This window comes from Chiloscyllium punctatum, chromosome 6 (assembly GCF_047496795.1).
Source record: "Chiloscyllium punctatum isolate Juve2018m chromosome 6, sChiPun1.3, whole genome shotgun sequence".
NCBI lineage: Eukaryota > Metazoa > Chordata > Chondrichthyes > Orectolobiformes > Hemiscylliidae > Chiloscyllium > Chiloscyllium punctatum.
Window position 1 is genome coordinate 128405997 of NC_092744.1, and position 72089 is coordinate 128478085.

Genomic DNA, 72089 nt, shown 5'->3' on the forward strand with positions numbered 1-72089 from the left:
TCTGAGGTACAGACCACACGCCAGACGATAAGCTGAAAACTGTGGGAAACTGATGTGGTCAGCGCTAACAGAGCGGCCCAGTGGGAGCCTATTGGGCTCATAACCCGGAAATTAATGGAATGAAAACATCCTCTGTTCGTTGACAATTCCACGTTTCAGTGTGTGTATTGCCCCCGCCAGTGTTTCTCTATAAAACAGGTCCATTCAATATATTTCATATTGTTTCACTTTCCACTTCCTTTCACTCAATGTATCTGAAATAAATGTCTCTACTGAAACATCTGGCAAATTTACACCGCTGGGGAAACACACTTATGAAGGTCTGGAAGCTCTTTCCCTGTTCTCTGTCGGTCGGCTCTGATCTGATTCGCTAAATCATTTGCCAGAGCTGGGAATAAACTGGTGATGGTGACACATATCAGTTGTAGAGTTCTCTATGTGCATGACGCCCTGCAGTTACTCCCCACGCTGTTTCACACAGCAGTGTCCTCCCCGTGAAATGAAAAGCTGTGAATTACAATTCGATCAACTTGTTGGAGACAGCATTATGACACAGACACATTTCTGCATTATTAGGAAATAGATCGCCAATTATGAATAACCACAGAGATATACAGCGACAGAGAGCCACCGTGCACTCAATACACTGAACAGCTTCTGTCGGCGCGTGAGTGATGCCACACGTTGATGCTGTCCCTCGTCCTGTCTCTGGCTGATGGTGAAGCAATGTCTCATTTTAACCCTCCCTTCCGCGTTAGACTGTCTGCAGCCCCGCAGCTCAGGGCTGTGGAGGTGACTCTCAGTGACCGAGGGTTTCATTCGCATTTTCTTCATCTGGGGCATTTGGGACTCAGCTGTTAACTGCAGTCGATTGCAGCAAAGTAGCCGATGTTACTGCTACAAAAGCCTTTCTGCAGGATTGCTGTGTGAAGATGGATTCTGAAAAGCAAACAGACTGCACAAAAATGCCCTCACATGAATTTACCTGATGGTAGAGAATCCGGACTACATTTCTGTCTTTCCCAACAGCTCAACATCTTTATTGCTCTCTCAGATAAATAATATTTGGAGGAAGTTCCCAATCAAACTTGCTAATTTCCAGCACTTGATGGAACTGTGCGCCGATGAGAGCGAGCTTAAGAGCATAAACGCGCTTGCCTCCCCTCATACTGCTTTCAGGTGGAGACAAATGGTTGAATACTCTGCTGGTGGAGTCCAAGCGGAAGGATAATCAGCACTGTCCCGTGAACAAGGAGAAAGAATGAGAAGGCGATATTCTTGAAACTCTTTGGTGCTTAGAAACCCGAGAGCAAAGTGTCATGTTGGATCTGAGCGACTTTCAGCTGGCTTGGTGTTGGAAACGTAAGAATGTCACTCGTCTGCAGGCATGATCTTCACTGAGTAGCTTGAGGTAATACTGGCATGTGATAATGTCTTACTTCAAGTCGCCATCGCGCCTTGGTTGTTTGATTTCACTTTGCCCGATCTCCCTAACAACTGTTTGATAAAAAAAAGGTGTAAATTATGAAGTTGCATCCCTTCAAATAACGTTGAGTTCTGGGCTAATAAGTATCATGGTAGTGGGCATTGCACAGTACGACATGTGGTGAAACTGAAAAAAGTGTTGCAGGATGCTCACCCACACAATTCCACTATGAATAAATCCACCATCTCGATGTTTGCACAGTTCTGGGTTTGAAACTTGAGGAAATGGGGACGTGAAATGATTGGAAACAGCGCTGAACAGGTTGATGGGAATGGTGTGGTATCTGTGGAATGTCAACAATAAAGGTCATTTGGAAAGTTGGGACAGTTTTCCTTGGAGAGCAGAAGGCCGAAAGCTGGCTTGTAAAACCTTTCCAAGACATGAGTGGGTTAGGCAGAGGAAATGCTCCCCACGGAAGGGGGAATGCTCCCCACGCTTGAAAGGATCGAGAACAATTCGGCAGAGTTTTAAAGTCATTAGTAAAAGAAGAAAACTGTACATGAGGAGGAATGGTTTCACATAGGGATTGGTTAGGGTCTGTAAACCACTGCCTGACATTGACAAAGACGCAGTTTCAATCGAGTTATTTAAAAACTAATTCGATGTTTATGTTGAAAGTAAAAGTGTGCAGAGTTACAGGGAGAAGGCAAGAGAATGATACCAAAAGAGAAACACATTTATCTCTGCGGACCCGTTTGTAATTCTGAGTGGAATCACAGTTAGACCAACAGAATGTAAGGAGATAGACCACGGTGATATTACCAGAGCTGGGACACATCTACACAGATTACTTACAGTGTGGAAACAGGCCCTTCGGCCCAACAAGTCCACACCTCCCCGCCGAAGTGCAACCCACCCATACCCCTACATTTACCCCTTACCAAACACTACGGGCAATTTAGCATGGCCAATTCACCTGACCTGCACATCTTTGGACTGTGGGAGGAAACCGGCGCACCCGGAGGAAACACAGGGAGGCCGTGCAAACTCCACACAGTCAGTCGCCTGAGGCGGGAATTGAACCCGGGTCTCTGGCGCTGTGAGGCAGCAGTGCTAACCACTGTGCCACCGTGCCGCCCATGTTGAATATTATCCAACATGTACATGTCACAGGGAGGATGGCGCTGCTTGAAAATCCTGCAGGATGTTCTGCGGATTTGAAACATCACTTTTTACTATGCAGACAAGTCCAGGGCTCTATAGCATGGCCAAGCAGCCTAAGCCGCAGGATTCTGGTTCCGTTTTGGCAGGCAGCGTAAGGTTGAATCCCACTGCTGCAATTTCATCGCATCAGCTGCAGCGTGTTAAAGTGCCAGGATCAAAGCAGGACTGCAGGTCTGGTTGTTGGAGAGTTAACTGCAGTGTGGGAGAGCGCAGACTTACTCAAAGGGGTCAGTGTCCGTGCTGTCATGACGTGTTCGCCTCCCACACGATCAATCGCGGGCTGAAGCATCTCGACTGCTGCTGTTTCATTCCATGTAAGTTGAATTTTCTCTGGAACCGAAGAGAGACTGTTGTTTCATCGCTGTTGTGAAACAAAGTCCTGCGGTGACTCGACTCGTCGTTATTTGGTTTTCTGGCAAATGGGAAAATAATTCCAATGAATTGCTATACCATATGTTCTTAAATTTCTCCCATTTCCATCATTTCTTTCCTGGAGACGTCGGAAGGAAAAAGTAATTTAATCACGAATGTGATTAGTGAAATTCACTTTTTATGGTCCATTCTTATTGTGTTCTTTCTTTGCCACCTTTCAGCACATTCTGGGAAGTGGCAGTGCACTAAGGCTCCAGGATGTTTGAAAGAGTAGTCCGGAATTGCCCTGCTGTTAGTTGTGAGATTCGTACATGACTCATGCTTTTGGTTGTGCATGCCAGAACCCACCCTTGCCCTTCCTGACCCTCTCCGCACCCGGATATCAACTTCCCCTTCATCCTCCACCCATTCTCTGGTGGGTGCTGTTGTCTGTCAATTTGATTGTCCAGCCTCCGCACCCCCCCCCCCACCCCTCCCGCCGGGAACCAGCATCAACATATCCTCCACTCACGGACTCACATCTAGATTTCTCTTTCCTACTAACGATCACTGGCAGGTACTTTGCCAGAGCACATGGTGTTACAGCAGAAGTGCAACTCAGCACAGAGCAGGCTGCACTGGCCTGCAAAGACCCAACGGCAGTCCCGCACAATTCCTTTATAATTAAGAACACGTGGCTCCCCAAAGATCTCCCAACCATGATACGACATGTTGTACAACCAACAATACATTTTATACCCTTTGGACAAGACACAGGCCCCTTAAGAGCTTTCACTGCTTGGACAGGGCGAATTTTGTGTGCGCTGTGCTCCCGTGTTACTACAAGTTACTTTTACAAAACAAGGCCCAGGCGCTGCCTCCTCCTACGAGAGCCCACTCTTATTAGCTGGTCTCCCATCATCACTATGGGCACAGCAATAGACCCATGCAGGCCAGCTATTGTCCGCCCAATCATACAGAGTTGCACTCAGACAGGGAGCAATCCTGCCATGAATACCAGTATCACCCGCAGCAGTATTAGGAATCAAACCAGTTATTGAATCACTTTTGCAACAGGGAATCCTCGTGCCCACAACCAGCCCATGCAATACTCCCTTCTTACCTATCCCGAAGCTAGGAAGACCATGAAAATGGCACTTTGTGCAAGATCTTAGGGCTGTCAATGCCATTGTTGTTCTCTGCTTCCCAGTAGTCCCGGACACAAACGCTATCCTGATCAGTATCCCCGCTTCCTCCACCTGATATTCTTGTAATCGACCTTTGTTCAGCCTTATTCTCCATTACATTAGCCCCTGAAACTTTATGCTTTTACATATGGCGGCTGCCAAAATGGGCCGGCTTTCCCAAGGGTATTCAGTTTATGCTGCTGCAGCATACCTCACCCTGTCCACCCTTTACCTACCATGCCACAGCACCTTCCTCCAGTATGTGGATGGCCTGCTATTGGCTTCCACCTCTGCTACTGCATGCAAGCAGTTTCTGGTGGCCTTGCTCTGCAGTCTGGCACAGGATGGGTATAGGGTGTCCATCAAGAAATTGCAGCTTTGTCAGCAAAATGTCTAATATCTGGGGTGCGACCTTTCCTATAGCCTCAGATCACTGTCCACGGAGCAATTAGCTGTCATCACCCTGCTTCCCCGGACTGTCACAAACAGGCAGCTGCAAGTGTTTCTTGGGCCTGTCCATTGTGATATTGATGCAACTCTGTGGGAGGCAACTTCCCCTGAACAGCCAGCCAGAGTAAAGTAGACACCCAAAATGCAACGGGCGTTCAATGAACTGAAGAAACAACTAATCTCCACTACTGCTCTGGGAGTCCCAGATTACTCACATCCCTTCTACCACTACATAACCAAGTCAGAAGGCTTTGCATCTGACATTTTCACACAGCTTCATGGGGATTTCGGTCACCCTGCTGCATTTTATAATGTTTAGTTACTACCTGTTATGAGCGGAATGCCAGCACGTTTGTGCACTGTGGCAGTAGCCACAGTAACAGCGGATAAGGTCACCCTCATTGTGCTAGACGACTCGTGTACTGTTTTGGTCCTACTGTCGCTCTCCGTTCTTATTTCAGCAGCAATCCAACATTTTACTGCAACTCAGAGAACTGGTCATGATGTCACTTTATGATCTCGGCAAGCATTTCCCTACACCGTTCCCAAGCCTTGAACCCAACCACACTAATTCCGCACACCTAACATGATTCTGCAGACAACCACAACTGCTTGGACTTGGTTCTGCATTCCTAAAAAGGTGCTCTTATCAGAAACGTTTAATTTCCTTCTTCTAGGATGCTTTCTAACCTGCTGTGCTTTTCAAGCACTACTCTCATCTTGACGCGAATCTCCAGCATCTGCAATCCTCACTTTCGCCTGGTTGAGCAGGTGTCCTGACCGGTCTGAGAAAACCCTGACCAGATTCGTTTCATCAGCAGCTCTTCCATCTGGCCATCATACATTAGCAGGACATGCCATCTGCAAACCCTTCAGCACTCTCAAATGAGCTGCATTACCAGACGGGGTGTCCACACAGGCAGCAGAGCTCTTTGCTCTCACCAGAGCCTGCAACCTGGCACAGGGTTGCACAGCCAATATCTACACAGACACCACATATGCCTTTGGAGTCGTTCAGGACTTTGGCATAATATGGAAACAGGGGGGTTTATCAGCTCAGCAGGGAGACGAATCAAACATGCTGCACACATTGCCAACATCCGAGAATCATTCCTGCTACCCGCCGCTGTCGCTATTATAATATGTGACACCCACAACTCTGCCACGGACCCGTCACCTTAGCAAATGTCTCTGCTGATGCAGCAACCTGGGAATCCGTACTACCCATGGTCAGTTATGCCCTGCAGACCCCCAGGGTGGTGAAACCTCCAGAGTCCCCTGACCCTCTCAATGCAATCCGAGCAGCTCAGCAAGTCGCCACACCAGAAGAGAGAGCCGCATGGGCCCACAATGGCGCTGTACAATCACCTTCCTTACAGGTTCTTACCCACCTCGATGGCTGCATCATCTACGTGAAAGCCCACCTGCACTTACTGGCCCTGGCGGCACACGGAATCGGACACACAGGCAAGATGCTGCCAGCCATTTCTGGTATGCACCGGGATTCGCTGCAGCTGCCCAAGCCCTGCTATCACAGTGCCTCAGCTGTCTACAGTAAAATGCAGGGAAGCCGATGGCCAAACATGATTACCTACCAGTTCCTGAGGGTCCATTCCCCCACCTTCTAACTGACCTTGCCCATATGCCTCAGAAAGAGGAATACAAACATGGCCTAATTTTTGTCGACATGTTTTCAAAATGGGTTAGAGTCATTCCCCATCAACAAAAAAAACACCAAAACAGTGGTAAAATGTATCCTGCAGGACGTTATTACAAGAGTTTTATATCCCATGGTGCATAGAAACATATGGAGGATGGGGCCCATTTCACCGCAATGTTCATTACTGCTGACTGTTCCACCCGCGGGATACGCTGGAGATACCACATTCCGTACCACCCCCCAGTCATCAGGAATGGTGGAGAGAATGAACGGCACCCTCAAAACCTCCCTCCCCAAAATCACTCAGGACACAGGACTGGCTTGGCCAGATGGCCGGCCACTGGTGTTTTACACAGTAAGAGTACAGGGAAACCAAACGATGGAAATCACACACTTTCAAGTGCTAATGGAACGACCCATTCCCACAGCAGCCGGACCCACAAAGGTAACCAATGACACAGCGCTGCTCTTAACACAGGAAACTCTCTTGGATTACGCTCAAGCCCTTAGTAGAAGGATCACTTTAAAGCATGATTTGTTAAATGCTGCGGTATACTGGCCACTTGGGTGTTTCTTTTCTTCCTGCTGGTGGAAACTGGATAAAGATTCGCGCATCTTGTGTCCTTCACTGTGTCTGAAACATGTACACACACAACATGGGTGCTGGGGAAAAAATAAGCACGACAGAAGTTAGGCGATAGTGTGGTGTAAAAAACAAACAAACAAATGGAATGCTGCGGTGTCCAGACCACTGCAGGAACCACTTCACCCGTTTAAACTGGGCACTATGTAACGTGACAGTCCCTGCCAAAATATTCTCTTTACACTAGATGGAAAGGACCACTCTTGGTCTGTCTCACGACAATGACAGGTGTCACGGTCCAAGGGAGACCAGAATACGACCCGGTGAAAGAGGGCTCCGCCTCCACAGAAGGACAACCAAGCAGAACAGGATACAGCTCCAGACACCACAGAGGGATCCAGCTGCTCGCTGCAGCCGTCGAGATCATCACTCTTGGTCTGACCTGCACTTCTCCACTGATCAATGACAGGGGTAACACAGGGCACTTAATCCACCTTGAGCCGTGGGTGAACATTTTCCTTGACATGACCGACAAGTATGCCCAGAGGGTAAACCAGACCCGCTGCTGGGTCTGTGCCCGTGTACCTGAACATTCCCACTGGCGTATTCCCCACGGCACAGTCCCTTTTAACACCGCAGGGACAGCAGAATTGTGGCTGAAACTGGACAGGACCAGGGGGACACAATGCTTAGTCTGCTAACCAGACGGGCTAGCCATGTGCATAATAGCTCAGACTGCTGGAAGTCTGCAGGATACCAGCTCGACAAATTCACAGGATGGTAATATGTAGCCCAGAATCTCTCATATGAACATCAAACCTTGACCATCACTGACACCACCGCACGGGGGACACACAGAGGAACCATCTGCCTAACGAGAAGCCAGCCATCCACATGTGTGGCTGGGTGGAGGTGGTGCACTAACTCACTGCTCTTGGCCCCTGCAGCATTCTGGTCTGTAGCAGAGTGTCGCCTCCTAGATTTACTTGGCCACAACATGTCTGCCTGCAATTCCAATTTCAATAATATTTGGCCAGGAATCCAAACCCACCACCTAAGAACATACAATAACACTTATTTTGTCTGCGGCCACAAGGCATACCCCGGCTGGCATTGTCATGGGTTGGCACGTGGTGCATGGTACCACTCCTTTACGACTCCCAGTCGTCTTCCTTCCAGAAGTTTATTCCCCACAGAAAACACGACCCACCCCCGTTTTTGTGTCCACTTACGAAACTGTCCACCTCTACATAGAGGCACATCAGCTGGCCACCACGCTAGAGTAGATAGCATGCCACAGCTGAAGTGCTTGCCCAGCTGAATGCAGAGGCTCTCCCCATTCGCACTGTCGCCCTACAAAACAGAATGGCCCTGCATAACTGGCTGGCCAAAACTGGGGCACTTGCACCTTCATTTGCACAGACTGCTGTACCTACATCCCTGACCCCAGCGAAAATATAACGGACCTGACACACCACTTTCCACAGGCTGCTGCTGTCCCAAATGAATCGGAGTGCCACTGAGACTTGTGGACCTGGGCAATCTCCTGACTTAGCTCACGGGGCACTGAACTGCTGGAGGAACTAATATCCGCTTTCTGGTTGTGGGTATCATTACTCTGGTCATGGGTCTCTGTATGCTGCTGCCGGTTTTGTACGGCATTTTTACCCGTGCTCTCCTCATAAACTAGCTTGTACAAGTTCACAGGAGCAAGATCCCCTCCCAGACACAAATAACGTTTGGGCAGATTCAGACACTGACGACTGCCTGTCTGACACCGAACCTCCACTACCTGATAGCCTCCCCGGTCCAGGCTACATTGCCCTTTTTCAACATGTTCGTAACAAAAAAGGGGAGAACTGTGGGAGAAAATCTGCTACACTATCCCACACAGCATAAACACATAAGAAAAACAGAAGCATGTCTGCGTAACACAGAAATCATGCCTGCTAACACACATAGAACACACCCACAATGCCTCAGTCTTGGCCAAACAGGCGAATATAGACTCCAGATATTCTAAGCTACTCCCAGCCCAGATAAGACACTTCTCAAACAGCCTTCACAGTAAGCTCCTAGCCTCGATCATCACTTCAGTCCTAATACCCTAAGCACAGGGTCATTTCCCATATAAAACGATGGCACACAAACACAGAGGCAGACTGAGAGATCCCGGAAGACTTTGCTCACAGGAGGACAATGGACAGAACTGAATGCCAGGAGAAGGAACATTTGCACATACTCGTGCAGACAGGAAATACCGTTAAGAATCCTTGAGACGACATTCTCACCTATTCAAGGAGATGTCTGGCATCTCCAGTGTCAATTACAATTGAATTGTTACTGCCAGCCACTTGTTTAAACTCCATTCAGTTTATTCTTGTTTTAATCACTTTTCAATTTTCACCACTGTCCTGTTACTGCTTTACAATTATCACCTTTGTGTTGTACCCCTATGAAACCTGCCTGCACCCTCTGCTTGCGGGACAACTTTCTGACCGTCTGTGCAGAGAATCAGTTCTGTGTCAGCTTGGTCAATGTCTTTACCGCGATGTCAATTTGTTTAATCGTATCTGGTCTCTGACCCATTGAGCTGAATTTCTCTGACACCACGTGATCATGAATTGCTTATGGTTTTTACCCTGTTATCAGTCTCCCATGTGGGATTTCAGTGAAACCCATATACATGACATCATTTTCACCCCCCCCTCTGATTACTTCGTCAAATCATTTACTTGGCCACAATATGTCTGCCTTCAATTCCATTTTCAATAATATTTAGACAGGAACCCAAACCCAAAGCCTAAGAACATACAATGGCACTTATTTTGTCTGCGGCCATAGACGTGTTAGGCATCACCTCCGTTTACAAAATAGTGCTGACTCCTGAATCAAACCTTGCCTGGACAAGTTGCAATGAATTCTCTCCTTCAGAGGTTTCCCCAAACGTTTCCCGACCACTCCTGTTAGACTCACTTGGGCGTATTTCGCTGGTTTGTTTCTATCTATCTTGTTAAAAAGTGGAAAGCCCATTAGTAGTCCTGCAGGCCACGACCAACTGCCCTGTGGCCAAAGAGGAATGTGAAACATTGGTTAGAACCCCTTAAATTGCTCCTTTGTCTCACAGAGTAACATGCGATACAACTGAACTCTGAGCTAGGGATTTGTCCACGATTGAGACTCTCAAAACCTCCAGTATTGTTTCAACCCCTATATGAAACTGATCAAGAATCTCTCAGTGCATCTTCCTGCATTCTATTCAGATGTCTTCCCTCAAAAGGACTGTTCGCCAGCTGAATGTGTAAAGTGATTCATCCAGTTTACCTATTTACAACTATACACAGCTGTACTGTCACACTGGAGGGAACACATCCACGTATTTTAACTGGAAATGCTGTTTTCAGCCTTTGCGCCAAGAGACCATTTAGCTTTCATACCCAATGGAATATTGTTACAGTGAGAAAGCGTTTCAGTGTTCTCTGTCTGAAAAAAAAGACCAGTCACTTGATGACACCTCCTGTGTGGACTCCAATCCGTTCACATCCGACATGAGGGATGTTTTTCCCTCTGCTGTTCATCACATCCAGGATAGAACTGCGGCAGATATTATTACTGTCTTCATTGACCTAAGTAGTTGATGCCAATGGCTCACCTTGTAATGGGAACTATTCACAAGAGAACTTTTGAACAGGAACACAGTCCTGTCTTCTGTGCAGGAGATCATTGCACAAGCAGAGTATCAGGCTTCTACCAGGCCAGGCGCAGCCATTCTTCCTCGAACATTCACAGCATCCGACTCGAACCAGAGCAAAACCAGATGATGATGGAAAAACTCAGCAGGTCCAGTAGCATCAGAAAAAAGAAATAAGAGTTAACATTTCGAGTCCAGTGACCATTACTCAGAACTGACGATCGCTTGGAAAATGTTGGTCTACCTGCAGAAGATATAGTGGGGATTGGGGGGAGGGTGAGGAGTAAACCACAGGGGTCGGGATAGTACTCAAAAGAGAGAAGAACAGTTGGACAAAGGAGTGGAGAACGATCTGGCTAGCCGGGTGGATAGTTGCGAATGGAGACTGCTAGGAGCGAACCATATGTGGTATGTTATGGCAGGCTATGTGACAACAAGGCCTGGCATGTGGGTTAGGGGAATAGGACATGGGAGAGATCAGGCCCTAAAAAACTTGAAATTGATATGTGGTCAGAGGGCTGCAGGCTCCCAAATAGAAACTGAGGTAGTGTTCTTCCAGCATGCCCTGAGATTCGCTGGAACACTTCTTGAAGACAGACCTTGGATGTTCTGCAGTATGGTTACCCAGTCCAAACTTCGTTTCCCAAGATAGTGGAAGCCACATTGCGAGCATTGATTGTAGGAGAGAGGATTGTGTGAAGTGCAGTTCATGTGTTGCTTCGAGTGGAAGTTCTGTTTGAGCCAATGGAATCAAAGGATGGAAGACGTCAATGGACAGGTGAGGAAAGACAAGAACCAAAAGGTGATATTATTAGAGAAATCTTGAGGACAAGAAACCTAACAAAAAAAAACACTTCACCTGAATGCTAGTCACATTTATAACATGGTTGAAGAGTTAATGGCACAAATCAACACGAATGAAAATAATTTAAAAGCCATTAGAGAGATACAGTTGAAGGATTTCCACAAATGTGAGTAAAATATCCAGGAGTACGTAACTATTTGGAAGGTCAGACAGCAGTTTAAAGAATGTGGCGTCTCTCTGTTATTCAAGGCCGACATCAGGGCAGTGTGGATAGACAATATATGTTCTACGGAGAATGGGTTTGAATTAATTTGCGTGGGAAGTAGAAATTCTAAGAAGAAAAAGTCACTGATAAGTTCAGTCTATAATAACATCACACTGGTGAATGCAATAAACAAATAAATAAGCAATGTCGGTGAAAGTGGGGCGCTTTTATTTTTAGGGATATTAATCTACATGTAGGTTGGTCAAACCAGCTCAGTCACAGTACCTTTTAGGAGGAGTTCGTTGAGAGTACCCGTGATAGATTTCTTGAACATTATGCAATGGAACCGACGCGGGAGAAAGCAACCCTCGATCTGGTACTGTGTAAAGAAACAAGAATAATTAATGATCTCATAGTTAGGGATCCTCTTGGAACGAGTGATCACAGTATGGCAGAATTTAGGATTCATATGGGGAGTGTGAAACGAAGATCCAATGCCAGGGTCCTGTGCATGTTCAGGGGGGACAACAATTGAACGAGAGTGCACCTGGCGAAAGTAGACTGGAAGCAAAGGTTATTTGGTGGGACAGATATCGAGCAGTGAAGGACTTCCAAAAACGATGTTTTTGTAGAAGTGCTCATCAAAAGTATATTCAACTGAAAAGGAAGTTTTGTAAAAAAAAGGGATAATCTGCCCTGTGTGTCTTAGGAAACAAGGGAGGCTATCAAAGTGAAAGGGAAGGCATACCAAGTGGCCAAGAACAACATGAAACTGGAATATTGAGAAAACTTTAAAGAAGATAAAGATGAGAGGAAAAACAAATTAGTTCAGAATACAAAGATGGATAGCAAAAGTTTCTATAAAAATATAAAACGAAAAAAGAGTGGCTAAAATAAACGTTGGTGGTTTCGAGGATGAGAAGGGACATTTAGTTATCCGATGTGATGAAATGACCGAGGCATTGAACAGGTATTTTGTGTCAGTCATCGCAGTGGAGGATACTAATAACATGCCAGTAAGTGGCAAAGAGACAAATGCAGGTTAGAACCTGGAAACAAACGTTATTACAGAAGAGGTAGCGTTAGGAAATCTAATGGAGCTGAGGATGGACAAGTCTCTTGGCTGTGAGGGAATGAATCTCAGGCTATGAAAGGAGATGGCGGGAGAAACAGCAAGTGCACTCTTGGCAATTTTCAAATTCACTAGATTGGGTGGCAGTCCCAGCAGACTGGAAAACAGTTAGTGTGACACCATTGTTTAAAAATGCAGGTGGATAAAAGATTGGGAATTATTGATAAGTTAGCTTAATGTCTGCAGTGGGGAAGATGCTTGAGTGTATAATCAAGGAAGAAATAGCGGGGCTTCTCAATACAAATTGGACAGATGCGACATAGGTTCATGAAGGTTCAAGCAGAGATGTTACGTTGCAGCTGTCAAAGGTGCTGGTGAGGCTATCCTTGGTGTATTGCATGCACTTTTGATCCCCTTACTTGAGAACAGATATACTGGCATTGGGCGGGGTGGGGGTTGGCGGTGGAGAGAACGTTTACTAGGTTGATTCCGGAGTTGGCGGGGTTCGCCTATAATTCCTCTTATAATTAGGAATTACTTTCTTTGGAATTTAAAAGAATGAGCAGGGAATCTTACTTTAAACGGAATAGATTAGGTAGAATTGGAAAGGATGCTTCCACTTGCGGGTGAAATTAGGACAGGAGGTCATAGCCTCAGGTTTAGAGGGAGCAGATTTAGGACTGAGTTCAGAAGGATCTTCTTCACCCAGACAGATGTTAATATATGGAAAACCTAGACCAGCGAAGAAGTTGACGCTAGTTCAATAAAAGTTTTTATAGCTAAGCGCGATACTTCTTTTGAACAATAAATGAAATAAGGGATAGAGTGAGAGGGCACGTAAGCGGTTTCGAGTCTTTAGAAAGATCAGCAATGATGTCATTTAACGGTGTAGCAGGCTTGAAGGACCGGACACCCTACTCCTGCTCGTGTTTTTAGGTTCTATGTATTGTGTGTCACAAAAGCCGCGATGCAGTTGGAAGACTCCATGGGGCAATTGTGGGAGGTGTTGGGAGTGAAGATAAAGTGCAACAAGGTTTCCGCTAGGGAATGGTCCCTGTGGTTGGTGGACAGCGACAGGAGAGCGATATATCTGTGATGATTACATCTTGCGAGAGGTGGTGGAATTTTTTTTTAGAAATGATGATCACTTGAAGCACCACTGTGAATACATTTGCCAACATTTATAGGGGCGCCATTGAGAGCACGCTATCTGGATGTATCACGACCTGGTATGGCATCTGTACCATTCAAGATCGGAGACACAGTGAGTGGTGAACTCGGCCCCGACAATCACAAAGGCCAACCTATTATATGTTTACATGTTATTAATACAACGATGCTACTTAACACTGCGATCTGTTTGTATTGATCACAAGACAAAGCTTTTCACTGTGCCTCAGAACAAGTGACAATAAATTCAATTCAATTCAATTGTGAAATGTCGACGAGATGGATTTTTGGAGCAGCTTGTGGTGGAGCCAAGTAGGTAACAGGCAATACTGGATTTAGAGTTGTGCAATCAGGCAGACGTGTCAAGGGAGTTGAAGATGAAGGACCCCTTAGGAGGCGGTAATGATAACATGATTAAATTTACCCTGCAATTTGAGAGGGAGAATATACAATCAGAGGTAACGGTTTTAAAGTTGAATAAAGACAATTACAGAGGCATGAGGGAGGAGCGGGATGAAATTGGGGAGGAGAGGAACTTGGCTAGAATGCAGGAAAGTGGAAATGCAATGGCAGAAGTGTCCGAGAGTAATTCGGTAGACACATCAGAGACACATCCTGTGGAAAATGAGGCATGGTGCAGGGAGGATGAGGCAACCATAGCTGACTGAGGAAGTCATCGATAGCATAAAAGCAAAAGAGAAAATATATAATGTGGCGAAGGGCAGTGAATAATCAGAAGATTGGGAGGCTCACAAAGACCCACAAAGGTCAACAACAAAACCAATAAGGAGGGAGAAGACTAAATCTAAAGTAACTACTCATATAAAGGAAGACTGCAGTTGTTTCTTTATTGATATAAACGCAAAAAAGAGGTAGACGTGGACAATGGGCCACTGGAAAATGACACTTGACAGATAGTAGCATGGAACGAAGAAATAATGGGGCAACTGAAAAATTATTTTGTGCCAGTCTTCACGGTGGAAGACATGAGTTATACCCAAACCTACAAAGAATAGGGGAACAGATGTGAGTCGAGTGGCCATCACTGAGAAGTTGCAAGAAACACTGAATGGCCTGAATGTGGATAAATCATCTGGATCAGATGGAGTACCCCCCATAGTTCTATGGTAGAGAAATTTCAGGAATCGATAGAATCAGGAGCGGTACTACAGGACTGAAAAATCACAATCGTGACACCCAGTTTAAAAAAGAAACAACACAATAGCTGGCAAATTACAAACCAATCAGCCAAATGTTGGTTGTGGATAATGTCCTGGAATCCATTGCGTTGGATGAAATTTCTGAATACTTGTAAGTGTATGTCAAAATAAGGCAAAATCCGTATGATTTCCCCAAGGGGAGACAATGCTGGACAAATCTGCAAGAATTCCTCTTTGAGGAAGTAATGAGGAAGGTAGACTAAGGAAGGCAAATGGATGTTATGTGCCTGGACTTCATGAAGGCCTTTGATATTTGTCGCATAGGAGGCTACTGAATAAGATAAGGTCCCATGGTTTCAGAGGCAAGGTGCGCTCGCTGGACAGAAACCAGTGATTGGGAGCAAAAGGATCCTTCTCAGGATGGCAGCTGTGACAAGTGGCGTTCCTCAAGGCTGTGTTGGGAGCACAACATTTCATTTTCTCCAGTAGCGATTGAGATAAAGTACCTGAGGGCAATGTGTGTCAATTTTCAGACAATGCAAAGGCAGAAGGACAGGTAGCAGTGAGGAGGCGGGGATGCTGCAGAAGGATATGGACATGTAGGGAGCGTCGGAAACAAAATGGCAAATGGAGCATAGTGTGGATAAGTGTGAGGTGATGCACTTTTGTAGAAAGAATAAAGATGCAGACTATTGTCTAAATGGGTGAAAATTCACATGTCTGTAGTGCAAAGATGCTTGAGTGTTTTGCCCAGGATTCTCTCTTGATGAACTTGCAGGTCGAATCTGTAGTTTGGAAGGCATTTGCAATGATGACATTTATTTTTGGAAAACTTGAATATAAAAGCAGGGATGCACTTCCGTGACTCTATAAGGGTCTGGTCAGACCACATCTGGATTACTGTGCGTACATTGGTGCTCAAATTTCAGGAAGGATGCACTGGTCCTGGGGTGTGTTCAGAGGTTATTCACGATTATGGTCCCAGGAATGAAAAGCTTGACACATGAGGAACGTTTGACTACTCGGGGTTTATATTAGACGAGGTTTAGAAGGATAAGAGGAAATCTAAATGGTACTTAGAGAATCGTGCATGGTCTGGACAGAGTGGATGCTGGGAAGGTGTTTCCATTTTTAGTAGAGATTACAACCACAAGTCAAAGCCTTGGAGAAAAGGGAAGACATTTGAGAAAAGTATAAGATACACTTATTCAGCCAGAGAGTGGTGAATGTATGGAATTCATTGCCAGACAAGGCTGTGAAAGCCAGGTCTTTGATTGAATGTAAGACTGAGATATGTCGCAGCGTGGTTGTCAAAAGGATCAAGGTTTTTTAGATTAGATTACTTTCAGTGTGGAAAAGGCCCGTCAGCCCAATAAGTCCACACCGCCCCGCCGAAGTGCAACCCACCCATACCCCTACATCTACCCCTTACTTACACTACAGGCAATTTAGACCTCCATCTGAAACTTCCGCTCCAAGGAACGTGCCAGTCTGACGTGCAGCATTGTCAGCGAAGATCTGATTGAGTGCTGATTCAGAGTTGGTGGGCCAAATTGTCTATTTCCGCCCTCCTTCTTCTATTTTATCATTCTTCCGAAAAAAATGATTAACGCAATGACCAGACTTGTGGCCGGTCCTCTAACTCTTCTCTGAACAGGCATTTGCTAAAGTTCCACATTATTTCCCTGCTCTATCTTCCCACCTGCAGTGAAGAACAGAAAGTATCTCTAGAGCCTCGAGACCACTTGATCCCTTGTCCAATCACCTTCAAACATTCGTGAATGCCGACTCCAATTTCTCTTTTATTACTATAAACCAGTCAGTATTCAAACTTTTATCATTGTTCCTCCCCAAATTCATTCTCACCCACTTCACTGGATTCAATTCTTTTCAGCACTTTTTCTTGCTAATTGTTTCCAATCTCCCTGCAGTCTATGGCTTCCTTCCTCATGGTTAACTACATTACTACTTGTTACATGATTTGCAAACTGCTAAATGATGGCCACACAAATAAGTATAAATCATGGACCTATATGAGAAAACAATGGAATTCATAGAAGCCATGATTCATAAGCTTTCAGAGGACAACAGAATTAGAGACGGTAAAGAAGGTGATCCAAGATATCAGAAGGATCTTAATCCAATGCGCCTTTGGGCTGAAAAATGTCACATGGAGATCAATCTGGATAAATGGATGGTATTGCATTTTGCTACATCACATATGAGTGGGGCTTATACAATTAGTGATAGGGCGTTGCGTAGTGTTGTGGAACACAGAGGCCAGGGATGCAGGTACATAATTTTTTTTTGTTTGCTCCAAATATAGACAGAATTGTTAAAAAAAGTTGTCATCTTGCCTTCGTTGCTCAGTCCGTTCAGCATAGGAGTTGGTATGTTATGTTGAAATTGATCGGACATTGGGTGAGGCCTCTTCTGGAATACTTCGTCCAGTTCTTGCCGCCCAGTAATAGCAAGGAAATTATTTAGCTGGAGTAGGTTTAGAAGAGATATACCAGTGTATTGCTAGTGGGGAATGTTTGAGTTATAACGAAAGGCTGGATAGGCTGAGAATATTTTCACTCGAGCACTGGAGTTTGAAAGGCGACCTGATAGAAATTTATAAATTATTGAGAGTTCGGCTAGAGTTAACTGTAACTGTCTTTTCTCCAAGGAGGGGGAACTACAAGAAGAGAAGGCAAATGTTTTAGGTGAAAAGAGCGATTTAAAATAAGACATGAGAGGCTTTTGTAACAGAGAATGGCTTATGTGTGCAATTCACTTCCTGAGGCAGTAATGAATGAAAGTACATCTACACTATTTAAAGGATATTTGGATCGATAAATGAATTGGAAAGTTTCAGTGGGATTAACAAAAGCTATTCATTCATGCCTAGTCCATTATTTATTGCCCAGGGGAAAGTTCAGAATCAACCACGATATTAAGGATCTGAAGTCACATGCAGCCAGACCAGATAAGTATGGCAGTTTCCTTCCCTATCAGGCATTAGTGAATCATATCTATAACAACTGATTCAACATCATCATTAGACTCTTCAAGTCTAGGTATTTATTGAAATAAAATTCCAGCATGAGCCATGGCAGGATATGAATCCGAGTCCACAGAGTTATATCTGGACATTCATATTAACAATGCAGTAATGATATCACAATGTTATTATTAACCCTCAACAGTTACAGGAGCCGTCAGATGCGGCTCGCTTAGTTTGGCATTATGTTCAGTATGAGCTGGTTGGAGTGAAATGCCTGTTTTCATGCTGTTTGAGTCTATGGCTTTGACGCTCTGGAACAGGCAGCTGGTTAGGATTAACAGCAGCAGTGACAGTTTAATTGATCTCCTTTGGGATATATAATCTTGTTGGTTACTCTGGAGGTTATTTTGCTCATTGAGCCCTTCCCACACACGGGACTGTTTAACAGTCTGTCCCCAGTTTGACTGAGTAAATGAGTTCCACTTCAGCAGATAATTGAATCACGCATTTCCCTGGTTTCTCTGTGATATCTGTGTCCTTGTATCTACCCAGGGTGAACGATGGGTTCAAATCATGTCCACGCAGATGCCAATCCCGTTGTCCATGTTGTGAATGTGTTTTTATTCTTCCTGATATACCCACAGGGTGTGGATGTCGCTGGTCCGGACAGCATTTGTTGTTCATCCTGATTCGCTGCTGTCTCGCTGGACGAGAGACATGGAATCGATCCCAGTCTCGTGTGACTTTGTGCAGTTTGCACATTCTCTCTTTGTTTGTGTGAGTTTCCTCCCACAGACTGAAGGTGTGCGGGTTACTGGGATCAGTCATGGGAAATGAAGGGGAATGGAATAGGTATGGAGTGTGGGTCTGATAAAATGTGCTTCAGAGGGATAGTGTCGACTGCAAGGGCCAGATGGCCTGCTTCCCGACACGGTCGCCATTCTCGGATTAAGTGTCAGCTATGTTGGTCCTCTCCTGGAGTCAGAAGTAGGCAGGATCGGGCAAAGATGTTAGCATTCACTGCATAGGGGACATGCATGAATGGGGTTGCAGGAAATTAAAGGCATGTTCTCTGTACCTGAGGTCAGGCTTTCATTCCAGGTTTTATTCGTCGAACTTTAACATTACCAGTTCCGTGTGTGAGTCCCCAAGGATGACTCGTTTATTATTAACCACAACACCACATTCTCTAGGTTCCAGCATTTACTGGGAACAAGAAACTGATTCTGAGCTGATGCAAGCAAAAGCAGCTGCTACTGCCAATGTCAAAAACACTGATCCAAACAGGAAAATGAAATTTCGAACCTTGCCACCCCAAAGTTAAAGGTTCAACACGCTTTAGATACGCCAATCGGCTGTATCAGCAACATGTACTGCTTATGGCTATAATATAATAAATGTTGGCAAGTATTCGCTTCCACCCTGCTTTTGACCAGGAGCAATCTCAACCTCGGAAATACACGCATCTCTCTCCTGTTATTCCATCCCAATTTCCAATTTGATCTTCGTGGCTGCTTCACACAGTTTCTCTGATCCAGGTCTGGAACTGGAATTATGTGTAACTGCCTGTAGCAGTTGGTACTGCCTTGTGTAGGCAAAGTGATGAAGTAGCCGATGTTAAACTATAATGCTGTTGAAGCATACGCTTGAACAATATCCTGCACTGTCCCATGAGTTTGGAGAGTTTTATTAATCCCATTCTCCAATACTCTCATTCATGGAATCTTCACAGTCTCTGAGGAAGTAAAAGTTAAAGATTCAGCCCATTCTGCGTTTCCACATGCCTGTCGCTAAGTCCTGATATTGTACATTCACCCTGACATTTCCTCTGCTACCATACTGGTTGCAGTTTGCAAGCGTGGTTTGTGGAATGCTGGAACAGTTTAGTAGTTCATATTCTGCGTTGTAATTGCAGCGACCTCGGCTCGAATCCTCATCATGGCGGTCAGTTCTCTCAACGTTTCACTTTCTTTAAACACGGTAAGAAGTTAATTATTTTTACATGATAATATTCTTCGAAGTGATGTTTTGTTTTCCATCGAATTTCCTTCTCTGACATTTCTGCGTTTCATGTATCAGGATTTAAACCCAAAAGTTCTCGAAGATGTCTCTCCCTCCCACTCTCCCTCATTCTCTTTTCCGTCACTCGTTCCATTTGACTGAGACACAGCACAGTCTAACATACGCTTTGATACCGTCCAGTCTGTGCCATTGCACTCACTGTTGCTGGGTGACCTTGTCCCAATCTCTTCATTGGCACCTTCAAATCTTTTGCTCCGTTTGGATATCGTGGCTGTGAGATCAATCCTCTTTTAGAAGATTTTACTGACATGGACCAGAGATTATTGAAGTGTGAGGCTCCATAAAAGGGCACAGAGGAAAAGAGACGATTAGAAATGTTCAGCTTCGCCGGCTTTCTGCGATAGCCTCGTGGTCTTATTGCTGGATTGTTAATACAGAAAACCAAGTGATATTCTGGGGAGATGGGGTCGCTCCCAACCCCACCACCACGATGATAGAATGTGAATACAATAAATACTTAGAATTAAAACATGGTAAATCCGTTGTCTGAAAAAACCCACCTGTTTTACTGACGTCCTTGAGGGAAGGAAACTGCAGTCCTTATCTGGTCTGGCCTCCATGTGACTCCAGACCGCAAGGCAACAAAAGCTGCAGAATGTAGAAAGGGTTATTCGGCTCTACCTAAACTATTGTCTGCAATTCAAATGTCTCCAGGGATGTGATCGCACTGGGAAAGGTGCAGGAGAGATTCACTCGGATAGTGTCTGGGTGAAAGAGTTTCCATCATGAAGAGAGACAGGGTTGTTTGTCACCATGCAGAGGAGTTTGTGAGAAGGCATGGTTCAGATGTACAAAATAAGGAATAAGGTAGACTGAAAGAAGCGTTTCCCATCGATGGAGAGATCGATCACATGGGGCCAGAAATTTAATGAGAAAGAAAGAAAGGTTTAGGTCGATGTGTGCAAAAGTGTTATAAGCCGGCGGGTGTTGGAATTAGAAACACACTATCTGTAAGCGTCAGAGAGGTAGGAGCCCTTATAACCTGAAGAAATATTCACATGTGAATATGTTCTGCCGATACCTATAAGGCTATAGGCCAATCGATTGTGGTCGTTAAGCAGTTGTTTTCGACAAATGGAGCCACAACAGGCTGAAGGGTCTCCTTAGAAACGGTTGTCCTCGTTAGTATAGTGGTTAGTGTCGTCGCATGTTATGCGGGAGATAGGAACTCGATTTCTCGCTGGGGCAGTGTAAATGTTTTAAAAGCGTCGCTCCATTCCCAAATGTGGTTTATTAATGCCTGTCCTTCCATTCCCCATGGGACATGTCACAGGAAGGACAGTGCAGTCTGAATCAGTGTGGGGAAGGTCTGCAGTTCCCGGCGAGACAGAGTGTCAGTGAAATTACAAACACGTGACTTCAGCAACCTGCACCTTTTGTCTGTATTGGAATCTAAACCTTTTAATAGAAAGAAGAAGGAAGCTGATGAAGAAAGGGTTGAAATTCAGCTCTCTCACCGCTATTTCCCAATGTTGATTTCCAGTCAGTGAAAGAGATTTGTTGTTCCTCACGAAAATCTTAAATTGAATCTGAATTCCTGACATTAGAAAACAGCAAAGATAGCAGTTCTGTTAGAGTCAGTGAGAATTTCATATTGGAGATGAAATCAAATGGGAAGAAACGCTGAAATCAGTTGCCTTTGCCTGCTTAGACTCAGTACAACAAAATGATCATTATTGAGACATATAGGTTTTTTCAAGGATTTAATAATTTGGATGCAGAAAGTTTGGTTCAGTGATCAAAGCGCCTCGTATCGAATGACTCAGAGATGATAATTTTGGACTGGGGTATGCAAAATTGAAAATTACACACCAGTTTTAGTCCAACAGGTTTAATTGGAAGTACTAGCTTTTGGACCGCTGTTCATTCATCAGGTGTTTGTGGAGTACACAGTTGTAAGACACAGAATTTATCGCACAATTTTACAGGGTGATGTAACTAAATTGTACATTGAAAAATACCTTCATTGTTTGCTAAGTCTTCCATCTGTTAGAATGACCATGTTAGCTTCACTTCTTTCATCTGTAAAGCGCAAAATCTTTTATTTTAAAGTCATATTCTCAGGTGAACATTAAACAATTTGTGTCAGCCCCCTTGTGCTGCTGTCTTTTCCATAATGTTTAGAATGATTCTAATTTTTTTTAAAAATGAGTTAACTGAGACTTACATGAATTAATTCAGTTTTTGAACAAAGTAGAATGTAACTCTGCAAGTACAAATTCACCGCACAAACGTATATATGCGTGTGTGTGCGTGTGTGTAGGAGGGTCTCTGTGTGTAGCTAGGGCAATGGGATCACCTGTACTGTGACATGAACCTAAGGTCCCAGTTGAGGCCATCCTCATTTGTACCGAACTTAGCGACCAGCTTCTGCTCGGGCACTTTTAGGTGCTGCCTGTTCCGAAGTCTTCCTTGGACGACTGTCACCCGAAAGTCCGAGGTCGAATGTCCTGGACCACTGAAGTGCTCTTCAGCTGGCAAGGGACACACCTGTTTGTGATGGATGTGCAGTTCCATTCATCCGTTGCTGTAGCCTCTGCTCGTTTTCACAAATGTACCATGCCTCAAAGCATCCTTGCCTGCAGTGGGTTTTTTCTTATATTAGATTACTTACAGAGTGGAAACAGGCCCTTCGGCCCAACAAGTCCACACCAACCCGCCGAAGCACAACCCACCCAAACCCATTCCTCTACACCGAACACTACGGGCAATTTAACATGGCCATTTCACCGAACCAGCACATTTTTGGACTGTGGGAGGAAACCGGAGCAAACCCAAGCAGACACTGGGAGAATGCTCAAACACCACACAGTCAGTCGCCTGAGGTGGGAATTGAACCTGCGTCTTTGGCGCTGTGAGCCAGAAGTGCTAACCATTGTGCCGAGATTAGCATCAGTCTAAACGTTATGGCACGGACACAGCACACAGGGACTAACACCTTGAAAATATTCTCGGGGCTGACACTCTTTAATAAAGTTCACCTGAGAATGTAACTTTCAAATAAAGTTTTGCAATTTACATAAGAAAGAAGTAAAGCTAACATGGTCATTCTAACAGATAGAACTCTTAACAAACAATCAAGATATTTTTCAATGTATAATTTCAGTTACATCACATTGTAAACTTTTGCTATAAGTTCTGTATCTTACAACTGTGTACTCCACAAACACCTGATGAAGAAGCAGCTCTCCAAAAGCTCATGCTTCCAATTAAACCTGTTGGACTATGACCAGGTGTTGTATGATTTTTAACTTCGTATTAGAATACGGATCTCACAATTAAAACAGAGATGAGGAAGCAGTTATTCTCTCAGTTCTGGATCTGTGGATCTTGTCGCAGAAGGTTGTTGAGGAAGGGTCATTAGGTGTAATGAGGCTGAGATTGGCAGATCTTCAAACAGCAAAGACATCAAGCGTTATGGGGAAAGGAAAGAAAGTGCAATTCAAGGTTATCAGATCAGAAATAACACCATTCAATAGTGGAACAGACTTGACGTCTGAGTAGTGTCTTTCTGTTCCTAAAATTGTTGGCCTTAATATGAAGCTGCGAAACAGATCTGAGTAACATGTGCCAAAATAAAAATGCGTGTCGCCCCGGAACACTGAACAGAAGTGAAATGAACAAAGAACAAAACAAATGGCAGATAATATGGGTAATTGATCCGGAGTGATCAGTATACTAAGGTAAACTGGAAAATCGATATTCAGTAACGACATTGAATCTGGCTCCACCAGGCATGTTGTTAACTCTCTCAAACTACCAGGCCCCTTCCATTTTCCTGACGCTCGCTCCGTTCTTGATTTAAACTGATTGAACGTCAGGCAATTGCAGCTGAAGTTGCTGATGCGGAACTGTAACATACAGGGAAGCGGTTCTGACTTCTGCACAACATCATTGTGCTTCGAAAGTTCAGGCAGTATTTCATGTTGATTACTGTAAACGTTAACATTTAACAAGCCATGACAATGAAAGCATTGAATCCTCATCACTATACTACCAGGGAAGATTTCTGTTAACACCACCATGGACACCATGAGATTCATCATTCTATTCTCCCATCCTTCTGTGCATGATGCCCTCGGCTCCATTCCAGTCTTGTTGTTTGGCTAACAACACTGAGGCTAAACAATCATCTCTTGCATTGAAGTTTCTAATGTATGAGACCTTACCTCTGAACTGGCAATGTGCTGGCTCAGTGGTGATAACACTGGCCTTGTAAACTAGAAAAGTGTTTGAAATAATCCATTCCTGTTTTTCTGTCCAAGAAATTGAGGAAAACCGTTCAGCAGGACAGGAAATAGCGGGCGTGAGCAATGATCCAGTTTTACAGCAAGAACGAGGTGAGGCAGTATAAACTACAGAGTAATGGGGAAACAATGGGCAAGGAACACTGGGACGTGACGGGCTGAATGCTTCCTTTCTTTGCTGTAACCAGACACTGGTGTTGAAGTCTGAAACGGGATAATATCAGTCAAGAGGGTGATATCTTACTTTGTGCTTGTTTTCTCACGAAACCTGTTTCATTCCTGGGGAAATGTGTCTGCGTGCTGCAGTCTGTGCATAAAAATGGCGTTCAGTTCCCCTACTGGGTGTAAACACATTTTTCTCATCTCAAACCTCAATCCCATTTATTGTGCCTTACAAGATTAAAACGTTCCAGGGTAATTAGCATTGAGATGAACACGTGAAACTTCAGAGTTTACAAGGGTACAGACCCGGTACTGGGAAGTGAGATGATGGGTCCTATTACTGTGCTGTAAACACTCGATAATTCATTCATTTTTGAGGGAAAACGTATCTACAGTGACATAATTCCAAAACCTGTGTTATGAAGAAACTGTGCAACTGTTTCTGCCCTTATCCCTGGTGATCTAGTGATTGGTATTCGGCGCTTTCACTGAGTGGCCTGGGTTTCATTACCGTTCAGGATATCAGGATTTCTTGTTCCTCTCGCAGAGAGAGCAGGTCTACCAGGAATCTGCTAAATGCCTTAGATCAGTCAATACCCTCGCCCTTGAAAGAAGAGAAAAGTGCATTCCTTCTCTCTGCACAGTCAGACAGTTCATCCTTCATTCTCCCCTGATTCCACTTCCCAAAGAGTTTCAAAATATTGTCAAAACTGAATCTCAGCTATTTCTTTTCTGTGCTTTTCATACACAGGAGATGCAGCGATTGAGTGGGTTGGTTTCTGAAAATGAAACGTACCTATGTGCAATGTGTGCTGCTATTTCAGGATTGCCTTCTCTGAAAGCGCTGGGACATGACTGATGTTCTCTATGATATGGAAGTGCCAGTGTTTGAGTTGGGTAGACAAAGTTAAAAATTACACGATCTCTGGGCATAGTCCAGCTGGTTAATTTGGAAGCACTAGCTTCCAGAGAGCCGCTCCTTCATCAGGTGGGTATTTTTCTGCAGAAGCTTGGTGTGTCTGTCAATATGCGCGATCTTTTGGAAGATCATCTGGACTTTAACCGATCGTTAGTAGTGTCGATGGTACCCATGACTTGGAAGTGTTGGTGTTGGACTGGGTTGGACAAATCTGAAAATCATGCAAAGGCAGATTAGAGTCCAACAGTTGTCAACCACCTTATGAAGAAGATGTTGCTTCCAAATATGCCTGTTCGATGCAACCTGGTGCTGTGTGATTTGTAACTGTGATTGTTCTTGGTAATGTTTAACTGATCAAAGACAGTGAAAGAATTTTCGTTCGTAGAGATGAAAATTCCAAACATTATCCACCTCAGTGTCACCAAAAAAATTAGCTTGGATGTGTTGTGAATCTCCACAATGCGCATGCGCCAAGTAAAGTTCGAACTTACAACCATCTGATCCGTAGCCAGCGATACGAATGGTTGTAACACTGTCCAGATACACAGCTGTGACTTTACATTCTGCCGAGCTGTGATGTGAACGAGGACATGAGCAATAACGGTAACATTCCCAATGTGAATAAAAAACACAGTAATCGCCATCATTGATTCACTTCAAATGGTCCTCAAATAAAACTACCATTCATAATCTGATCAGCCAATCAATGAGGTCACTGATGATCGAGGAAATTACAACTTATTTTGCTGTGTTTCCACTACATTCGAGGTAAACTCCAGACTAATCACAACATCGCATTTCCCATAGTTTTCAGCTTTAGATTACGTCAATGACCTGTCCGTATTTGCAGGAAACTAAATAACATGAAATGAGTGAAAAAGTCCTTTTGGTCATGTAATCCAGCGTAGAGTCGGCCAGAAAAGAAAAAGTCAAAGACCTGAAATATCACTTGCATTTCTCTCTGTAGTAATGCGTTTTCCTGAGTTGAATATTTGCAGGACTTGTCATCAATATCTAAAGAATTTTATTTTTCCAGCGACAGATTCTTCATAAATCAATTAACATCTGAGGTGTTGAAACTTATTTTACTTCAGATTAAATTAATTGAATATTGTTTCCCCCAGCCTAATGTCTCAATACTCCCTCCTCTTCCATGTAAATACAAGCTGCTCCAAGTGAGGTTGCAGCTACCAACCTGACATTCCATTGCTCCTTGCTGGTCCATGTCACTAGAAGCTGCTGCAAGTGAGATTGGAGCTCCCACTCTGATGTCCCAATGCTCCCTGCTGCTCAACGTCATGAAAAACTGCTCCAGATGAGGGTCGAGCTCTCAGAATGATCCCGCAAAGCTCCCTGGTCCATGTCAACAGATGCTACTCCAAATGAGGTTGGATCTCGGAGTCTGATGTCCCAATGCTCCCTGCCGCTCCATGTTAATAAAAGCTGCTCCAGGTGTGGTTGGACCTCCAAGTCTGATGTCACAATGCTCCCTGGTCCATGTCAACAGAGGCTGCTCCAGATGAGGTGCGAGCTCCCAACACTGGCAGCTCACACACCTCTATAACCATCATAGAAATACTGCCCACTGACCATTTCCACCACTGGAGCCATTGGTGGAATATCCGCATCATGAGAACCTAATCTTATTTTTCGTCACCACCGAGTCATTATTTCCAAAATACTTTCTTTCTTTAACCTTATTAACCATGTGCATATTAACCATGCGAATTAAGATAATGGTCTTAACTGACCTATGTTCAATAAAAAATACATCTTATTTTTCATGTTGAGTTACTGCTCCTTAAAAAGGACAATGTTTGTAATAAAATCACAGTTTTATTCCGTGTGAGCGTACGTTATTTGTATTATTTAAATTGAACTTGGTCGCTGTGTAAAATGATGAAATAGATCTCAATTTCAAAACAAAATTGGTATTGTTGTCATCCACCTTAAAATATGGTCATAGAGATGTACAGCATTGAAAAGGACCCTTCAGCCCAACCTGCTACGCCGACCAGATATCCCAACCCAATCTAGTCCCAACTGCCAGCACCCGGTCCATATCCCTCCAGACACATCCTCTTCATATTCCCATCCAAATGCCTCTGAAATGTTGCAGTTGTACCAGCCTCCACCACATCCTCTGGCAGCTCATTCCATACACGTACCACGCTCTGCGTGAAAACGTTATCCCTTAGGTCTCTTTTATATCTTTCCCCTCTCATACTAAACCTATGCCCTCTAGTTCTGGACTCCCTGATCCCAGGGAAAAGACTTTGTCCATTTATCGTATCCATGCCCCTCATAATTTCGTAAACATCTATAAGGTCAGCCCTCAGCCTCCAATGCTCCAGAGGAAACAGCTCCAGCCTGTTCAGCCTCTCCCTAACGCTCAAATCCTCCAACCCTTTCAACATCCTTGGAAATCCTTTCTGAACCCTTTCAAGTTTCACAGCATCTTTCCAATAGGCAGGAGACCAAAATTGCACGCAATATTCCAACAGTGGCCTAACCAATGTCCTGTACAGCCGCAGCATGACCTCCCAACTCCTGTACTCAATACTTCGAACAATAAAGGAAAGCATATAAAACGCCTTCTTCACTGTCCTATCGACCTGCGACTCCATTTTCAAGGAGCTATGAACCTGCACTCCAAGGTCTCTTTCTTCAGCAACATTCCCAAGCCCTTATCATTATTTGCATAAGTCCTGCTAACATTTGCTTTCCCAAAATGCAGCACCTTGCATTTATCCGAATTAAACTCCATCTGTCACTTCTTAAGCCATTGGCCCATCTGGTCCAGATCCTGGTGCAATCTGAGTTAATGTTCTTCATTGTCCACTACACCTCCAATTCTGGTGTAATCTCTAATCTTACTAACAGTACCTCTTATGCTGATATTCAAATCATTTATGTAAATGACAAAAAGTCGAGGACCTAGCACCATTCCTTGTGGCACTCCACTGGTCACAGGCCTCCAGTCTGAAAAACAACCCTCCACCGCCACCCTCAGTCGTCTACCTTTGAGCCAGTTCTGTTTCTAAATGGTTGGTTCTCCCTTTATTCCATGAGATCTAATCTTCCTTAATCAGTCCTCCATGAAGTCCATATAGATCACATCTACTGCTCTTCCCTCATCAATCTTCTTTGTTACTTCTTCAAAAAACTCAATCAAGTTTGTGAGACATGATTTCCCACGAAAGGCATGTCGGGTATTAGAACGAAATGTCTGTTAATGACATGCGTTTAAAGACACTTTAAATCATTTTTCATGTTTATGCTGCATTAATCTGTGGTTATTGATCCACAGTTTACGTTCACTTCCTGCAGTTAACATGCTGACTTCTCCAGTTGTTCATAGTTCAATGTGATGCATTCCAGTGTGTTCATAACGAGAGGGAGCTTGCTTCCCACATCTTGTGCTTATCTGTGTCTTATGTTCAGCCTTCATCAATGGCGAGAACAAGGGGGAAAGGGCGAGACCAATGTGTAAGTCTGTCCGTGCCAATGCACGGTACCCACATCGGCAATTCTCTCTTGTGCAATCACAGCCAGTTTTTTTTGTGTCGCTACACCCACCCCTGCACCTTTTGAAATATCTCTATTATTTTGTGTGTCTCTCTGCGCTCTTCCCACCAAGATGAATCACTTCTACCCAACCTGCTCCAGATTTCATATGACAAAACACTCGTTAAGGACCATTGCATTAAAGATGCACATCGCATCTCTCGTTATTTGGTTTTCCTGGATCTCTTTCATACGATAAAAGTTAACAGCAACTTGACTTGGGAAAGAAAATCGCGTTCCTTTTCGTTGTCCCATTTCAATGCACATTTCAATGCAGTTAGGCAACAGGCTCAAATTATTGTTTGAGGTTTTATAATACCGTCGATGCATATAAACAAACCATTGGAGTTCCAATTTCAATAAGACAGCTGTGATAATCCAAAAGTAGCGACGAGAGTGGGACTCGAACCCACGCGTGCAGAGCACGATAGATTAGCAGTCCATCGCCTTAACCTCTCGGCCAGCTCGTCAGACATGCATGCATGCATGTATGTAACCTAATCTCTAGACCATCACAACCTCATCATCTCTGGGGAATCTCTCATTCACAGCCTCCAACCTCATTGTCCATGAACCCCGCACTGCCCGATTCTACCTGCTTCCTATGACCTGCTGTCTCAGCCTGCGCCTGTCCGAGCCAACTCATCTATTCCTACCTCAACACCTTCCTGTCTCCCCAGTCCAGGAAATCCTCACCTACGTTTGTGACACCACCGAAGCACTGGTCCACAACGCGTCATCTTCACCTTAGACATCCCGTCCCTCTGCACATCCACCTGCCATGACGAAAGTCTCCAAGCCCTCTGTTTCTTCATCTCACCCCATCCCAACTAGTACACTTCCACCGACACCCTCATCCTCCTGGCTAAACTGGTCCTCACGCTCAACAACTGTTCTGTCCAATCCTCCCACTTCCTCCAAACCAAAGTGGTAGCCATGTGCACCTGCATGTGACCGAGCTATGCCTGCCTATTTGTCAGATATGTGGAATTGTCCGTCTTTCGCAGTTACACTGGCACCTCTCTCCACTTGTAACTCCGCTATATTGATGAATCCATTGGCCCCACTTCCTGCTCCCACAAGGAGTTGAACTGTTCACCAACGTTACCAACACCTTTCACCCCGACGTCAAATTCACCTGGATCTCCTTGGCAACTTCCTTCAACTTCTTGGACCTGTGCATCACCGTCTCCAGCGAATGATTAATGACAGAGATGTACTAGAAGCCTACCGACTCCCACAGCTACCAATATTACACCCCCTCCGCCACCTCGTGTAAAAACACCATCCCTTATTCCCAATTCCTCCGCCTCCACTACATCTTTTTCCAGGATGACCAACTCTACCTCAGGAAGTCCCAGTTGGTCTCCTTCCCACGTGGTTGACCTTGATCTCCAGTGCATCTCCTCCACTTCACTCACAACCGCCCTTAAATCCCACCCCTCCCGCAATAAGGACAGAACCCCATGGTCCTCAACTTTCACCCCACCAAACTCAGCATAAACCACATCAGACTCCAGCACTTCTGCAATCTCCATACAGACCCCACTATCAGGTATATATTTACCTACGTACCCTTATCAGCATTCTGAAAAGACCATTCCCTCCACGAGCCCCTCGTCAGGTCTACAACCCTCAATAAACCCACACCCCACTACTGGCAGCTTTCCCTGCCACCGCAGGAAGGGTAAAAGCAGCGCCCACATCACTCCATTCATCTCCGTCTAAGGCCCAAGGTATACTTCCACATCCGTTAGAAATTCACTTGGACAACATCCAAGGTCATCTATTGCATCCGTTGAACCCAATGTGGACTCCTCTACATCAGAGAGACAGGACACCTTCTTACAGATCATTTCAGAGACCATCTTTTGGACACCGCACCCACCAACTTCACCATCCCGTGACTGAACACTTCAACTCCCCCTCCCACTCCGTCAAAGACGTGCAGCTCCTTGGCCTCCTTCAGCGCCAAACCATAACCACCCAATACCTGGAGGACGAACGACGTATATTCCGCGTTGGGACTCAGTCACTTCACTGGGTAAGTTTGTGATTTGAACAATTTCCTCATTTCCCTTGCCACAAGTCCCAAGCCTCAAACTTGTCATCGCCCTCTGGACCCATTCCATCACTGTTCCCTCTGAACTATCATCTTCTCCCTCACCTTCATCCAACTACCGCTTTCCCAACTATCTCTGCCCAACCCTGCACCCCTACCATTTATCTCTCAGTCCCGACTCATAAGGCTTATTCCTGTTGAAGGGCTATACCTGAAACGTGGATTCTCCTGCTCCTCGGATGCGGACTGAACTGCTGTGCATTTCCAGCACCACACTCCCCACTCAAATCTCCAGCATCTGCAGTCCTAACTTTCTCCTAGGAATAATCAATGACCTCGGAGTGAAGATGCCCCTGATTGCAGTGATCTCAGTGTGACTGAGTTTTGCATTTATTTTGGGTGAGGGTAGGCTGGATCTGAGACGAGCGCTTAACACCCAGACAATGGGGATGGTATCAGATACCGAAGTTAGGGCGGGCTGAAGTGAAATGGAAAATTCTGTCAGAAGGTGGATCAGTACAAATGCATCATATCACTCAGCCTGTAAAAGACACGCAGAAGGAGCAAATCAACTTCACTTCAGGCACAATAACAGGTAACGTGGGAAGAAGACAATACAACACAATGAGATGGAATGGAATTGTTGATGAGAAAGGATTAAATATTTAAGCTATTTTACACACAGACTGTCGTCACATTGGAAAAAGGAATTAACAGCAGTGTAACGGTGATATTTGCCTATGACATCTCAATTCCAAGAGACGTTGACATATTATCTTCTGCATCAGCGTGGGCTAGTGAAAGCATGATCGGCCCATCAATCAGAATTCAATACTTCAAAGCTCTCCTCTGCGCTGTACAACCTATTTTCTGCTCCTGTATTCAGATCCCAATCGCTTCACAGTCGATTCTTTACTGCTTCCTGCCTCACGGCACAGTGGTTAGCACTGCTGCCTCACAGCGCTAGGGACCCGGGTTCAATTCCCGACTCAGGCGACTGACTGTGTGGAGTTTGCACGTTCTCCCTGTGTCTGCGTGGGTTTTCTCCGGGTGCTCCGGTTCCCTCCCACAGTCCAAAGACGTGCAGGTCAGGTGAATTGGCCATGCTAAATTGCCCGTAGTGTTAGGTAAAGGGGTAAATGTAGGGGAATGGGTGGGTTGCGCTTCGGCGGGTCGGTGTGGACTTGTTGGGCCGAAGGGCCTGTTTCTACACTGTAAGTAATCTAATCTAATCAAATCCCCAGTGCTTCCACATTAACCCATATTTTGTAACTCCCGAGCAGACACAGGTACGAGTGTCCAATTGGCCTTTTCGAGCGCTCTCACTCTGTATGATCTGAATGATAAAGTGCACTGTATCTGATCCGCAGGACACACTGCAGAAATTATCCCATTCCAGCGGACTGAGCTGCCTCCATTGATAGAGCTGTTTCCATTGGTAGAGTATCACACAGTCACAGCGAACATCTTTTGATGTCATCCTCGAAGGTACTTGCTACAAAAATCTGAAGATTGCGGGAAACTGCTGTCGTCAGAGCCATATACAGAGGCCCAGAGGGAGCCTAGTGGGCCCATAAACCAGAAATCAATGGATAAAAATATTCTTCTTTTTAGAAGAATCCAATTCAGACCATCAAGTTAACACTTCCTAGGGAGAAAATGGATGTGGGAGAGCGGAGAGTCTCAACTGGTTCCAGCATTTACAATCTTGGTCCGTGTGACAACAAAAGTAGAAACCTGGAACTTTTTATCTTGCTTCTGAAAAACAGGTTAGTAAATTTTGAAGAGCATCGATATTTCTCCCTGGTGTTCATGAAATGTTCAAGAGCAGAGTACGGTTCCCTGAGTTTGGTCTGACTTCTGGGTTATGGACTGTGATATTTTGCTTACATGATCTGAACACATACAAAGAAATGACTCAGTGACAAGATCTGCTGAATCGGAATCAGTGAAGAACAGAAGCCGATGAAATGAAAAGAGGCGTAAGACTGTGAATGCAGCAAATTATTTTCCAGACTCGAGGAGAGTACACAGTGCTGGTTCCAGGGGTCAATATCTGTGCAAGCAGCGTTGGGTGTCAATGTACTGCATCTTTTGTGTAATGGTGCAAAAGCACGGATCTTTTGTATAGAGGGGATAACTTCAAAATGACCAAAGAGGCAAAACACACAAATGAGGTAAACAACAAAGTAACCACAAAATTTGGTGTTACATCATGGGGTAAATTTCCCTGCTCAAATTTCGTTCTAAATCACTCTCTGTCTAATTCCTAAGACTGATATTCAAACAGTGAATGGTATGTCAATAAAAACTGCTCTGGTCTCACAACTTCACCATTCCATACCCACCCCCTTATGTATGTCTGGCAATAGTAATTGATCCCTCACTGTGTGACTTCAGCACACGGAGGGAACAAATAACTATAAGAACAACAGTCAAGTATGTGAGTAGGATTTGACCCGATTCTGTTGTAACCAATCCATTCAGCTGTAATTGAAATTGCTTCCACCTTTCCTGTGTCGCTCATAAGATTGCATAGCTTAGTGGTGAGTTTTGATGCATTGAATTGGACCTAGCATCCTTTCTCAGGTTGAAATATACAGGGATATAAAGACATGATGAAAGACACGGGCAGTGTTTCCTGGACTACAAAGGCATTAGGAATGGCACAGCCATGATACCCTGTCGTTAGAAATTATGGAAATGAGGTTTACTGGGAAATAAAGCCACTAGAAACGAAAAGAGGCGGTTTACTGGGATGATGGCATAGATAAGGAATAATGCGGGAGAAATCAGGAAAGACTTAGCTGTGTCCGAAAAGAAGTTATCTAGCTGATGTGAAGTTGTTAAGAGTAAGTATGAGGGAAATTTCCTTGTTTAGGTGAGCGGAAACTAGAGGTTAGAACTTCAAACCCATCGGGGCATGATAAAGAAATTTGGAGTACTAATACTCGTACAATCTAATACTTTCGATTGGTTTAATGAGCTGTGCAGCTTACATGAAATTGAATGATATGAAACGATTTAAACAGACTTTCCCAGGATGTAATCCAGTGCTGGGTCAGCGATTTGAGGAAGGTAATCAAGCTAAAACTTCACCTCTGTTTTTCTGTCCACAGATGGATATTCACGTGGGGAATATTTGCAGATTTTCTGTTAATAATTGGCATGTTTAACAAAGGCAAAACTTTTCCCCATGTCAGAAACTGGAGTTTTCAAATAAATGCTATTTTACTCAACATTGTTTTCAACTGCGCTTCAGTCTGATGGTCCAATAATCCCTGGTCAATGTCAGTAACAGCATCTTTAGATAAGCATTGAACTTACAGCCTTGGCATGTTATGCACTTTTAACTATTCAGCGCTGACCAACTGCGTGACTCGAGCCGCAGACAGCAAACCTGTCACGTGACCTACACGTACCTTGGGAACTTTAACTCAACTGCTCGACTTTTGCTGTGATTATTAGATGCCCTACAAAATGGAAACAGACCCTTCGGACCAAAACGTCCACACCAACCCTCCGAAGAGTAACCCAACCAGAACCATTTCCCCTCTGATAAATGCAATATGGGCAATTTAGAATGACCAACTCACCTGACCAGCACAATCTTTGGACTGTGGGAGGAAACTGGAACACCCGGAGAAAACCCACGCAGACACGGGGAGAATGTGCAAACTCTACACAGACAGTCCACCGAGGCTGGAATCGAACTTTTGACCCTGTTGAAGCAGTCTGAGAGAATCCATCACTATCTGATTTAAATCAGCAATATGAGCTGTCTGTCTGGCTGTGAGAGCGGTGGGGTAAAGGGGAGGACATTCATATTCCGTAGTGTAGATTCACATTGCCCTCATCATGTTAATTTTAAAAACCCTCTGTAAGAAACAGCACAGAAAGAGAGGAATAGGAGGAAGCTATTCCAAATACCTGTACTACCCGCCATTTGATATCATCATGGCTGACCAAACATGTCAATGTCTTTCCCCAGCTCATCCACAACAACCTGTCACAGAACGGGATAAAGACAATTAAGCAATCGAACAATTCTCTGCAACTTTGGGAGGGAAATGCGTTTAGAGACAGTGGGTTTCTGCACGAAATTTGCAGGTTTTGCGAGTGAGCATCTGGTTCTGGTGTGATCATGACTCCGTAAAAAGTCACAACCAAGAAGGTAAGGAATTTCCTCTGGTCAGTAGCAGGGATGAGAACTCCAGACGACAGGAATTGGTGATGAATCAGCACAACAGTTAATGATTCAGCTGAAAACGGAACTAAACTCCAATTCTGATGCGGTTCAAACTCACAAGCTTTGAATAGCAAAGTTACCAAACTTGTAGAAATCTAACACGCTTTTCATTGCGCCACAGAGCTGCACTCGCCACAATTTTACTGCACCCAAAGTTGCGGTTGTCGTGGAGAAAATGTCAACAGTCACCAGGAGATGCGGCGAGTTTTTCAAGGAGTAGATCTTTTATTTGCAAACAAAAACAGTGACATTCAGAAAATAAATTCTTGAATCGCCCAAAACGTGAGGTTCTTGGCATAGAGTCACAGAGTCATTGAGATATGCAGCATGGAAACAGAACCTGCTGTCCAACTTGTACATGCCGACCAGATATCCCAACCCAATCTAGTCCGACCTGCCAGCAACTGGCCCATATTCCTCTCAACCCTTCCTATTCACATGCATCTTAAATGTTGCAATTGTACCAGCCTCCACAACATCATCTGGCAACTCATTCCATTCACATACCACCCATTGTGTGAAAAAGTTGCCGCATTAGTTCTTTTCTATCTTTCCTCTCTCAAACTAAACCTATACCCTCTAGTTCTGAACTCCCCTACCCAGGTAAAAGACTTTGTCTATTTATAATGTCCATGCTCCTCATAATTTTGTAAACCTCAGCCTCCGACGCTCCAGGGAAAACAGCCCCAGCTTGTTCAGTCTCTTCCGATAGCTCAAATCCTCCAACCCTGGAAACATTCTTGTAAAGTTTTCTGAGCCCTTTCAAGTTTCACAACATCTTTCCGCGAGGAAGGAGACCAGAATTGCATGCAATATTCCAATAGTGGCATAACCAATGTTCTGTACAGCCACAACATGACCACCCAACTCCTGTACTCAACACTCTTACCAAAAAAGAAAAGCATACAAAACGCCTTCTTCACTATCATATCTACCTGCGGCTCCACTTTCAAGGAGCTATGAACCTGGACTCCAAGGTCTCTTTGTCAGCGACACTCCCTCGTAATTTACCATTAAGTGTATTAGTCCTGCTAAGATTTGCTTTCCCAAAGTGCAGCACCTCACATGTATCTGAACTAAACTCCATCATTTCATACCTTTTCTTTAATCATGTTTTTTTAGCTTATCAGAATACACAACTGTGTTAGTCAGAATTACCTCACTCCAGCTATGCAATAAACCAATAGTGTTAGTTCCCATTATCGCTCTACTCTGCCACTATGGTTTTTCATAAATCTACTTAATATTATTCGACTGTCATCATTAGGTATTCTACTGCCACCTATGCTACAATGAACTTCCATCCCAGACTAACCTTTCATGATTAGATATTTAACGACCCCATCTACCACAATGTTTTCCTGTCCCAAGCTGACTCTACTAACTACAGATTAGATATTTAATGTCATATCTTTCCGTCTACAAGCGTCTTAAGCAGGCTGACTGAACTATCAATTAATTATTTAAAGTCATGTCCTTAGTATGTACCTTCCCGACTTGTCCCAAACTGCCATGTTGGTATTAGGTAGGCAGGGCTGACTTTACTAATTGTTATTATCTCAGCCTGCCATTTTACCATTTCAGCCCAGTCTGACTCTGCTAGTTGGTGTAGGAGCATTCCACAATTCTTATCCTATCCTGCCTCACTGGCCCCATCCTGCATTCCGCAGACCCCTTGTAACAGATCGCCAGTGGTTTCCATGTCTTTATCCTTCCCATGCTTTCATGCTCTGTATTTTCTTTACAGTATTCGGTTCTTTCATCAGGCATCTGTTTTACTTCACCCCACTTTCCAGTACCTGGTCCTTATCCATGTGTGCTCTAACTTCTCAAGTATTCGGCTAAATACTCCTGACGCTTAGCTTTACCACACGTTCAAACAGTGAATTCCAAATAAACAACACTCTCAGAGTGAAAACGTTCTTCCTATCTCTCCTCTGAACATCCTCTCCCTTGCGTTTGACGGAGATCCTTGGTTGTTAACTCTTCCCATAAGAAGTTTATTCCTATCACACATATCTATCCCTTTAATGTGCACTTAATCACTTCCTCACTCAGCGTTCTTCGCTCTCAGATAACAATCCTGAGCTGAACTCGTCTATCTTCGACATGGTGATAGTGTCGTGCTGGAAAAGAACAGCAGGTCAGGCAGCATCCGAGGACCGGGAGAATCGACGTTTCTGGCATAGGTCTTTCATCAGGAATGAGTCTTATTGGTGGGGGCTGGGAGATAAATGGGAGGGGGTTGGAGTTGGGTGCAAGGTAGCTGGGAAAGCGAATGGTGGTTCAAGGCAGGAGAGGAGGTGATATGTTAGAGGGGGAGGGATGTATTGATCCGGAAGGCGGTGCTGTGTTGGATTCTTCAGACTCTAATAATGTGGGGGGGCGGGGAGGAGGAAAAATGAGGAAACCGTTGAAATCCACATTTACCACGTGTGGTTGCAGGGTCCCAAGGTCGAATATGAGGTGTTCATCTTCCAGGCGTCATGTCGTAACGGTTTAGTGGTGACTTATGCCCGAAACGTCGATTGTCCTGTTCTGCAATTCACATGACAGGAGAGATGTGAAAACCAAAGGCTAAAAAAAGGACAAATACTTATAGATACAGAGTTAATGGAATTAGACACAGTGCGTTGACACTGCCCCCAATCTATCTTTCTAAATCCGCATTTATGATCCACCTATAAAAATAGAAATTGTTCTAAAAGCTCAGCGAGTCAAGCAGCATCAGTGGAGAGAATTCAGAGTTAACATTGCGAATTAAAAACAATTCCAAGGAAGGGTCTGTTGACCCGAAATGGTCATTCTGTTTTCCCCGAGCAGCAATTCTGACTTTTGTCTCTGATTTACAGCACTTACTGTCCATTCAGATTTTGTTTTCATTGACCTGAATTGCATACCTTTGCATTGTGGGAAGGAATTGGAGCAGCCAGAGGAGACTCACAAGGGAGAGAGAGAGCATGAGAGTGCAAATTCTACAGTCAGTCACACAAGTCTGGAATCGCAAATGGGTTTCTGGAGCGGAAAGGTTCAGTTCTACCCACTGGGTCCTCCCAATGTGCAAGCATTCATCCTGGAAGCGAATTGAACCGGATCTCACGCAGCAACAGGCGATGGTACTATCCAGGAAGTTTATGCAAAAAGAAGCCTATTTGGTATTACTGGAAATTAACATTCGCTTAACTATCCGAACACTTTTTAAAACCACTTGGCCTATAGCCTCATCTGTCTTGGCATCACAAAATTCACATCTGAATTCTTCTGAAAGTTATGAGGATTTCTGCCTCTCCAACCTTTGCATGCACTGAGTTCCAGATTTCAACCAACCGCTGTTTCAAAACATTTTTCTGTGCATTCACTCAAATCTTTCCTCTTCTATCCTTAACTCTATGCCACCCTCCCCTAACCCCTTGATCGATCTCATCATCAAAGACAAACGTTTATTTCAGTCTACGCCATCCATATTCCTGATTATTTTGTACATCACTATCACGTCTCCTCTCAATTTCTTCTGCTGTAGAAAAAACACCTCCAGACTATCCAATTTCTCTTCATAATTGAAACTCTTCTACCCAGACAATATCCTGGTAAAACTCTCCTGCATCATTTCCAGTGCTATCATATCCGTGGTATCATGTGAATTGCAGAACTGATATAGATGTGAATGGACAAGATAGAGCCAAATGCGCGAGTGAAATAAATGATGTAGAAGTCCACAGAATGAGGTACTTCCAAACAAATGTTCTTTTCCTCACTGCTACACTGTGTCCTTTTCCTGAGCTTGATGTTCCAATAATCTATGGTCCATGTTGTAAAAGCGGCTCCATGAGAAATGATCTCACAACCACGGTGTCAAAATGGAATGATTGGTTTGAAAGTGAGGACGTGGTTCTTCTATGATGGTACAGAGGCGCATGAAATGCCAAAGCTGGGAGTGCTCCTGGTCAAAGCCGGGGAGGAAGGGCATATCTGTCTCCGTTCATTAGATTATTAAGATACAACAGCAGCATTAACCCGCACTGTAGATTGGCTCAGCTGAAGCGTGCTGGAGTCTTAAGCGAGAGGTCGATTAATTGAAAACATTCTCTGAAATGTTCCTTAACAATGCGCTGTTTTGTTATTTTGACAGTAAAAACTGTTTTTGAATACATCGTCGTCAAATCAGCCTCTTGCTCCCAGTAAACATTCCAATCCAGTAGACATCACTTTCTTTCCGACACAGCCACATGTCATATTCGAATTCCCTCTATGATAATTAGAATTGACAATGTAATTCTCTGAGATGTAGCAATGAAGCATGAAGTTGATGGTGTGGTGAACACAGAAGAACAGAGAACAAAGAAAATTTACAGCCCAAGAACAGACCCTTTGGATGTCGAAGCCTGAGCTGATCCACTGTCTAAACCTATCACCAAATTCCAAACCAACTGTATCCTTCTGCACACCATCTACTCATGCATCTGTCCAGACGCACCTGAAATGAATCTACCTTTCTACTACCTCTGCTGGCAACACTATCCAAGTACCTACCACCCTCTGTGTAAAATGATTCCAACGTCGAACTCTCTTAAACTTTTCACCTCTCACCTTGAACGCGTGACATCTCATTATTGAATTCATCACCTTGGGAAAAAGCTTTTCTCTATCCACCCTGGCTATAATCTGCATGATTTTGTAGACGTCAATCAGGTCCCCTCCATTCTCGTTTTCTTTAATGAAAACAAACAGTACCTACTCAACCTCTCTTCAGAGCTAGCACCTTCCATACCAGGCAACATCCTCATAGACGTTCTCTGCACTCTTTCATAAACGTGCACATCGTTTTGGTAATTTGGAGACCAGAACAGTACATAGCATTCTAAATGCGGTTGAACCAAAATCCTGTATAATTTTAGCATTCCAGCTCTTATACTCAATGCCCCGTCCGGTGAAGGCAAGCACGCCAGATGCCTTCTTGTCCACTCGATCTACCTGTGCAGCTACATTCAGGGTACAAAGGATCTGAACTCCCAGATCCCTCTGCTCATTAAATTTACCCAAGGCTGTTCCTTTCACAGAATACTTGGCTCGAGAATTAGACTTCCCAAAATACATTACCTCACATTTGCCTGGATTCAACTCCATCTGCCAGTTCTCCGCTCAACTCAACTGTCTATCTATATTCTCTTTCATTCTTTGACAATCCCCTTTGCTTTCTGCTATTCCACCAATCTTCACGTCATCTGCAAATGTAATGGCGATATTTGGGTCAGCAACCCTTGGAAAATGGAGCATGGCAGCTGGTAGTAATTAGATTTGATGAATAAAATATGGAATATAAACCCGCTCAGAGGAAGAGTGACAAAACGTTTTAATTTGCTGAAAACCCATTCTTTCATTTCCCTTCAAAAGGGAAATCTGCCATCCTTAACGAGACCTGCCAATATATGACTCTAGCCGGACAATAGTACGGTTCACCCATAAATTCCCTTTGACTCAGGTCAAGGAGAGTTAAGGATGAACAACAAGTGCTGTACAGACTATGATGGTCACACTCCGTGGGAGAATAAGGAAGGATAAAAAAGATACATGGATGACGGGGATAATTGGGAGCCATCTCAGCGTGGACTCAAATTCAAATGCTTATCCAAACTAAACAGACACAATGATACCCACGCCGCAATGAAGTCAGGTCCATGTGGGCGGGGTCTTCAGGAAGGGATTCAATTACCTGCTGAAGTGTAAACTCACTTGCTCAGTCACAACTTGGGCAGTTCATTCACCACTCCCACATGTGAGAAGGAATCAGTCAGGACACCAACCTGCAGAGTCACCATTAGGTTTACAAATGACAGCAAGGGTCCGATTCTGCTGTTATTTCAGGTGTTCATCCCATCCAAAAATGAACCATGTTTGGATGCCTATTTCCAGTAGAGTACCACTGTTTCCTGATGTAGATCGATAATTCAAATTTAGTTGTAGGAGACATGGTTTAGAAGTTAACAGAAGATACAACAATTGGTTGTATAGTTGACTATGATGAATAATTTCAGGGACCGCAGGGATGTAACAATCAGGTATAAAGGAAAAATGCCGAATGTAACTGAATCCAGACCAATAAGTGGTAATGAATTTGGGGAATTGAAACAATAACAGTGGGGATTCTGAGTGGTGTACAGGAACAAAGCGATCTTGGAGTGGACATTCACAGATCTCTGAAGATTGTTGGACAGGGAGATCAGTTGTTGGAGAGGGTTTTTGGATGTTTTCTGTTGTTGACCACAGGCTGAGGATGATATTCGATCTTTAGCAAGCGCCAGTTTAGGAAACAACCAAAGGAATGTGCACAAGTCTGGTCAATGCAATAGTCAATTTTTAAAAAAAATGTATGATAAAAGGTGGAGGGCTGAAGTATCACACTTTGACCATCAAGACCGCTTCATCACTCAATGAATTTATCACTGATTCCTCTCCAAGTCATGCTGGTATGTTCCTTGGAGGGTAATTTGCAAACGGTGACGTTTCAGTTCATCTTCAACCTTGTATTATAGCCAGTAAAGCTTTTTAACATTGAAGGTTCTGACAACAAAACCTGGATGTCGTACTCCAGTGAATCTTCTAGGTGGTGCACTCTGCTGCAATTGTGCCTTAGCAATTAAGGGAATAAATATTCAGGTATTGAAGAATGTACAGTTAAGTGACTGCATTGTAGTGGAGGGTGTCCAGTTGCTTCAGTGGTATTTCAGTGGCACCCACCAAGGGAAACGAGAGTTCTGTTAAAAATCTAATTCGTGCATCGCGGACGATGTAGGCTTCACGGAGTCGAGAATTAAGTTGATAATCAAGCAAAGTCGACCAACGGGCATGCTATTGTAGTCAACTTCTTTGTATGGGCGGTCAGTTTCCATTTCTCCTAAATACTAACTCCCGGGACGATTACACGAAGGAATTCAGTTACAATGAAGCAATTGAATATCAATCGAATATGATTAAATTCTCATTTGTCAGAGTTATCTTTGCTGCATTTGGTCCTTCTGTGGATCAATCCGATTCCAATCGCTTTCTGATTTCAAGTTCCAATTCCCATCTGCGCCTGAAATTTCAACCCGTTTCCTCGCCAAAATTTCTCCACCTGTCTTATAACTTCGTAAGGACGCTGTAAGGGCCAGCAGAGATTTACAAACATGTTGCTAACTCTATATAATGGAGCTTTGTGGAATGATTGGTGAGGCTGGGATTATTCTCCTTGATCGAAAGGATGTGGAGGGGAGCTGTATAATCACATAATAACATTAATAATCGTTCAATATTCATGGGATCTTGAAAGGGTAGATACGGGCAGGTGGCTTGTCCGATGCTGTGAGGAGAGCATATGGACATGAACATAGAATTAAATATTGCCTATTTAATTCAGAAATGATGAGTAATTTCTTTGCTCAGGGGTCAGAGAGTCTGTGGCATTTTTGTGGCACCGACTGCTGAGACTGCGTTGTTGATAAATTTCAAACTGTGCCAGATAGTTAATCAGAAAGATGATGGAACTTTGTCGAGGTAAGTGAGAAGAATCGTGTTGAAGATTATCAGATCAACCATGAGTTCGTTTAATGGTGGGGCAGACTCGATGGGCTGAGTGGCATACTTCCACATTGTTTAACATTTGGTCTAACGCCTTATTTTATTAATAAGTTCAGAAATGTGAGGGGATGGGCTGAAGTGATAGGAAACGTTTATTAAACCGATCAGACAGATCAGGAACAAGCCTCATAAACTCAGGAAGAAGAAATGTGCTGTGGCCTGGGTGCAATAAATGACACTGGGCACAGCACAGGTGTCTGTGTCCAGAAGCTGTGATTGCTGAAGAAAGTTGGTGGGCATTATACAGTTGGCAAGTCAGTGATCACGCTGGATGATGGATCCTTGTATCGTTCACACACAGCAGAAATTTGTGGAAGAATGAAAGGTTCGTTTCATTGGAGAAGTTTTCTGCGAATCCAATTCCGATTGACTCATTGAAATACTGATCAGTTCATTGTGTGAAGTGTTTGGTTAAAATACTCATGGACAACCCACTGGATAAAGTTGTGCTCCCAATCTCTTGTTATCTGTGTCTCTTTCTTTCAATGTAACTTCATAGAAAGACAAGATGGAACGTGGGGTGGAAAGAAAAATGCTTTCTTTCTGATTACAACAATTTAATGTACAATTGAATAGAATGACTGCTCTCGCTCTTCATTTCGACTTTAATGTGGTGTCTGTTGCTTGTTAATCTCCCGTGCAGTGAAGGGCAAGACCAAGATTCGCGATCCAGTGTATACCAGAGTGTGAGGTGCAAAGGAAAACTGATGGAGCGGTTTGTGAAGTTAGCAACCAGAGTGTGACTCGAATCCGTGAATGTGGAGAGCAACAGTATAATAACCCACCACCATAATCGCTCGGTCTCCTCAGCACATTTTGTAGAGGGGTGACATGTGACCTCATCAGGTTACATGCAGTGAAAGTCATGGATGAGAAATTTACAGAGGGGAATCGAATCCACGCCAATGTGTTTCTGCTTTCACCAGAATTATAATGACAGCAAATTCCAAAAAATAGCCATGCTCGTCAGAATGAATAGCTGTCAGTGTTACGTTCTGAGTCAGAACTGTGTCAGAATCAAACAGAGAACAATACTTTTACGTCATATTCTCACCTTCATTTGACTCATAATTTCTTCAGTGACTTTCTCTCTCACATGAAGAAGCAGCCATGGAGAGGGAAATAAAGGCGATGTTGTGGCTCAATGGCCTTTCTGATATGGCTGAACCGGAATTGGATTAAACCACAAGAAATGCTGTTTGTTCGTTTCATTTTAGTTTTGCTGCAAACTGACAACGTCCATTATAATATCGCAAATGAATTCGATTTATCTCATTGGAACGATTAATGCTGTCTTCAAATTTGCTCCGACTTTATTTCAGCTTAAGGAGAATACTTCTTAGAAAAGCAGAGGGTTAAAGTGCAGTTTTGTTGCTCGTTACTTTGGCAGATTTCACTGAGTATTAAATGGACCAAACATCATGGTTTTTGTCCTCACATCTTTAACGCATGTGATTAAAGCACGAAGTCGATCTCCAAGCAACTGGTCACTTCCTATTCATTATGTAATAACTTCTCATCGCAATAAAAAAAATCCGCTCAGTTCCATTTATAATGCTTGAAGTGGAATATTATGCCAAATCTTTCAAAACTTAGAGTTTTGGAATCGAATCTTATTCAGCTGCACATCTTCACGTAATGTCTTTACATTTAAAGTCAACCAAATTAGACATTGTTTCCCTGCAACTTCCGACCGACTACACCCCACCCCTACTCCTTTACCTAGCCACACGCTGTCTCTCTCCTTGTGAAATTTATTCCTTGTATGTCACCAAATTTGCCTTTGCAAATATTTTGAAAGACAGATTCTCAGAGTGACAGCGATTCTGTTCTCATCATTTCTTTGTCCTTCAAAAGTTTTATTCGAAAGATTAGAATGCCTGACATCTAGATGTTTACTTAATTGAAAGAGGGAATTTTCCACCCATTTACTCTGTCCAAACATTTCATCACCGGAAAAACCCCCACTAAGTCTTCCTTGGTTCAGGGATAACTGTTCTCAATTTTCCAAGAAGACAAGTGAATAAAATCTCATCCTCAGTACACCTCGCCAGCATCTTCTCTAATGGTTTTACACCCCAGTAAACACCATCATTATCCTCTCCGATGGAATCGCAGAATCATACAGTGTAGAAAGGGCATTTCAGTCAATCGAGCCGGTGTCGACTCTCTGAAGAGCATCTCACCCAGACCTCGCTCCCCTCCCTATTCCCGTATATTTCACCTGAGGAAGAGTGAGCCCTCCCCCTTATGAATTCAAATAAACCTGTTGGACTATAACCAGTCGTCCTATGACTTCTGACCTTGTCCCCGCGTAACCCATGGCTAATTCACCTAACTCAGTTAATTCACTCCCTGGACACGAGAAGGCAATTTAACTTTGCCAATCAACCTAACCCTCCGACCGAACAGCAGTGTGAATTACTGAGTCAATGTTCCATCATAGTGAGCAATTGCTGTATCATTTTTTAATGGCTTTATACCCTGGTAAATCAGCCTCATCAAAGTAAATGAACCCAAATTCAATGTATCGAAACACGAATCTGTCCATTACAATTTCATTCGGGCTGAGGGAAATGTTTCTGCAATCATATTTGAATGTTTTTACGCTGTTTCTTCCTCACCGTCCTGCTTCCAGTAAACACTTCAGTCCAGTACAATCTGTCAAATGCTTTTCATTCCAACACAGATACAATGTACAGTTTGCTGAAGTTACGTGTTTGCACTTTCACTGACAATCTGCCTCCCTGACAGCTGTAGCCCTTCCCCACACTGATTCAGGCAGCACGACCCTTCCTGGGGCATGCACCATCGAGAATGGAAGGACAGGATTCAATGCCCGAACTTGTGAATGGAGTGACAGTTTTAAAACATTTACACTGTTCCCAGCGGAGAATTGAGCCGTGTGACAGGCGGGGACACTAACCAGTATACTACTGATGACAAGATGTCAAAGGAGGGCCTTCAGCCAATTGTGGCCACACTTGAGAAAAACAACTGCCTAATGAACTGAATCTTTTTTTTTCAATGCTTATCCCACGTCCTTATGTGTCTTGGCATCACAAGTTCTCATCTGAATATTTCTTCAGGTAATAAGGGTTTTTGCCGCTCTGAGCAATGCAGGCAGTGTATTCCAAATTCCAACCACCCACTGGCTGATAAAGTTTTTTTCACATCTTCTCAAACCTTTCTGCCTTTCTCTTTAAATCTCTGGCCCCTGCTGATCGATCCTTCCGTCATTGGGAAACTCGTTCAGTCAAATCTGTCCATACTCTAACTCATTCATGACTTCTCTACATCTCCTTTGCTATGCGACAAACAGTCCACTCTGCCCTGTCTTTCTACACAACTGAAACTCTTCCTCCCAAACAACATCCTGGTAAATATCTCCTGCAATGTTCTCAGTGTGATGACATCCTTACTATAATGTGACTTGCAAAACTGCACACAACACTTTTGCTGGAGCCTAATGAGCATTTGTTTTAAAATTTCTGTATTAGTATGAGGGCGATTTTGGCTAAGCAGAATTTATTACCCATTCCGAATTACCCAGAGGGCAGTTGAGATTCAAACATATTGCTATGAGTCTGAAGTCACATGCAGGCGCACCAAATAAGGATAGCAGATTCCATCCTGAAATGACATCAGTAAACCAGATTTTTAGTTTTCAACAATTATCAAATGGATCTGTAGTAGTCGTTAGATTCTTCATTGCAGATATTTGCTGAATCCAAATTTTACAATCTGGAATGGTGGGACTCAAGCCCGAGTACCCAGACTATTACCTTGGTTTCAAGATTATCAGTCCTATGAAGTTACAGCGAGACCAACGCAGAAAGCCACAAAAGCTGACCTTTTCAAATCCTTTTTTCCCCCAAAACTGCCCTCGGTGTTCTCCATGGGCCTGATGCTCCAATTGCCTCTGGCCTATGTCAGTAAAAACTGCTACATGGGGACTGATTTCACAACTGCGGTTTCCAAATGGATCGACTTGTTTGGAGGTCCCAATGGTGGGATTGGGACACGTTCAGCAAACAACAGTGACCGCAGCAGCAGTACAGACAGAACAGCATCAATGTAAAAGGGAGTGATAGATTGTTCATTGCCTCAGAGAAATGGTGGGAGGGACGGAAAGGAAGTTTAATGATCGTGGGAAGGAGAGAAATCTCCGACAACGGGTGTGTTTGAATTCTGATATATGAAACGCAGAGATGTGAGAGAGCGGAATTTGAAGGTAAAGCAATTAATTTCTTATTGTGTGTCTCAAAAAGGACAAAGGAGAGAACACTTAGTGCTGTGATTTGGATTCGAACGGAGATTGCTGTAGTCACAATGCAAAATACAGACAACCACGAACACAGAACAGGATACGTGCAAGCAGCAATAAGTATACTAGCAGAGGATATGTTCGGAAGAACACCAAATGTAAAATATCAGTACTCAGCGAACAGTGACAGACATGTGGGAACTGAGAATGAGCTGAATCTTTAACTTTGGTCTCCTCAGAGGCTGTGGAGATCACTTGAATGACAATGTTAAAAACTGAGATTGATAGATTTCGAGAAACATCAAAGACTCGGGAGACAGTACGGGATATTGTTGAAATGTATGCTTCAATAGCATCTCAACTTAACATCGACGACTTCATCAGCTTCCTCAAGGCCATAACCAGTGTTGCAGATAATCACACACAAACCCAGTTCCCAGCCTCGGAATCAGAGAAACGGCAGCACAGCCGTCCAAATCCGGAAATGGGGATGGAAATGAGTGCGCGGAGTTACTCTTTGGCTCCAGTGATGAAGTAGGTGAGCGTGCGGTCCTTCTATGATAGTATAGAGCCGCAAGAAATTCCTCGGTTGAGTGTGCTCCTGCTCAAGGGAATGGTTGTCCCGGTTTATACTATCATAGGGATTTACAGTGTATTATGCTAAGACAGCTGAGTGGCACAATTGGAGCGTGTTGAGTCCTAAAGTTTGCAGTGGTGGGTTTAAAAGATGATTTTGCTATTTGGATCTGTTTCCGACACTGGCGGTGGCAGCTGCATTTGCTTACATCAGTTCAGTATCAGTTTCTTCCACACAGTAAAGACTTCAACCTGGAGAAGGTGGTGTTGGGTGATATTTTAAACTTGTCATCCTTGGCGACTGGAACACGGAAACGGTGATGTTTAAGTTCGACAAATAAAACCTGGAATGCTAGCCTGAACTTAGGAACATAGATCATGACTTTAATTTCTTGAAATCCCATTCATTCTTGTCCTTTTTTCAGGGGATTCTACCATCTTTAACCAGTCCTACCTACGAAAGTCTCCACGACCAGAACATTACCTGACCCTTAATTCAAGACTCCCCACCGTGTAGGGAAGCCGGCTAGTCGACTTCCAGTCCACACTGTCCCACCGAAGCGCATCCCACCAGACCCCACGGTATTTCCGAATCCCATAAGCCTGAATTTCCCATTGCTGGTGCCTGTAACTGGCACATCTTTGCTCAGGGGGAGGAATAAAAACTCAAACACAGGGAGAATGTGCAGACTGCCCACAGACAGACACCCGAGGCTGTGATCGCACCCGGGTGTGTGGTGCAGCCAGGCAGCAATGAACAAGGGGCGAAGAATAATTGTTGTCCTGACCAGTGATACTCACACCCTGTGGGTGAATGAGAAACAAGGAAAACACATTCACAACATGGATAATAGGATTTGCCTGTGTGTGGACACAATATGAAAGGATTGTTCAACCTGGGTAGAAAAGATTACGCTGATACCACAGAAAAGCAGGGAAATGTGGGAACTGTTGGAAGGGATTCAATTAACCACAGAAATGGAAACTCATTTAATCAGTAACAGTGGGTGGAGGCCGTTCTCCAGTCCCGTGATGGGAAAGGATCACTGAGCAAAGCAACCACTGGAGACTCCAGCAGGATTACATATATCATCAGTTGATCAATTATGCTGTCAATGCTGCTGTTAATCCCAACCAACAGCCTGCACCATAGCGTCAGTCAGAAAGTCCTGCAGCATGAAAATAGGCCCAACCAATCCATGCTGAACATTCTGCCAAACTAATCCATTCCCGTCTGCCTCCTCCTGTACCCATGGAGTGGAAATAATGTCCTAGCAGTTTTATTACTGCATCGTTAATCTAAAATCCCAGGTAATATTTTGGGGACAAATGTTTCAGATCCTGGCATGACAGATGATGGAGTTTGAATTCACTAAATACCTTGGATTAAAGTGTCTCGCGATGACCTGAATCAGTTGTGTGGAAAATTCCATCTGATTCACTAATGCCAGTTCGGGAGGCAAACTGCCACAGTCATGTGTTCTGTCACACATGAGATTCACGATGCGTAATATTGTGGTTGACTTTTAACTGTCCTCTGGGAAATAACTGATGCACTAGGCTTGAATGAATAGATTTTATGTTAAAAATTTCACTTTGCCATTCATGTATGGACACATTTGTGCTTTAATTGTTGCAAATGTACCCTCATCCATCATTCCTCAGGAAGTTAATTCCACAAGTAAAACACTCTCTCAAGAAATATGCCTCACATGTCTTTTATTAAATGAAAAATTCTCTCTTTTCCTCTGAAAAATAGGCCGTTTCGTTTTGAACTCCCCCTCCTTGGAAAAGTCAACTCTCGTTCTCTCGGACTTGCCTCTCAATAAGTCATAAACTTCTATCAGATCGCCGCTCAAACCACTATTCTAGAGCGAAAACAGTCTCAACTAGGAGGAAGTGAGAACTGCAGATGATAGACCAGAGTCGACAGTGTTGTACTGAGAAAGAACAGCAGGTCAGGCAGCCTCTGAGGAGCAGGAGAACCGACGTTTCGGGGAAGAACCTGATGAACGACACTTGAGTAAAAAGTTGATTCTCCTGCTCCTCGCATGCTGCCTTTCCTGTTGTGAGTTTCCGGCACCTCAATCTCGAATCTGAAAATAGTCTCATCCTATGCAGCCTTTCATTATAACTCAAACCTTCCTCACATGGCAACATGCGTGCATACCTTTTCCGACCCTGCTCCAGCTGAATAATATCATTCCTACAATTGGACGACCAGAACTGGACATAATGTTCCAGAAGAGGCCTCGTCAATGTCCTGCAAAACTTCAGCATAACGCCCCAACTCCTATACACAAAGGAGAAGTATGCCAAAAGCCTTTTAACCAGGTCTGTATGTTATGCAAACTGCAAGGAATTATGTACCTGCACCCCTAGCTTCCGTGTTCTCCAACACTACGTAAACGCCCTTATCACTAACTATATCAGCCCTACTCATTTTGTTGTAACAAAATGCAATACCTTCCGTTTATCCAGATTGAACTCCATGTTACATTTTTCAGTCCAATGACTCATTGGATTAAGATCCTTTTGAATCTTAGATAATCTTCCTCGCTGTCTACAATTCTGATGTCGCCGGCAAACCTACGAAGGATGCCTGCAGTGAGTTCCACTGTTTTCTCATGTAGATCAATGATTAATATTTACTTATTTAATTGTAGTGGCTGTGATTCAGCAGTGTGCAGATTATACAACAGCTAGTCATGCAATGAACCATGAGGAAGAAGGCCGCAGACTGCAGGGCGATACCAAACAATTGGAACGAAAAATGGTCAAAGGAATTCATTCCAGGGAAGTGGGTGATAGTGAAGCAAATTCAAACTTCAAACCAGCCGCTCACGTTCTAGTTGTGGTACTCAGCTGTCTCAGCAAGATGCACTGTAGATTGCTATGTCATTAAAAACGGGAACAAATTTTCCATTCTGCCGTGCCTTAGACCAGGAGCACTCCCAATCTCGGAATTGCATGCGCCTCTAAACCGTCATAGATGACCGTACATTCAACGTTTGTGTCACTTGTGACATCGAGTATCTCTACGAACGCATTCCAATCCCGATTTCCAGTTGGACCTTCGCGAATGTGCCACTCAGTTCCTCTGATTCTGGGGCTGGGAGTTGGGACAATGTGGCAGCACTGGTTACTGCCTTGTGTGGGGAAACTGGTGAAGTAGCCGATGTTAAACTGCATTACTATTGAAGTATACATTTCAACACAACCTGCACCGTCCCCGGAGTCTTTGATGTTTTGGAGAAAAAAAAATTATCTCAGCTTTCAGTATATTAATGATGAAAACAACATAGCCTCCGGGGGCATCAATGTTAAACAGTCAGCCCATTCTTAGTTCCCTCATATCTGCCAATGTTCGCTAAGCACTGATATTGTGCATTTGGTGATCTGCCGAACATTTCCTCTGCTACTGTACGTATTGCGGGCTGTTAGCGTACTTGCGTGTGGGATGCCGTCACGGCTGTAATTGCTCCATCTGCCCCTGCTTTTGTGAAACACAAAGGAATCAATTGTTTTAACATGGTATTTTTTCCAAGGTGATGATTTTCTTTCCTTCAAATTCTGCTCGCTTACATCTCTGTGTTTCAGCATTCAAATCCACCCGTTCTCAGAGATTTCTTCACTCCTACGATCACTAACCGAACCTTCCGTCCCATACACCCATTTCATTAATTTGGAGATGCCAGTTTTGGACTATGGTGTACAAAGTTAAAAATCACACAAAATCAGGTTATAGTCTTACAGGTTTAATTGAAGCACGAGCTTTCGGAGCTCTGCTCTTTCCTCATGTAGTTGTGGAGTCATTTCCTATTTCATAAAGACACTGCAGAATCTAACACTGACTCTCCCATTGATACCGTTCAGTCTGTGATGCTGCGGTCACTGTTGCTGGGTGAACGTGCCTCAACCCCACCATCGGGACCGGCAGACCAATTGATCCATTTGGCTACCGCTGTTGTGAGGCCAATCCTCTGGTAGCAGCTTTTACTGACATGAACTCGCGATTATTGGCAGTTAAGCTCAGGAAGATGACAGAGGACAATATCCAGGAAAAGGGACTTCATTGGGAAAGATTAGTTTCAGGGGTTTTCTGCAATGGCCGAGCTCTAGTCCCACTGGACTGTTAATTCAGACACCAAGCAAGTGAACCAGGGACCCGGGTTTGACTCCAACCATGCCAGGTGTTAGAATTGGAATTCAATAAACATCTGGAATTAGGAATCTAATAACTCCTATAAATCAATGGTCAATTGTTGCAAAAACAAGACCATCGGGTTCAGTGACGCCCTTTGAGGGAGAAAAATGCCATTCTTAACTGGTCGGGCCTCCATATGGCTCCAGACTCACTGCAATATGGTTGAGCCTCAACTGCCTGCTGTTCAGTTGGGATAGCAATAAATACTGCCGAGCCAGTGACGCCCTCAGACTGCAACAGAACAGGGGGGAAAAAGTGCATTCGGCTCTTGCTAGAATACTGTGTGCAGTTCTGCAATTCACAGCATAGCATGGATGTGATCGCACTTGGAACGGTGCAGGAGAGATTCACTGGGATATTGTCTGGGCTGAAGAGTTTCAGTGATGAGGAAAGGTTGGACAGTCTGAGGTTGTTTATCGCAGAGCAGAGAAGGTTGGAGAAGACACGACTGAGATGTACAAAATAATGAGGGATATGAATAGGATAGACTGAAAGAAGCGTTTCTTATTGATGGAGGGATCGAACACCGGGGCCAATAGATTTCGGGAAAAGGCAGAACGGTTTGAGCAGATGTGCAGAAAGGGTCAGAGAGGCGGAAACGGTCAGAGAGGCGGAAACCCTTCGCACCTGAAAAAATTCAGATGTGAATTTGTGATGCCAAGACATATAAGACTATGGGCGAAACGATGGAAAACTTGATTCAGGTCGTTAAGCAGTTGTGTTGGACAAGTGCGGCCACAACAGGCTGAAGGCCCTCCTTTGATGTTGTTGTCCTCCACAGTATCGTGGTTAGTCTCCCCTTCTGTCACAGGGCTCAATTCTCCGCTGAGGGCATCGTAAATGTTTTAAACTTGTTGTTCTGTTCCCCAATGAAGGTTATTAATGCCTGGTCTTCCATTCTCGAAGGGACATGTCACAGGAAGGACACTGCTGTCTGAATCAGCGTGGGGAACAACTGCAGCTCCCGGTGAGACAGAGTGTCAGTGAAAGTGCAAACGCGTAACTTCTGCCAACTGCACATTGTGTTTCTGTTGCAATGAAAACCATTACATAGAGTTATTCCTGACTGATATGTTTATTTAAAGCAGGAATCTGAGGAAGTAAACAGAGCAGACCCATTCAGATCTGAGTGCAGAAACATTTCCTGCAGCACTAATGAGGTTGTACAGCATAAAATCGCGTTTTAATGCATTGAATTCGGGTTTATGGGCGCAGATTGTTTTCACTAGGCTGAGTTACCAGTGTATAAGGACATTAAACATGATGCAGATGGTGGTCAATGTGATGGTACATTTGCTCAATAGTTTGCACTGCTTTTAAGTCTGTAGGTTAGGTGGATTGGCCATGTTAAGTTGCGCTGATGTGCTCAGGGAGTGAATTCAGTAAGTTAAGTGAATGAGCCATGGGTAACGCAGTGATAAGTTCAGCAGTCACACAATGCCAGGTTTTATTCCAGCAGGTTTATTTGAAATAAGAAGCCAGAGGTGTGCGGGGATAGAGACGGGAGCTAAGTCTGATTGAAATGCTGTTCAGAGTGTGCCTACAGACTCCATTGGCTGAATTGTACTTTCTGCATTGTAGGGAATCTGTGATTCTATCAGAGAGGACAGTGTCAGCGTTTAGTGGGGTGCTAAGGCATTAGAGACGATGCTGACGGCGTTTAGTGGGGATGGAATTCTATTTATTTGTGTTTACGAAAATTTGAAACTGAACGAAAGAAAACCGAATGTACGCTTTCCAGAGTATATCCGGTTTGGAGAGAGGAATACGTGGTAAATTCATTCTTTCAAGTTCGCAAATTTCTGAAAGTTCACGCTTTCAACACTAACGATGTCGGACAAAAAATGATGGGAGCAGAATTTCTGTCACTCAGAGAATTCGTTTCGAAAATATTTGGAAAGTTACATTTAGAGGCACACAAGCAGTGAGTTTCACCAGGAGAGAGACAGCCTGTGGCCAGGTAAAAGTATAAAAATGGAGTGTGGGGGATGGAAGGTGCGAGGAAACAATGTCTCATTTAGATGACGTTAGATGTAAAGAAATATCGGAAACGTATGCAGCTGAATAAGATTCAGCAAAAAGAAACCTCGGAGTTTTGAAAGATTTCAATTAATATTCCACATGAAGCATTATAAATAGAACAAAGCAGATTTGGTATATTGTCAAGGAAAGATCTTCCATACTGAACAGCAAGTGACCCGACTCTTGCAGAAAGATTACCTGCTTTAATCACATGCCGTAAAGATGGGAGGACGATCGCCATGATGCTGGGTTCATTTGATACCCACTGAACTCTGCCAAAGTAACTGAGCATCAAAACTGATATCTTGTTTTGTAGTTCAACCTTCTGTTTCTCTCTTCAGTATTTCCTTTCAGCTGAAATAAATTCGGAGCAAAATTGAATACAACATTAAATGTTCCAATGATACAAATCCAATTCACTTCCTATCATTGCAATGAACAGAGTGAGGTTGTAGCAAAATTAATAAAATGAAACGAACAAAACTGCATTTCCTGCAATTTTACCCAGTTCAGGTTCAGCCATATGAGAAAGACCATCGAGCTAATACATCACCTTCATTTCTCTCTCCATGTATACTTCTTCACGTGAGAAAAAACTATCTGATGAAATTATGAGTCAAGATTAAATGTGCATGTGAATGTGACGGGAATTTCGTGTTCGCTGGTTCATTCTGAGACAGTTCCGACTCGTAATGAATCAAGGACAAGGTATTCCTTCCAAGGAAGAGGTCAATTCCTTGGATTTTGCTGGTACTATTATTCGGCTGAAAGCAGAAACAAAATGATATGGATTCTTTTCCGATCAGGGAATTTCTTATCCCCTCGTTACACCATATGCAATTTGATGTGGTCACAAGTGAACCCCTTTGCCATGGGCTGAAGTGGCCCAGAGGTTAAGTCGACGACTTGCTCTTCCATTGGCATGTGTGGATTTGAATCCTACTCCGATTGTTACTTCCATCATAAGCAGCTGTGGTTTTCCTTTGTGCCTCGCATCTTTAGTCTACATTGGATGGCGAATCTTGCTCTTGCCCTTCATTGCACCGGAGATTTGTGATAAATCGATACCACATCAAGGTTGAAAAAAAGCAATTTGATTCTGTTGTAAGTTAAACTGGGATAATAAAGTTGAATGTAACGTTTCTTTCTTCCTTTCATTCCATCTTGACTTTCTCTGAATTTACATCGAATGAAAGAGAAACAAATAAGGAGAGATTGAGAGCAATAGTTTATCCAGTGGGATTGTGAATGAGAATTTAAATGTAACACTCCACACAAAGGTCTGATCAGTATGTCAAACAGTCAATTGGAATTGGAACTGCAGAGAACTTCTCCATTTAAACAAACTTTTCATTCTTTCACAAACTATTGCTCTGTGAATCATACCGTGGTCCATCATCCAGCATGATCACCAACTTGCCAACAACTTTAGATCCGCCAATTTTATTAGCAATCACAACTTCAGCACTTATCCACCTATGGTATGCCCAGTGCCATTTGTTGTCTCCAGCCCACAGCACATTACTTGTTCTTGAGCTTATGAGCCTAGTTCCTGATCTGTCTGATCAGGTGGAGAAACCTGTTCGATTACTTCATCCCATCCCCTCAGAATTCTAAACTTATCAATAAAATACTGCATTCGGCAAAATGTTAGGCCAAGGATTGGAAGTCGGCCATTCAGCCCATTGAGTCTGCTCCACTATTCAACGAACTCATGGCAGATCTGATAATACTCAACTCCAGTCTCCTGCCGTACCTCGACAGAGCTTCGTCGTCTTTCTGATTAAATATCTGTCTGATACAGTTTGAAAATACACAACAACTCAGCCTCAACAACAGTTTCGGTAAAGAGTTCCAACGATTCACTGGCCCCTGAGCCATGAAATTACTCCTCATTTCTGAACTAAATAGGCAATAACTAATTCTGAGTTCATGTCCTCTGGTGCTCTTCATACCAGAGGGTAAACCACCTGCCCGTATCTTCCCTGTCAAGGTCCCACGAATATTGAGCGTTTACAAATGTAATTATGTTATTATAAAACTCCCCTCCGCCTCTTTTGATTCAAGAAAAATAATCCCAGCCTAAAAAATCATTCCACAAAGCTCCATTTTCTCTAGTGTTGGCAACATCGTTGGAAAGCTCTGCTGTCCCCTGTAGCGTTCTTATGCATTATTAAGGCAGGTGGAGACATTTATGTGATGCAACGTTTGAAATGTCAAGCACAGAAGAGAATGGAAATTGAAATCAGTTAACGATTGGAATCAGATTGGTGCACACAAGGACAAAATACAGTAATGATAACTCTGACAAATGAGAACCTAATCATATCCCATTGACAGTCAATGGTTTACTGTAACCTAATTCCCCCGCAGATTACAACAGGATCTGGACCAGATGGGCAAATGGGCTGAGAAGTGGCAGATGGACTTTAATTCGGATAAATGCGAGGTGCAAATCTTAGCAGGACTGATATACTTAATGTTAAGGTCCAAGGGAGTGTTGCTGAACAAAGAGACCTTGGAGTGCAGGTTCATACCTCCTTGAATGCGGAGTTGCAGTTAGATAGGATCGTGAAGAAGGCGTTTTTTATACTTTCCTTTATTAGTCAGAGTACCGAGTACAGGAGTTGGGAGGTCATGTTGCGGATGTACAGGACCTTGGTTAGGCCACTGTTGGAATATTGCTTGCTATTCTTGTCTCCTTCATATCGGAAAGATGTTGTGAAACTTGAAAGGGTTCAGAAAAGATTTACAAGGATATTGCCAGATTTGGGGGATTTGAGCTACAGGGTGAGACTGAACAGGCTGGGGCAGTTTTACCTGGAGCGTCGGAGGCTGAGGGGTGACCTTATAGAGGTATACAAAATTATATTGGGCATGGATAGGATAAATAGACAATGTCTTCTCCCTGGGGCTGGGAAATCCAGAAATGGAGGGCATAGATTTAGGGTGAGAGGGGATAAACATAAAAGAGACCTAAGGGGCAACGTTTTCACGCAGAGGGTGGGACATGTATGGAATGAGCTGCCAGAGGATGTGGTGGAGGCTGGTACAATTGCAACTTTTAAGAGGCATTTGGATGGGTATGTGAATAGGAAGTGTTTGGAGGGATATGGACCGGGTGCTGGCAGGTGGGATTAGATTGTTCAGGTACATCTGTTAGGCATGGACGGGTTGGACCAAAGGGTCTGTTTCCATGCTGTACATCTCTATGACTCTATGACTCCACATAAACACTTTGACAACAAAAACATGTCCGTTGGTCGACCGTTTTTGATTATAAACTCAACTCATTGCTCCGTGAATCCTACACCGTTTGCAAGGCACCAATGTGATGTCGAACTGAGCTCTTTCCATTTGCCGAGATGGCTGTAACTTCAATTGCACTTAAGAAACTTAGACACCATTCACGACAATGCAGTCACTTGATGGTACCCTATTCAATACCTGCATATTTATTCCTTTCACCGCTAAGGCACAATTGCAGAGAGTGCACTAACTACACAATGCACTGCAGTAAGTCATCCGGGCATTTTTGACAGAACATTCAAAGCTCAACGGCAGCACTGACTATAAGGACAAGGTTGGAAGATGCAACGAAAGGCCACCATTTGCAAGTTTCCCTCCAGGGCCCATAGCACTCTGACTTGGAAATTGAATCAGTGATAAACTCATTCAATAGTGAAGCAGTCTTGATGGGCAAAGTTGCATACTTCAGCCCTCCATCTTTTATCTTAAAATTTAATAAATGTTGATTAAGGCGGTGACCAGACTTGTGCTCAGTCCTTCAGCTGTTCACTAAACTGGTGTTTGCTCAAATTTTACTACCATCCACAGCCTGTGCTCAACAATAGAAAATATCCAAAAAAAATCTCAATCAAATGATTCCCCTCAAGATAAAAGTGTTGCTGGAATTGCACAGCAGGTCCGGTAGCATCTGAGGAAAAATCAATGTTTCAGTCAAAAGCTCTTCATCAGGAATGAAACTGGGAGCCTATGGGGTGGAGAGATAAATGGGAGGTGGTTGGTCTGGAGAGAAGGTTGCTCAGAGTGCAGTAGGTGGATGGAGGAGGGAGTGAAGGTGATATGTCAGAGAGGAGGTGGAGCGGATAGGTTGGAATAAAGACACACAGGTGGGATAGGTCAGGAGGACGGTGCTGAGCTGGAATAAGATGGAGAGAGCGAATGAGGAAACTAATGAAGTCCACATTGAAGCCATGGGGCTGGAGGGTCCCGAGGAAGAAGATGAGGCATTCTTCCTCCACGTGTCGGGTTGTGAGGGAATGGCGATGGAGGCATTTCCTCGGGAGAGAGTGACGGGGAGTGCAAATCTTTGACCATGGGGCAGTGGAGTTGATTCTTGCAGGTGTCCTGCAGATGTTCTCTGAAGTGGTCTGTCCGAAGACATCCGGTCTCCCTAATTTAGAGGAGACCACATCTGGAGCAGCAGATACAACAAATGACATGTGTGGAAGTACAGGTGAACCTTTTATGGATGTGGAAGGCTCCTTTGGAGCCTTGGACAGAGGTGAGGGGGAACATGTGGGTTCAGGTTTTGCAATTCCTGCAGTGACAGGGGAAGGTGCCAGGAGGAAACGGTCGTCCACTGGAGGGTGTGGACATGAACAGATATTCACAGAGGGTAAGGTCTTTGGGGAAAGCGGATAGGTTTGGGGAAGGAAAATATATTCCTGGTGGTGGGGTCAATTATGAGGTAGCGTAAATGTCGGTGGATGATGTGATTTATGCGGAGGTGGGTAGAATGCAAGGTAAGGACTTTCCTCCGTCCTTGTTCTGTTCTTGCTGTGTTTGTAGGTATGGGGTTCATGGATGGAGGTGTGGGACATGGCTGAGATGCGTTTGAGAGCATCGTCAACCACATGGGAGGGGATGTTCCGGTCTTTAAAGAAAGAGGCCATCTGGTGTGTTCTGTGGTGGAACTGGTCCTTTGGGAGCAGATGCAGTGGAGGCGGAGGAGTTGTGAACACCAGATAGCATTTGTGCAGGAGGTGGGTTGGGAGGAGGTGTAATCCAGATAGCTGTGGGAGTCAGTGGGTTTGTAAAGAAACATCTGTAACACTGACCTCCAAAGATATTTTTGCCTCCTCACCCCATCAACTTTCCGCCAAGACCGTTCCCTCCACGACAACCTAGTCAAGTCCACGCCCTCCAATGACCCACCCTCCCCTCCCAGCACCTTCCTCTGCCACCACAGAAATTACAAAATCTTAGCAACACACCCGCCACCTCCACCCAATGCCCCAATGAAGTCTTCCAGATCCATCAACCTTTCACCTGCAATTCCACACATGTCATTTATTGCATTTGTTGCTCCCGATGCAGTTTCCTCTACAGTGGGTCCACCAGACACCTTCTCACAGACCGCTTCAGAAAACATCTCCAGGACACCGGCAACAATCAACCCCAAATCCCCTGACCGAATACTTCAACTCCCCCATCACTCTCCCGAGGACATGCAGATCCTGAGCCTCCTCCACCGCCACTCCCTCACCACCCGACGCCTTGTGGAAGAACGTCTCATCTTCTGCCTCATGACACTTCAATCCCGTTGCATCAATGTGGATTTCTCCATTTTCCTCATTTCCACTTCCCCATCTTTCCTTAGTTCCAACCTTCCACCTTGGCACCGTCCTACTGCCCTGTCCCAGATGTGTATCTTCCTTCCCACCTATCCGCTTCACCGTCTTCTCCGACCTAGCACCCTTATCCCCACCTCCATCCATCTATTGTACTCTCAGCTAAATTCTCCACCCCTCCGATTTATCTCTCCAACCTCGTGGCTATCAGCTTAATCCTGATGAAGACATTTTGCCCAAAATGTCATTTTATTCTGCAACTCGGATGCTGCCTGACCTGCTGTGCTTCTTCAGCACTACCCTATCTTGACTATGATCTCCAGCATCTACAGTACACACTTCCATCCCACTAATTCCCCTGTCCATTGATCTTCAGCGATCATGCATGTCCACTCCAAGATCTCTTTGTCTATCTACACCACACAGAATACTCACTGTTATTGTTTCTTCTCCCCAATTTCGTGAACACTCATTGGTCTGGATTTAATTCCATTCGCCTTTTTCCCTTCTACCTGATTGATGCATCCCTGCAGTCTCTGACATTCTTAGTTACAGTCAACTACACGATCAATTGGTGCATCATCAGCAAACGTCTAAATCATGTCTCCTACAACTAAGTCTAAATCATTTGTCTACATCAGAAAACAGTGGAACTCCACTGGAAACACGCATCCAAACATGATTGGGATTAACAGCTGCAATAACAGCAGAATCGAACTCCTGCTGTCATTTGTAAACTCGCTGGTGACTCCGTCAGTTGGTCTCCAAAGTGATCACTTCTCACATATGATGAGCGGTGAATGACCTGTGCACACTGTGACTGAGTAAGTGAGTTTACACCTCAGCGGGTAATTGAATCCCTTCCTGCAGTCACCCTATGGCCCTGACTTCTTGGTGTTGCGGGTATCCTTGTGTCTATTTAGTTTGATAATCAATTGAATTCGAGTCCAAACAGACACGATTCCCATTTTACCCGTTGCCCGTGTATTTTTATTCTTCCTTATTCTCACACGGAATGTGGCTATCATTGGTCTGAAGAGCATTTGTTGTTCATTCTTAATTCTCTTTGAACTGAGTCAGGGGGCATTCATGGATGAACCTCATTGTTGTGGGTCTGGAGTCACATGTTGACAGCACTCGTTATGGTCGGCAGATTTCCCTTTCGAAGGGACTTGAATGAATGAGTTTTCAGCATAGTAAAGTTATTGTCTCTGTTCCTGAGATTGGGTTTATTTTCCAGATTTTATTCATCGAATTTAAATAAGAGCAGGTGCCACGCTCCAGTCTCCAAAGATTACTCCCCCAATAGATCGCCGCTGCACTAACAACTCCCTGTTATATTTCTCCACTCAAAGAATGACATTGTTAATTCAGATTATCCCAGATGGAGAGAGAGTAGGACGCGTTTCTATGTTGGAATGGAAACAAAGTACGCTGGATTGGAGTGTTCACTGGAGCAAGAGACTGATGTGGAGGTGATGTGAGCAAAAGCAGTTCTTACTGTCAAAAGTAACAAAATACCGTTTTGTTAAGGAAAATCTCTGAGAATGCCTTCAACACATCGACCTCTCACTTAAGGCTCCAGCACGCTTCCTCTGAGCCAATCCTCAATGCGGGTTACTGCTGCTTCTGAATCTTAACAATATAATTAATTGAGACCAATATGCCCTTCCTTTGACCAGAAGTTCTCCCAGCCTCAGTATTTCACGAGCTTGCATAATTATTCTGCATTGTGACCGCAGGAAGCCCGTTCGAACTTGAGTCACTGCATTTTATTCCTTGTGACTTATGCTAAAGAAACACAGAAATAAATTAACTGATTTTACATGAAATCAATCTCAAAGATTATGATATTTTTTCCATCAAACCCCTATGTCTCTCACATCTCGTGCGAGTCATATATCAGGATTCAGACTCACCCATTCTCGGAGAATTCCCTCCCTCCCGCAATCACTTACCTCCTTTAAGATCCCCCTCCCATTTCCCTTACAATCACTTTCTCATTGACCTCGTTCAGTCTGTGACCATGCCCAAATCTCACCATCGGGACCTTCAAAACAGTTGATTCATTTTGATACCGCGGTTGTGAGATCAATCCTCATGTAGCAGCTTTTACTGACATGGACCAGCGATTATTGAAACATCAGGCTCAGGAAAAAGGTACAGGGCAGCATTGAGGAAAATAAACTTAAATCAAAAAACGCCAGTATTTGTCGACTTCCGCATCATTTATTTCATTTGTTCATTCGGTTCTGGCGAGACCATTGTGTGTAGTTATGCCATTCACATTATAGCAGGGATGTGATAGCACTGGAAACGATGCTGGGGAGATTTGCCAGGATATTGTCTGGGCTGAAGAAGAGAGATTGGACAAACTGGAGTTGTTTTTCTTAGCGCAGAGGAGATTGAGGGGGGCATGATTAAGATGTAAAATGTACTGAGGGATATGGATAGGATAGACTGAAATACATGTTTCACTTTGATGGAGATTTCGATCACGGAAGGCCATCGATTTAAGGTCAGAGACAGAAAGATTAGAGTGAATGCGTGGAAAAACGTTTTCAAACAGTGGGTGGATGAAATCTGGAACCCAGTGTATGCAAGACTCGGAGAGGGAGAAATCTACATAACTTTCTGAAGTATTTAGATGTAGATTAGTGATGCCAAAACATATAAGGCTATGGGTCAAGTGATTTAAAAAGGAGTTATGATAGTTAAGTGATTGTTATTGAGCAATACAGATACTCCGTTCGAAGTACAGGTTATTAATACCTGTCCTTCCATTCTCGAAGGGACATGTCACAGTAAGAACTGTGCTGTCTGAATCAACGTGGGCGAGTACTACTGCTCCCGGGGAGACAGAGTGATAGTGACAGTGCAAATACATGACTTCTGCAAACTTTACCTAGTGTCGGTGTTGGAATGAAAATCATCACATACTTTTTCTCCGTAGTGAGTGTTTATTTATAGACGGTAGATCAGGAAGATATACATTCTACTGCCCTTTCCCTACTAACCCATACCACTGAATAACGGCACTATGTCGGACAATTTCTCTCTGTACACCTCGTCCAATCCTCTTTGACCCCCAGCACTTCGCCATATGGCACCATTTCACTAAATCCCATAAGTTGTAATGTTTCTCGTTTACGATGTCTCTCCTCACTGTGTAAGGATCCAGTGATTTATCTGCCCATCACTCAATTCAGCAAACTGCATTTCCAGCTCACAATGTGATATCGTCTGGACAGGGGAGGGAAAAACAGAGCGGGTGACAAACGTGTGTACATCTTCGTTCTGTCTGTAAGCAAAAAAGACCTTGAGCCTCTAGTTCCTGTCACTGCAACTTCCAATGTGTTCCCATGCCTCCACTTCAGTTTGGTCTGCTGCAGAGCTCCCGCATAGCACAGCGTGATTTGGAAGAGCGGCACATCATTTCCTGCTGAGACGCCGTGCTTTTCTTCAATGCCCAGTATCGAGTTCAATCATTTTAGACCCCGTCCACATTCTATCACGTTCCTGCCCCACCTACACATACCATTCAATCCAAAGGCGGATCGTTTGGCCCGAAAATCTCTCCCCAGATGCACTAGACCTGCTGGTTTTGTTCCGTCATTTCTGCTTTTCTTTTGATAACGTTATTCTGTTCGGATTGCCAGCCTTCAGGAAACGTGTGTTTGCACTGGAGGGTGGTCAGAGGAGATTTACCAACGTGGTGCCTGAGCTCGACCTTTCACCAAGCGATGATAAGTGAAAGTGAGGGCTGCAGGTGCCGGAGCTCAGAGTCGAGAGTGTAGAGCTGGAAAAGCACAGCACATCAGACAGTATCTGAGGAGAAGAGAATCGATGATTCTGGCACAAGCCACCACCATTGCATTACCAGCCGATGCCTGGAGAAAGAACGTCTCATATTCCACCTTAGAACCCTGAAACCACATGGGATAAATGTGCATTTTAACAGCTTCCTCATTTCACCTCCCCCCACATTATCGCAGTCCAAAGCCTTCAACTCAGCACTGCTCTCTGGACCCCGCCAACAATCCCCCCTCTGAACTATCACATTCTCCCTCACCTGCATCCACCTATCACTTTCCCAGCTACCTGACCGCCAATCCCATTCCCCTCCCTCAACCCCGACGCAAAAGCCTCATTCCTGATGAAGGGTTTATGCCCGATACATCGATTCTCCTGCTCCTCGGATGCTGCCTGGCCTGCTGTGCTCTTAAAGCACTACACTCACGCCACTTCAAAGATAAATGAGCTGGACTGGGGCTCTTTATCTGAGAGCGGAGAAGGCTGACAGAGGAATTGATTAACGTGAACAGAATGGGGATAGATATGTGTGACAGGAATAAACTTCTTATGGGAAGGGTCAATAACCAGGGATATAGATAAAGCGCGGGAGAGAGGATGTTCAGGGAAGGTTTAGGAAGAATGTTTACATCCTGAGAGTGTTGTTTGTCTGGAACTAACTATTTGAACGTGTGGTAAAGCTAAGGGTCATCAAAACACTTCAGGGGTATTTAGCCGAACAATTGAGGAGCTAGAGCATGCACAGATAAGGACCAAGGACTGTAAGCTGGGGCGAGGATAAACATGTTTGAAAAAAGACTTGAACACCGTAACACTGGGTGCAGTAAAATGGAGGCTAGCACAGCTCCGTGACACAATGAAAGACGTGTTGGACTTTTACTGCACTATTAAGGTTGAGTTTCAAAGTTTTTGGGTTTCAGTTACACCAGAATCGGAGTTTTGTTCAGATTTCTGCTGAATGAATGCTTATTCTGCTGATTCAGCATTAGTTCCCGTCGTCTGGTGTTATTGTCCCTGCTACTGACCAGAGAAGATTCCTGCGCAGTGAGTTTTATGGGAATCATATCATTTGAAACATGATCAGCCCAGAATCGGCTTCTCACTCACAGAACCTACTGCAGAAGCCCACTGACACTAAACACATTTCCCTCGCACAGTTGCAGAGCGTTTTTCGGTTTATTCAGTGTCTTTTTCCCCTTGTGCGACAGGTTGATGTGAATGCTGGGAAAAGACATTGATGTGTTTGGTCAGCCATGGTGACATCAAATTGCGGGGTCGTGCTGGTGGGCAAAATGCCCCCCTCCTATTCCTCACTGTCTGTGCTGTTTCTGACAGAGGGTTTTAAACGATAACATGATGAGGACCCCGTGAATCTACACCGTGGAATACCAAGGACCTCCCTTTTAACCCACTGCTCTTACAGTTGGAATACACAGCTCCTGTTGCAGCTTTAGATCATACAGTGGAGGATTCTCGCAGGCGCTCTATCAGACTGCATGCTCCTTCACACAGGTTTCCAACTGGACACATGGAGCAAACGGCCGTGTGGATATTGGGGATTCAGGGAAAAATTTCCTCTTTGTCTGGCTACAGCTCTGGCCACGGTAATAAACATGAATTTGGGACATTCAGTATCTCACTCTGGATTCTTATCACTTTAAAATTTGAACTAAAATTCAATTTACTCTTACATGACATTCTTATATCTTCAGTATTCATGAAAACATGTCCTTGGATGTAGCCCTGGTGAAATTGATAATGAGTGTAGTATGTTTCATGTTGCAGAAGGAAGTTAGTGAAGAGTCATTGAATCGTATTCTGTGCCAAATTGAAGCCGACCGAACGAAGCCCTGTAACAGCGATAATATAACATTGTCTGTAAACAACGCAGCGACCCATGGAAACCCAGTTTTCAATCAAGTCTATTTTGCACAAGATTTTTCTGTGTCCCTTTTTCCTGAACCTGGTGCTCGAATAGTCACAGGTCCATATCAGTTCCTACTCCACTTGCTTCGCTTAAATTTCAGAACCACTGCAAATGTAGAACAGGTGGGTCCCAGAGGTCCGAGTCGGGCACTTTGTGGGCTTGCTGCCGGCGGCTCCAGTGGAGCAACTGATCAGCGCTTGGTACTTAACAGTGTGTAAACATGCCGCAGTTGTAATTTCAATCCTTATCTAAAGCTGCTTTTACTGACGTTAATCAGGAATTATTGGAGCATCAGACTGAAGCGTCGTTGAAGAATAATTTCGAATAAAGCAAAATATATTCTAAAACTCCAACTTCCGATTTGTGGGATTGTTCTGTCTTTGGGAAAGGTATCAATTATTAACCGTAAAACTGCACATACCCCCCCCCCCCCCCCCCGGATGATTATCCATCTGTGGAGCGAGAAACGGAGGTGATATTTTAACTTGATGACCTTTTTCAAATCTCTGACACTCTTGACTACATTCTTGGAAAGGCTGTTAAACTCATTTCATATAATCTTGTTTGCTGCATAATCTCACACAGCTCATTATACCGTACGAAAAGAATTAGATTTATAAATTTGGGTAGACTGAATGTTGTCAGTGAATCTGGTAAAGTCACGACAAATAGTTTTGCTGCTGTGCAGAACAGAGGGTTCCAACAGGAATAAGGACGAATCTTGTCGCTGGATTTTGCGGGAGGAGATCATTGAGTATTAAATGGACTCAGTCCCGTTCCTCGCCATTGTCAACAAATGTTCAAGGCAACAGATGCCAATGATAATGACGCTTGACATCGACAGGTCCATTCCTACTCACTAGAGTCACCATTGTATACCAGATCACGTGAGCGGTGGAAATGATGATCCGTATGGCAACCTGAGACAGTGCGACAATTAATCCCATGTTGTTAGTCTCACTCTGTACCAAAAACCAGTTAGCCAGCGGACTGAGATAACTGACCTCATTTCAATGCAAAGCTAAAACAAACAGCTCAGTACATTAACAATTTGTAGTAGTTCACGCAGATAAAGCGGCTACACCTTTCAAACGCCACCAGTTCTTCTTACATTTAACATGTTCAGTTGCCAGTGTTATGCAATTTCTTTCCAATGCATGTTAAACAATTCTTGAGTGTGTCACTTTTGCCTCCCCATCCAGGCAGACCAGAATCCCTGTCTCTGTTAAATTCGCTCCTTGTGTGTCTGCACGTGGCCTTTCAAATGTGCTGGAATCATCATCGAAAATGTTTTTTTTCTTTCTGAAAAACCATCTCCGATTTCAATAACTCTCAGAATGAAAAGTACCTGATGTAAACTTCTTTGACGTTCCTCGCTCGATTTAAAGCTCCAACCTTTAGTTATACATTTACCTGTACGAGGGAATTTCCCTCCTATTTGCCCTTACCAACCTCACATCAGTTGGAAAACCTCCATTAGGATGCAACTCAGTCATTCCTGATTTGTGTCGTGTGATTCTACATCTATGCCATCATCCCATTGAATCCCTTCTTTTCTTTTCTCGTGGCTTTATCTCCCAGTAAATCTCATTCCGTCTTCTCTAACGATTTTGTATCAAGGGAACTCCGACCATATCCTTCCTTACCATTTCCATCCCACCCCCACCCCCAACGCCCGTGTATTTCATCATGTCTTTATATCCCAGTAAATTTCGTCCTGAGATATGATGTTGGGTCTAATTCATCTCATGAAAACTTACCACATTATTAGTACAGGAAAGGTGTGGGCTATTTCACATACAGCCGAATCGGTTGGCTGCAGCAACATTGGGTCAAATCGCAGTCACATAGGTGATTGTTGTTCTCAATTTTATTTCTTCTCAACGTCTGCTGAAGTAACACTGTGAGGAATCAATTAATATTGTAAGGCATACATAAGGGGGCGTGTTAAATCTGAGGTTATAGGAATATGGCAGTTTTGTTTAACATAGACCAGAGATGGTTCAAATCTCGGCACATGAGATTGACAGAGACCGATGTTGAGCGAAATCGACTGTCTTGGCAAATGTCAGTGTTTTGAAGTTTTGGGTGTAATGTACTTTTAATGGTGCTGAAATGTCTGGCTCGCACAAGGAGTCCCGAACAAGGGAACAACATAACATTCGATCGAAACAACTAAGAGCTGTGTTAAATGGAGACAAAAACCATATTCGAATTCGGCCAATCAGTTTCAACTATGCCCCAATCAAGTTTGAATGTGGTATTTTTTACAATGTTAAAACCATTAAAACGATCCGACGTTTTGTGGGACAAATATCGGACATTTTGAACAGTTATCCAGAGCGGCAAAGAACAGCAAAGAGAGCAGCTCAAAGACCAACAGATGTAGGATGTTAGTAAAATCTCCAAGAGGTGACTATCTGGAGAAATAGATAGCATAGAAAAAAAGCATCAACACCGACCTGGAAAAATAAATCTACAGATGAAGAAAGAAAGAGAAGATTCGACAACTGGTTGGTTTATAAATTTGAAATATTTTGTAAATGTGAGTGGGGTCGTGGATGGGGAAAGTGTTGTCGACCAGAAAGTTGAAGACCGGTTCAGAGAAAGGAGTTGTAAGTCGTTTCAAGTTGTATTTTCTCTGTCAAATGTTAAAATAATAAAGTTTTCATTTTTAACTTTAAATAGTGATTTTTGGGATAGTTCTTTGCCTCTTGAATTTTTACAGAATACAGCACGGGGTGAATTATTCCTGTTTTGCTGGTTTACATTAGCAGAGGGGGTTTACCCCGTCACGTAACACCAGATTCTGTGGTTGCTTTGGTATTTCGCTCATTCGTGCATTTTGCCTCATTACCGATTTTCAAGTTGTCCCGTCTACACAAAAGGTCCGTGCTTTTGCAGCATTGTAGAAAAGATGCAGTGTGTCTAAGCGACAGGCCTCCCTACAATAACATTCGACGCTGATTCAATCTATCTATCCTGATATTGACCCATGGAAACAGCAGTGCCCACTCTCCTCCAGTCACGAAAACAATTCCTTCACAGTTAATGTTACATCCCGCTCTCAAGGGGCTTTTCATTCCATCGCATTCAATTCCTCAAATAATCCGTTTCAACAGATTTTGTCACTGAGTCACTTCTTTGTTTGTGTTCAAATCCTGTGAGCAGAGGGCTGACCATACTCTGTGCACTGTACTCTGCTGTTCATCCTTTCACTAACAGCAGGTCGATGTATTTATGCTCTGCAAATTTTCACGCCTGTTTTAAGAAGTCAGATAAACAGTTCCTGGTCCTGCTTTTGTTGTCACGCAGACCAAGATTGTAAATGCTGGGTACATGCACTGGTAGGGACTGTTTGCTCTCCCACATCCGTTTTCTACCCAGGAGGTGTTTAGATGATGGTCTGAATCGCTTTCTTCTGTTCCCTGTCACTCTGGGATGATGTGAGCTGTGAAATCTACTCTCTGAGCTGGCGGTAACGTGATAAAGCTTATCGATCTCAGGTGCAACGTGCTTGAGTGACAGGACTCGCTGCAGTAACATTCCATGCTGATTCAGACAGCCGACCCCTCGCTGTGACTTCGAGAAGGACACAGACACAGATGACAGGGAGAGATTCTCTCTTTCCCTGCAGTTCTTCGCACTTCTATCTGTCTCAGATGGCATTATTTGCACAAGGTTCCCAAAAGAATATTAAGTCCTGTGTATTCGCGATCTCTCTTTTGTACAGCTTTCTAGAATTTCCATAACTCTCATTACCTCTAACCCTCCCCCGCGCTCCACAACCCCGTGTTTGGTAGTGGGCTGAAAAGCGCGTTCATGTTTCTCTTCCACAACACTAATTGCCAATTGAAGATGAGTTCGTCCAGCTGCCAATGATGGGAGCCCGCTCGCAAAAGAAGTGGCTCGCACAGCCTCCGGGGAACCGGAAGTCAGAATGGCAAGGAGCTGTTATTAAAACTCAGGGTGGCCTTCACTCCGAAACAACAGAAAAAACATTTTTTTAAAAAAAAACAATGAAACTCACCTGATTTATGGATCATGCTTCTGGTGCGGTTCTTGCTTGTTGGTCTTGGGTGTGATATCGCCTCGGGTGGGTGATGTACGTGTGAGAAGTCACACTTGAGCAGTGGAGTTTTGAATCTGGTTCTAGTTTTGACCCAGAAGGTACAATTTTGATGAGCTCGAGTTCAGAACAAGGTACAGAAGCTGAAAGACAGACAACAGCAACTTCTTGGAGGTCGTTACAAGACTGAGAAATGGATTCCCTAATTTCAAATGATGCTGATCCTGTTAATGTGGATTTTGCCGAGTGCACATCCTGTGCGGAGTAAACTGAAAGCCTTAATCTGTCCAAAATTTTGTTTTACTTATGCTGTGATCTGCATGTCCTTGATTAGTATGATCTGCCTTTACCAATCGCAAACAAAAGTTTTCACTGCACTGAGGTTCATGTAACAATCAATCAATCAAAAAAAGTGAATCAGTCCACCGCCAGAGACATTTCCTTATTGTCTGGGGGCTGCATGGCCTCACTTTGCACTATGACATATTTTGTTATTCTGAGTGAAATCGCAGTTAAACGAACAGAATGTGGCAAGTTAGTCAGAGGTTATATTGACACAGCCGGGACACATCTGCACCAGAGTATCACACAATAATAGTGAAGACCTTTTGAAATCATCCTCTGAGAAACATGCCACAAAGCCAGACGAATTGCTGAAGACTGTGTGAAACTGCTATGGTCAGTGCTAACAGCGCGGCCCAGAGGGTGCGTATTGGGCTCATAACCATGAAATTAATGGATTGAAAACATCCTCTACTCGTTGACAATTCCATGTTTAAGTGTGTGTACTGTACCCGCCAGTGTTTCTCTATAATAGATCTCCATTCTACGCTTTACATGTTGTTTCACTTTCCGCTTCCTTTCATTCAATGTATCTGAAATGAATATTCCATACTGATACACACAGGAAATTTACACAAATGAAGAAACACACTTGTGAAGTTCTGGAAGCTCTTTACCTATTCTCTGTCGGTGTGCTCTGATCTGATTCGCAAAATCTCTTGCCAGAGCTTGGAATAAACTGGTGAAGGTGAGACACATCAGTTTTAGAGTGCTCTATGTGCATGACGCCCTGCAGGTATTCCCCACGCCGTTTCACACAGCAGTGTTCTCCCTGTGAAATGAAACGCTGTGAATTATAATTTGATCAATTTGTTGGAGACAGAATTGTGATACAGGGACAGTTCCGCATTATTAAAACATACATCACCAACTATGAATAACCACAGGGATACACAAGCGGCAGAGAGTCGCAATGGATTCGATGGGCTGAACAGCTTCTGTCGGCGCGTGAGTGACTCCACACATTGATGCGGTCCCTCTTCCTGTCTCTGGGACAGAGTGGCTGATTGTGAAACAAAGTCTCATTGTTAACTCTATCTTCTGCGTTAAACTGTCTGCAGCCCCGCAGCTCAGGGACGTGGGGATGGCTCTCAGTGAGTGAGACTTTCACTCGGATTGTCTTTATCTGGGAAAGTTGGGGCTGGGATGTTAACTGCTGCCCGATTGCAGCAAAGAAGCTGATGTTAGTGTTACAAAAACCTTTCTGCAGGATTGCTATGTGAAGATGGATTTTGAACAGCAAACAGGCTGCACAAAAATGCCCTCACATGAATTTACTTGAGCGTAGAGAGTCCGGAGTACACTTGTGTCTTACCCACCAGCTCAACATCTTTATCGCTTCTCAGATAAATGATATTTGAAGGAAGCTCCCAATCAAACTTGCTGATTCTGAGCACTTGAGGGAACTGGCTGTGCCAATGAGAGCGAGGCTTCGAGTGTGTCCGCGCTTGCCTCCCCTCACACTGCTTGTCGCTGGAGGGAAATAGCTGAATACCCTGCCGATGGAGAGAACTTAGTACAAACGGAAGGGATAAACAGCACAAGGAGATGGAATGACAGGGCGATATTCTTTATATACTAGGATGCTTAGAAATCTGAGAACAAATTGGGATGTAGTTTGTCCGGAACGAATCTCAGCTGGTTTGGTGTTGGCAATGTAAGAGTGTCGAGGGCATGATCTTCGCTGAGAAGCTTGTGTTAATACTGGCATGGGAGAATGTCTGACTTCAAATCGCCATCGAGCATTGGTTGTTTGACTTCACTGTTGCTCGGTCGTCCTATCAACTGTTTGATAAAAAGATGTAAATCATTAAGTTGCACCCTTTGAAATACCTTTGAGTATTGGGGTCAGAAGTGTCATTGTAGTGGGCATGGCACAGTACCACATGTGGTTAAAGTGAAACAAGTGTGAGAGGATGTTCACCCACAGAATCTCACTCTGAATAAATCCACCATCTGGATATTCGCACAGTTCTGGGTGAGAAACTTTAGGAAGTGGGGACGTGAAATGATTGAAAACAGCGCGGAACAGGTTGATGAGAATGGTGCTGTGTACGAGGAATGTCAACAATAAAGGCCATTTGGAAAGTTGGGACAGGTCTCCTTGGAGAGCAGAAGGCCAAAAGCTGGCCTGGTTAAACCTTTCCAAGACATGAGTGGGTTAGACAGAGGGAATAAGGAAGGGGGAATGCTCCCTACGCCTGAAAGGATCGTGAACGATTCAGCAGAGTTTTAAAGACATTAATAAAAGAACAAAAATGTACATGAGGAGAAATGTTTTCACATAGGGAATGGTTAGGGTCTGACATTGACAAAGACGCAGTTTCAATCGAATTGTTGAAAAACTAATTCAATGTTCACATTGAAAGTAAAAATGTGTAGAGTTACAGGGAG

At 44.0% G+C, this 72089-nt stretch overlaps 1 non-coding gene across 1 annotated transcript; it reads right to left on the reverse strand.

Moving 5' to 3' along the window:
- Positions 1–29338: 29338 nt before the first annotated feature.
- trnas-gcu (transfer RNA serine (anticodon GCU)) lies at positions 29339–29420 on the reverse strand. Its single transcript has one exon. It is a non-coding gene; the product is annotated as a tRNA-Ser (tRNA).
- Between the last annotated feature and the right edge of the window lie 42669 nt (positions 29421–72089).